At 40.9% G+C, this 51,490-nt stretch overlaps 1 protein-coding gene across 1 annotated transcript; it reads right to left on the bottom strand.

Moving 5' to 3' along the window:
• Positions 1–25,833: 25,833 nt before the first annotated feature.
• Positions 25,834–45,611, bottom strand: LOC134965356 (nicotinamide N-methyltransferase-like). The gene is made up of 3 exons (XM_063941824.1): positions 45,461–45,611; positions 35,655–35,862; positions 25,834–26,257 (listed from the first exon to the last, which is right to left on the bottom strand). The coding sequence occupies exons 1-3, from the start codon at positions 45,609–45,611 to the stop codon at positions 25,834–25,836; spliced, it is 783 nt and encodes a 260-aa protein (XP_063797894.1).
• Between the last annotated feature and the right edge of the window lie 5,879 nt (positions 45,612–51,490).

Below are 51,490 nucleotides of genomic sequence, written 5' to 3'. Positions count from 1 at the left end.
GAATATATATAATATTTGAATTTCTATATCAATTTAATACAGTTTTTAGATCATAGCAAAATACTTATAAACCAGAATGTCATCATTTAGCCTAAATAAGACCTGGACAATAGATATGAGAGACTGAAAAACAGTCTAGAAACAGCCTTTTGTAATGAAACATATAGTCCAGGATTTAAATAATAGAGTCTGGTCAGATGATCTTTTTTTCCTTAAAACAACTTTTAATGAAACTTGGAAAAACTTGGTGGAACAGACTAACATTTGATAATTATATCAAGCATAACATCATTCCTAGATGTCTGAGACCTAAAGTTTTCCCGACGTTTGAACTGGCAATTCATGAACTAAAGAAGGAATGGGAAACAACATTGACACAATGTTCAAAAGATCTTATCAAGATCTTAAATAAACACAACAAAATATTATTAGCACAATATGCTCAGGAAATCTCTGTACTGGGGAAAATTGAAGAAATTTGAGATGGTAGAGAAATTTCAACAAATATAAAACAAATACAAGAAAGAGGTCAAGGAGTTTGAACAGGAGATCATAGAAAGGATGAAATGGAAATTGTATAGAGATAAAAATGACTGCTCAAGATAAGGTATACAGATGGAAATCCTATCCAAAATGAGCAAGAATTACTAACATGAGGAATTACAGAACCTCAGTTATCAAATCATCAGAAGGCGAAGAATCATTAGACAAAGGTAGACCCCAGAGTACGGATTTTTTAGGACAAACACTGAAGGGGACCAAATATTATACAAGAATGGAAGAGCTAAGATCAGGAGGGGGAAATGGGTGGAGAAGAAAAAGAAATACAAGGGACTGGCAGTAGGAACCAAGAGAGCAAAGGAGAAGGTGGTGAATGATGATACTTTACGAATAATTAACCTTACAGACATAACACTTACTGAAGATTAAACATGTTTATTAAGCAAGGGGTTATCATTTTCCCCAGCTCATCAACCTGATAGATTTGAGTGCAAAAAAGACTTACAGCTCTTTATGTGAAAGATACTCTTCAACAACAAATACGTGCAGAAAGCCCTATTATAGAAGTGGGCTCCTCCTCCATTACACTGACTCCCTATCTAGCGATGGAAGATCATACTATTTTAGGTAAGTAAGAGGATCTGGAATCAGGAAATGAGAACTATCCTGTTCCTTTCCCCCATGAACCCAATAAAATTAAAAATAAATCTACTTTCTTCCCGGATTTTAAAATCTCTCCTTCAGCTAAAGTAAACTATGGTTTGGTATCGAGGCATTTAGAACTCATGTTCAAAAAAGATAAACAAATACTATTTCACACCGATAACCTAACAGAGGGCGAAAGAGTGTTGCTGCAAGAGATTATGAAACCCTCAGATTAGGGGGTAATGTAGTGTTGTGGCCTAAATCTATGTACTTGACAGAGCTGAGAAAGCAATTGGGTGACCAGAATGGCTATAAACCTCTAATATTCAATACGACAAATAATTTCTTCTGTCGGTACAAATCCATCATTTTAAGAGCCTATAGGAATGGTACTTTAAAGAAAAAAGACTATGAGTACCTCAATAGGGAGAACCCAAAAAATTCAACAGTGTACTTACTCCCAAAAGTGCACAAAGATGACAAGACTTCTTTTGGAAGACCAAATGTCTCTGGTGTAGGGACCCTTACTGAAAGGGCTAGTACATATGTTGATAAAACAAATTCAGGTTATGGTTGTAAACCAAGGTACATGGTTAGTCACCTACGATATTGAGCATTTATATACCAGTATCGATCACAAAAAAAGGTGTTGCAGCCATTAAATATTTATTAAACATGGGAATACATTAAGACTTTGATGATTTCTTAATCGCTCTTTTGGAATTTATACTGACCAAAAATCACTTTATTAGCGAGGAGAAATTCTACCTCCAGGTTAGAGGGCTGGTGATGGGGATGGCCTGTGCCCCATCGTACACCAACCTCTGCCTGGGGTGGTGGAAGAAAGAACATGTGTTTAACGAGACCTTGGAAAAATATACAAAACACACCCTTTTGTACCTCTGTTACATACTATATATGATGTATTGATTATCTGGGGGGGGGCAGGAAAATAACTTCTTGAGGAATTTATTACCATCCTAAATCAAAATAATCTTAATTTAAAAATTACAGGAGAAAGAAGCCAACAGGAAATACATTTCCTGGTTCTAACATCAGTATAGAGATGGATGGGTGAATCAGTACAAATGACTTTAGGAAAAAAACAGCCACAAATAGTATACTACACTCCACCAGTTCTCATTTACCAGTGACTGACAGAGAAATTCCTAAAGTAGAATTACTTTGGGCAAAGAGGAATTGCTCAGATTATCACACATATCAAGTACGAAAAGAACAAGTGTGTGAACGCTTAAGAAAAACAGGGTACAGCAATAGAATTTAAATTTGCTGTACATTATGTCAAATCCTAATCAAGAGATTCTGTTTTAACCTCCATGAGTAGACCATCAAGAGAAGAACCCATAAGATCCTTTAGTACCTTTAACCTACAATGGAAAAGCATCAATGGTATCCTACAGAAACATTGGTCGTATTTTTTAGACAGATGAAATCCTTAGAGAAGTATTACCTACAGGGATACAGATTAGTTGGAGGAGATCCCAAAATTTACAAAATTTACTTGTAAGAAGCCACCTTGCAGTCCCTACAAGAAAACTGTACAATAAAAAAGGTTCTTACCAATGCGGCCGATGTAAATCCTGTAAATATATGGTATCGAAAAAATCATATATGGACAAATTTGTAAAAAGCTGGTCAATTCAGAATTTCAGCATGTCTCCAACTCCTTAAACAATTTGGTAGCTCACCTCTGATCCTGTCCAAGTTCTAATATGTCTCTTTTATAGTGTGGTGTCAAGAACTGTACACAATACACAAGATGTGGTTGTACCAACGATTTGTACAGTGGCAGAATTATGCTCTCATACCTTGTCTCAATTCCCCTATTAATGCATGCTAACACTGTATTTGCCTTTGTTGCTGCACTTTGACATTGTGTGACCAGAATTGTGTATTGCTACTAAATCTACTATCAATGAACATCCCAAAATCCTTTTCTAATACAGTTTCCCCTAAATTTTCCCCCATTTAATTGGTAGGTTGCATATATTTCTAGTCCCAAAGTGCATAACTTTCCATTTTTCCACATTAAACCTCATACACCATTTTGTTGCCCAAACTTCCAGTTTAAATAAATCCCTCTGCAGAGACTCCCCATCCACATCTGACTTGATTACCTTACATATTTTAGTATCATCTGCAAAACAGACCCTGCGGTATTCCACTGATTACTTTAGCCCAGGTGGAAAACATCCATTAAATCAACATTCACTGTTCCCTGTTATCAAGCCAATTACTCACCCATGTACAAATAGTATCTCCTATACCGTGCTTTCCTTATTTGAAAATCAGCCTCCTGTGAGGCACTGTGTCAAAAACTTTTTTCAAAATCCAGAAAAACCATATCTACTGCGTTTACCTGGTCGAGATTGTTGCTTACTATCTCATAGAAGCTAATCATATTAGTTTGACATGACCTATTTCTCACAAAACCATGCTGGTTCTTATTAATGGCATGGGAGAACTCCAAGTAATCCTGTATGCTGTCCCTTAGTATACTTTCCAATAGTTTCCCGACTTGATGTCAGACTAACTAGTCTATTTTTTACCAGGATGAAGTTTAATACCCTTTTTAAATATTGGAACTACATCCGCTAGACTCCAGTCCTTCCGTGCCATGCCTGATCTACTGTAAGTGAATTAGTGAAAATCAGATATAGTGGCCTTGTTATGTCAGCATTTAGCTCCATCAGAACCCTTGGATGTAGGCCATCTGGACCAGGAGATTTATTAGTCTTAATTATTTTTTAATCATTCACAGACTACTTCCTCTGACATATAAGTATTGAGCAATGAGCCTTTATCATTACTATTATTATTGTTACTCACTAATCCCATCATCTGGTCCTCTCTAGTTAACACGAATGAAAAAAATGTGTTCAGTATTTTAGCTTCCCCCCCCCCCATCATTTACCAGGTATTCCAGTTCACTTTTTAATGGTCCTATATTCTATTTTTTAGCCTCTTATCATTTATGTACTTAAAGAATTTTTAAAGGTTAGTTTTACTCTCCATAGAGATTTGATTTTCGTTTTCTATTTTTTTTTTTCTTATTTCCTTTTTGCATTTTTTTATATTTTTGGATAAAATGAGGCGAGCATTCAAAGCTTTCAAATCAGACGGAAAGTCTGATTTGAAAGCTTTGAATGCTTGCCTCATTTTATCCATTTTTTACTTTACCTTTTTGCTTATCCACATTTATTTGAATTTAATACTCTTATTTTTACTGCCCAAGGGGATGAACTTATGGGTATATTTGTCAAGCATCATTTTAAAGACATCCCACATTTCAGCAGTGTTTTTTCCCTGAAACAAAGTTCCCCAACCTATGTGCTTTAGTGAGTGTTTCAGCATGTTAACATTTGCTTTTTTTAAAGTTAAGAGTCTTAGGGGGTACACACGGAGAGATCAGTGCTTCAATTCTAAGTGGCTGGCTAGATTGCTCAGAACTTAAACACTGATCTCTCTGTGTGTACCGCCCACAGCGATAGCGTCAGTGCTAGATTGGCCAATCTAGCACATAATTAATTTTACCCACTGGGTGAAATGAGCGCCACCCATATCTCCCCCTCACACAGCTCATATTTTGCTGTGCTGGGTGGAGAGATAGATGTGTGCTGAGCGGTCTGTGTTAAGATCGCTCAGCACACATCTCTCTTATCAGTACTTGCTTTTATTTGTACCATTAGAGTTCTGCTTTTGACTGCTAATGTCGAATGTGATCATATTATGATCACTGTTACCCAAGGTCTCACCTACTGTGGTATTCACTATTATTTTCATGATGTTAGTTAGTACTAGCTCCAGTATAGTCCCTACTCTGGTTGGTTCTTCAACTACTGTATTTGCGACAAGTAGTTACCCTTTAGCACATTTAAGAAACTTTTACCCCTAGCTGTATAACATGATTCGCTGGCCCAATTTATGTCTGGATAATGAAAGTCCCCAATGATTAGGACCTCCCCAAGTCCACTAATACAGTATCATATATAGCGCTTCCTCAGTCACACTAATACAGTATCAGATGGTATATAACATGTCCTATTTAAAGATTTTTTGTAAATTTCTTTCCCATAGAAATATCAATCTATAATGTCTTGACAATATCTCCTTTTCCCTCATGTCAGTATGAGATGATCTGGACATGGTCTTGTGTTAGTGTGAGATAAATTGGGAGACACTCTTGTGTCACTCATAGATGCTCAATAGATGGTGTTAGATGATCAGGTGATGGTCTTTTGTCAGTGCAAGATGATTGAGAGGTGGTCTTGTGTCAGAGGGAGTTGATCAGGAGATGGTCTTTTGTGTATGCGTGAGATAATCAGAAGATGGAGCTGTGTCAGTGTGAGATGCACAGGAGATGGTCTTGTGTCAATGTGATATAATCAGTAGATGGAGCTATGTCAGTGTGAGATGATTGTGTTATGGCCTTGTGTCAGTGTGAAATGATCAGGAGATGGATTTGTGTCAGTGTGAGAGGATATAGAGATGGTCCTGTGCCTGTGTAAGATCATGAGGAACCCTGTCATAAACTTATATATGGAGTGCAATAACACAAATGTTATTATGTGTTTAATCTTGTTCTGAGCAACTTCGATGCTTACTTTTTTTAAAATTTGGGTTAAAAAAGAAAAAAACACATAACCCGCTCCCCTTTTCCTAATGGCGGACCTGTATGTAACATCTGTCACTTGGAGACCTGCCAGTCATTCAGTGAGTGCCATGTTGTAGTTCTCTCCTTATTGGCTTTGTGCTCCTCACCTGTCACTTGAGCAGAGCCCATAGAGTCCAATGGGGAAAAACCCTTATTGAAATCTATGAGTATGAACTGGCGGTCTACCACAGACCACAAAGTTAATTGAGGTCACACACAAAGGTGAACTCAGTTAACCTTGTAGTATGCGGTAGACCTATACTGCATGGCACTCCCTGATTGGCTGGAGGATCTCCAAGTTACAGATGTCACGTGGAGGCCTACCATTGAGGAAAAGATGAATACACATGGATCCCCTCACATCCAGTTGGATTGGTTAACATGGGGTGTTTGTTTTTAACCTGTGGAGGCCTACATTGAAAGAAGAGGACTGAACTACACTGGATTTAGGTGAATATTATTTTTTTAACAGGTACCCTATGGATGTGTCCTTGGACTATGGGACCAAAGGGCGCTGTGTGATGTTAGGTAAGTATATGTAAGTGTGTGTGTGTGTGTGTGTGCAAGTATGCTTTAATGAAGTGATACTTTCACAGTGTGTGAGTGATGTCTTTATTGTTAGATTTCTATTACAATAGAACTACAAATACTGGTACCTGTGGTTCTCCAAGTGCCAGCATATGGGGGAATCTTGCTGGGACATATAGTTCATCTGTAAAAGACAATATTAATTCTTCATTTTATATAATTGACTATGAAGTTACCATCTACACCCATTGGGTTGTAGCCATAGCCCTGGGCTTCAGCTTTGGCCCTTGGTTGTGTGCCTGGAGGGAGAATCCCTTTATTGGTGCATCCCCAATCCCCCAGGGAACCTCAGCCTTGGCTGACTAGTTGAAGATTTAATGCTATGGCTGCAGGGACCTATATAAATGTGTTCCCCGGCTGTGGGATTATCTCCTTAACTAGTAAAGCCAGGTGTTGGTTTAAAAAATACGTCATCCCCCCTATATTTTTAGAACAATGACTGGTCCAAGAGCTGGTTGCTAAAATACAGGCGGACCCCTACTATATTTTTTTCCCTGTTTTTAACAACCAGAACTAGCTCAAAATGCCCTGGGCTGGTTATGGTTTGGGTTTTTTTTTTTATAAACTTTTTTTAACTGTTTCAGCACTTTTCCTGACAGATGCATTCACAGATCTGCGCATGCTTCTGTCAAACATGCACAGTGTAATGAAACAGACATTACACATTGTAAGTTTTCATTTGAGAAAACTCGTACACACTCGCACAATGTAATAGCCTCACACTTAAAATCTGAAGTTTAATAATTTAGGCTAGTTTTGTGACAAACTTGAACCTTCTAATGTGCGAGAAGGTGTGCTTTTGTGTGCAAATATGCAGGTTTGTAAAAATAATTATACTGAATAAGGGTAAAAAAGCTGTCATTTACATAATTTGATCACTTAAAAAATTAACACGATCGATAGATAGATAGATAGATAGATAGATAGATAGATAGATAGATAGATAGATAGATTGATAGATTGATAGACCAAATGTATTTTATAAGGGATTAGTATGGAATCCTGGCTGGCGGGTTACCGGCAGTCACATGATCAACATCGGCATCCCAATATTTAGAGTACTGACAGGAGATGAGGTAATTAATTTACCCCTCCCCTGTCCTCTACCCTAACCGTGACCAACCTGTGATGGTGGCTAAGGCTAAGACTCTGAGGGTGCTGGCAAGGGCTAATATTTTTTTTGGGGGGGGCTATGGTTAAACCTCCCCTCTAGTCTACTGCTTCATTCACAGAAAAGTGTTTAAATTAAAAGCTATTGTGTCATGTATACCTGCTTGCCTTTTCATAGAATAAAGCAAAACTATGAAAACAGAACAATTATTGCTTATTAGCCAAGGATATTCTGAAATGGCCTTGACAGATCAGTTGGTTTCCCATTGAAAAGATAATAAAGAATTAGATAAAAGTCATATTTAAAACTTTTTGCTATCTTGAATTAGCATCACTCATGTTTCAATCTTCGAATCAGTCATTCAGCCATTTTAACTGTAAAAAGTAAACACTCTGCAGTTTGGTATCATCTTGTGCACCACAATGAACATGGTCCAGGGAAAGCTAAGGAGAGTTATCTGTGATCAGAAAGAAAATTATAGACATGCACATTAAGCGTAAAGGCTGTAAGACCTTGTCCAACATTCCTGTGACTACAGTTGCAAATATTATCATGAACTTTAAGTCCATGTGATTGTAAGCAACCTCTCTGAATGTGGTCACAAGTTGAAAATCAACCCCACATTAAACTGAAGGATAGTGATATTGGTAAAAAAGAACCAAGGAAATCTAAAGAGATGCAAGCTGAACTCCAAGGTCAAGGTATATTAGTCTCTGATCACACAGTCCAACACATTTTGAGTGACAGTGGAATCCATTGAAGATGACCCAAGAGGAATCCACTTTAAAAAACAAAACCCATATAGAGTCCTGGCTGGAATTTTCTTAATTGCATACTGACACAATGCTTCTGGGAGAATGTACTATTCACTGATGAGTCAAAACAGGAGCTGTTTGGCATGTCAAATTAGCTCTGTGTAGACACATGGAAAAAGTAATCTTTTTTTTTTTAAATACAATTTTTTATTGTTTGTAAATAAAGAAGTCAACAATCGAAAAAAGAAAAAATGCATCATCAAATACATACTTAACAGTACGGGTATTTCTAACAAGAAAAACAGAACCTAGTACTGTGTAATAAATTGAAGGGAGACAGCAACAGAAGTAGTGCAGACTGGATTATAAATTGAGGATCTGATAATGCCTGTTCAAGTTAAACTAGGACGATGACAAATAACGAGAAGTAGTTAGAGAAGGAAATAATTAAGAAACGAGAGAAAAACAATGCATAGGTGGGGGAGGGAAGGAGGCGGGAGGGGGGGAGGGATATGGGTCCGGTCTCTAATGTCAGGAAAGGTTTGGAATGGTTTGCAATCATCTAAACAGTATTAGTTAGAAGACCAATGTTGTGTGGAATTAGGATTTTGCAATAATACGTAAATGATGCCAGTCTGTATTTTCGAATACTTTCATAATTCTGTCTCGGGTGGGCGTGTCTAAAGATTGTATGAATGGGGACCATTTAGCATAAAATTTTCCTACATGTCTATCCACTTCAGGAAAGGTACTGTTTCTATCAAAATAAAGTAGCTGTAGGAGTTTCAATTTCAGTTCTTGCAAGGAGGGAGAGGAGGAAGTGGTCCAATGAGAAAGAATAATTTTCTTTGCAAGTGTTACAATGGTAACTAGCAACGGAATATATGGGGAGAGATTTCTGTTAGGAAGCCAGTTCTTAAAATTTGCACAAAGACAAGCTAAAGGGTCTGGAATTAAATGAGAGGAGAATAAAGAGTTTAGGTATGCAATTATTTTATTCCAGAAGCGTTTTATTTTCCCACACTCCCAGAAACAATGGAAAAAATTAGCATGATAGTAATGACATTTAAGACAGGAGCCTGATGTATCTGGGACCATGTGACTTCTTTGAGCGGGGGATATGTATGCTCTATTTATTGTTTTCCAATGGACTTCCTGTAAGTAGGAGGATTTCAGATGTTTCATGATTTTAGAGCTGTGTTTGGTGAGAATCGAAGGAGTGTCAATGTCTTGGATATCGTTTTGCCAAGTTAATGCTAGGGATTGCCATGCTTTTGTGTTGGAGGGTGGTAACAATAGAGTATAAATAAATTTAATACGATAGGGGGAAGAATTTAATAGTCGTAACAGTGAGTTAATGGGGTCAATTGAGTTTAGGTATCTAGTATTTGGATCTAGAGAAAGGACGTAGTGCCGCGACTGTAAATACATGAAGAAGTTAGAGGTATGTAGAGAGAACTGAGATTGAAGAGTAGAGAAAGCCAGTATTTGGCCTCCTGGATCAAAAACCTGTGATGTAAGTGAAAGGCCTTTATCTCTCCAAGTGTGAAAAATAAGGTTGGATAGCGAAGGTTGGAATGATGGATTGCCCCAAAGTGTGTTGTAAGGGGAAGAAGACGGGTTTCTTGTTAATTTTGTATTGATGGTGATCCAAGACGAGTAAGTTTCCTGAAACATAATATGGTGCAAAATATTAGAGGGTATTTCGGATTTTTTGGAGTGAAGAAGGGCGCTTGGCGAGTACGGACTAAAAAGAGCAATGTCTAACGAAGATGAGGTGTAAGTAGAGTTAGAAAGAAGCCAGTCTGAAATATATCTGAAATGGGTCGCTAAAGTATATAACTTTAGATTTGGAAGGGACATACCTCCGTGAGATTTGTGAGTTTGCAATTTGTGTATAGCAATTCGGGGGCGCTTGTTTTGCCATATAAATCAAGAGGTGATCTGATCAAATCGTTTCGAATCAGAATTAGAAAGGCCGATTGGTAGCATTTGTAACATGTAGAAAATTTTAGGAAAAATTATGCTTTTAACTACTGCTATTCTCCCTAAGACAGATAGTGGGAGATTTAGCCATGAGTCATATAGTGAGGAAATTTTGCCGAGGGTCGAAGTAAAGTTTAGTTTATATAGAGAGGCGAGATCTGAAGGAATACGTATGCCTAAATATTTGATTTCTGTTTTGAGTAAAGAAGAGAGGGGAGGATCTGAGGGAATTTGGGTGATGGAGCTAGGGCCTTCTAATTGTAGGATTTCCGACTTATTCATATTTATTTTAAACCCTGCCTGAGCGCCAAAGCTAGCAATAAGTGAGAATAAATTAGGTATGGAAGTAGAAGGATTAGACAGAAAAAGTAAAAGATCATCCGCATATAAAGCGAGTTTTAATGGGATATTTCCGATTTGGATACCATGAATGTCTGGGGAGTTTCTGATGGAAATTGCCATTGGTTCAATGGCAATGGCGAAGAGTAGGGGAGAGAGGGGACATCCCTGACGGGTACCTCGAGAAATTGTGAAGGGATCAGATAAGTATCCATTGCAGTAAAGCTGTGAGGATGGAGAGGCATAAAGGGATTGAAGAATCGTAATAAAAGATGAGGGATAACCAAAAAGTTGCATGGATCTAAAAAGGTGTGACCATTCCAACAGGTCAAAGGCCTTTTCTGCATCTAGGGCCAGTACAATGTTATCTATTGATGAAGGGTGTAATTTTAAGTGTTGTATTACGGAGAGTACTTTACGGACATTTGTCACAGAATGGCGGCCCCAGATAAACCCGGATTGGTCTGGATGAATTATGTGAGGGAGGGAAAATTTTAGACGGTCTGCTAATATTTTTGTAAAAATTTTATAGTCTGAATTTAACAAAGAGATTGGTCGGTAGGAGCTTGGGAGGGAGGGATCCCGTCCTGGTTTCAGAAGAACTTTGATTGTGGCATTGTTAAAATATAGGGGAATGGAGTTTGATAAGATTATTGAGTTGAACAATGCTAACAGGTGTTTATCAATTTTATCAATTAGTAACTTATAGAACTCGTTAGAGTAGCCATCTGGCCCCGGAGCTTTATTAAGTTTCAAATGTTTGATAGTTGAACGAACTTCTTCCAGGGTGATGGGATTAGTTAGAGAAACGAGGAATTCGGAAGGGATTTGAGGTAAGGGTGGAAAGGACCAAGGTTGAGAGAGTTCATCAGAGGTGGGAGATTGGCCGGAATATAATGTTTCATAGAAGGACTTCATGATAGATGCTATGGATTGAGGGTCATTAGTTAAAGACCCATCAGGGAGTTTCTGTGGATGTACTAGCATGGGAGGAGAGGAGCCTTTTAACAGATTTGTGAGGAGTTTACCTGTCTTATTACCAAACTTGTGAAACCGGTAATCAACTTTAAATTTATATTTGTCGCCCATCAGGGAAAGAAATTCGTTAAATTGGAGTTTTATAGTTAAGTATGAAGATTTATTAGACTGGGAGGGATGGGATTTGAAAGTTTGAAAGGCTGTGGAGAGAGCACGTTGTAAATCTATATAGGAATTCGCATATTTCTTCCTTAAGGCCGAGGAATATGAAATGATATTGCCCCTAAGGACAGTTTTGGCGGCTTGCCAGAACAAAGAGGGGTCTAATGTTGAGTGTTGTTCATTTGTGAAATAAAAGGAGTCCCAGGACGCTTGTAGGGAATCACAAAATTTTGTAGAGTTAGAAAGGTGAGAGGGGAATCTCCATCGAGGGGATAGGGATTGAGAGGGACGTAGAATGATAGAGAACCAAACTAAGGCGTGATCAGAGATAGCAATAGGTTCAATGGCAGTGTCTGTAACCGAGGGGAAAAGCTGGTGTGAAATAAAAACATAATCGATTCTAGAAAATGTATCGTGGGCGGAAGAGTGGCACGAATATTCTCTTTCTATGGGGTTAAGAGCGCGCCATATATCGATTAGTTGTAGGGTCTCAGAAAAGGCAGGAATACCAAGTTTGGGGAGGAGTTGGGGGTTTCTGGAAGTGTTGGAGCGGTCTAAATAACTAGAAGAAATGAGATTGAAGTCACCACATACAATAAGGTTATCGTTAGAAAACGGTGTTAGTTTAGCTATTAGCATCTGGAAGAAGGATTTTTTGTATGTAGTTGGAGCGTAGATATTACAAAGAGCCAAAATTTGTGAGTCAATAGTGAGATTGATAATTAAGTATCTGCCATTAGGGTCTATTTCTGAGGATATTATTGAAATGTTAAGATTACGTTTTGCTAAGAGAACAACGCCTCTAGATTTAGAGTTATATGGGGCTGCTGCTATGAGGGACCAGTGTGACATCTGTAACTTCATGGATTCCTGTAGGGACAGATGGGTTTCTTGAAGGAATGCTATATTTATATTCAATTTGGATAAATACATGAGGATTCTGCGACGTTTAGCCGGGGAATTAATTCCACCAACATTCAGGGTACAAATCTTTAGGTCAGACATTTAAATAACCATGAGAGGAGGGAAAATCTTAAAATCAACCATATTCCAAATGAGCGGAACCGATAGGGGAAATAGGAAACGGGGATAGGGGGGGGAGGGACATAGGGATAAAATGAACAAATACAGAAAGACTTGGTTAACGTTTGGCAAGCAAACAAACTTCCGGGCCAAGAATTTAAAATAATAACTAAAATTATTCTAAACATAACAACTGGTCCGGAACAGTGCTCCATATGATTTCCCGACATCGGCATCTGTGGAAAAAGCTACATTATGTGGTCTAGTAGAGCCAGTCTAAGCTATGTGACAGTAGGAATGGGGAATGATGAGAAATATTCTCATTTAAATTAGACATCTGTATGCATAAAAATTGTGATAATCAAATATGGATAACGAGGTATGCTCAAAACAAGGGACAATTTTGGTAACGGTTTTACGTTTAAATGATATGTAGGATTCTGCAGTGAGTCTAGGAATGTAGTGGAAGCTGATCGACATATTGAGGATTATCACAAGGTTTAGTGCATGCTTAAACTTTTCTAATTTAATTTAAATGTATTAAACAAGATCAAATGGAGGAGGGAAAGAAACTTAATGTTATAAAGTTATGAGTAGGACCTGAAGATCAAGTGTCAGGGATAGGGGCGGCATCTGCGATGTCGTCTTGTGTTTCTGTAAGCCCCTCTTGGAGGTAGGATGCTGCGTCTTCTGGTGTGGAGAAATCCAGGTGTTTCTCTCCATCGTAGATTCGGAGTTTCGCTGGGTAGAGTAAGGAGAACTTGCGTTTGGCGGAAACTAGCTTGGAACAAATTGGGTTGAAGGCTTTCCTAGCTCTTGATAATTCGGCAGAAAAGTCTTGAAAAATAAGTAGACGGTTGTTCTCCCACTGTAGGGATCTAATCTTCCTAGACGCCGTCCATATGGCAACTTTGTGAAGATAGTTGAGGCATCTGAATAGAGTAACCCTAGGTCTGCCTTCAGCAGAGCGGGGCAGAGGACCCACACGGTGTACACGCTCAATCACTAGGTCCTTGCAGGAGTCAGCAATACCAAGGAGGGTAGGGAGTGTCACCTGAACAAAATGAGAAAGATCTTCTCCTTTAACAGATTCCGGAAGGCCTACCAGCCTTATGTTATTTCTTCTGGACCTGTTTTCTGCGTCATCTAGCTTCATCCACAATTGATAGTTTTCTTTTTCAAGCCGTTTGACGCATCCCTGGACATCGGCCATATCATGACATAGACCACCGATTCTGTTTTCGTTAACAGAGACTTTATGCGAGAGATGTTGCAGTTGTAAAGAAATATCTGAGACTGCTTTAGACAGTAGTGGAGATACAGCCTGGGTGATGGCTTCTGTCAGATCCGCATAGGTGATAGGAGAGTCAGAGGATCTGTTGGATGTGGTGTTTCGTGAAGGGGATTGCGATGCGATTAATTTTTTGGGGGCTGGAGATGAAGGGGGAGTAGTGATGCCAGGAGCCATAGTGGAATTAGCTCTTCTTTTTTCTTGTCTGACTGGAAGGGAGGAGGGTGATGCGGAGGTTGCAGGATTGGGAGAAAGAAAGCGGTCCATTGACAGGAGAAGGAGGGGAGTGATTAACAAGTATTATTCCCCTGCAATATATAAGGAAACTGAATGGAGTACGTAAAAGGCTGCTTGTAAAAGCTGATGTGGAAGCAGCAGGGATTGCTCTTTATTCAAGGGTTAAACTAGAGGATGCCCTGAATGGGAGTAGATTGTTGTGTGGATCGTGCTGAGCTTCACTCGTTGTGGTGACTTGTGAGAGGCTGTGAAATAATACTAAATACAGCTTACCGTCAGGGGACTCCTAAGTGTGGAGCTCTGACTTTGCCGTTGGTAGTTCTGAGAGTGCAGCTGATGTGGCTAGCTGATTAGCTAGGTGAGGTCTGCAGCAACAAGATACAGTGCAGTGAGAGACTCTGTGACGTGGGTGTCGTGATCTCTGTAGCGGTATTCGCCCCCGGTGTGTCCTACCTGCGGTGCTTCACAGTGGTGAGCAGAGTGCTACGGTATGTGTCGTTCGGTCTGGGATTCGGTCTGGAGCGCTGAGGAGGTCACTGCAGCGGCGTGCTGGCTGGCGGGGGGGCTCCGTGGCGGGAGTACGGCTTGCCGGAGTAGTCAGAAGGCATTAAGCGGCTAGAAGCTGTGCCTGACTTTAATGTGTCCTGCCGGGGGAAGGTCACGTGGGAGAGCGGAGTGTTGCTGAACGTGACGCCCGGTCTGTGGGATCGAGGGTGTCACTGTAGCGGTTTGCTGTTTGCCGTAACTGATGCGAGGCTTGACGGGGCTGTCAGAAGGGTGAGGCGGGTGGGAGCGGTGCCCGTCCTTAATGTGTCCTGCCGGGGATGAGTCAGGCGGGGGAACGAGGCTCTGCAGATCTTAGTGTTTGGTCTGGAGTTCCGAGAGGGTCACTGTAGCGGCGTGCTGCCTGGCGGGAGAAGTCCCGTAGAAGGAGTGCGGCTTGACCGGGTTGATATAAGTCAGCTGGAACGTGCGGGAAGGATCCGCCGATGTGGTGAGGAGGGAATCGGCTCTTGGAGACTGATAAATCAGTCGTTATAGCGATGCCGGGCCGGGAATCTTTGGAGCTCAGCTGGATTGCGTCTCTACAGCATGAGGCCGGAACCGGAAGTCCGGAAAAAGTAATCTTTAAAAGAAAAGAACACTATACCTACTGTGACACATGGAGGAAGCTTGGTTATGTTTGGGGGCTGCTTTTCTATGTCTGGCTTGTATCTGTGCAGGGTACAAATAAATATCAAGACTATGAAGGCATTTTGGAGTGCAACATACTGCCTAGTGTCAGAAAGCTCAGTCGCAGGTCATGGGTCCTCTAAAAGGATAATGACCCAAATTAAGTAACTAGGAGTATTCAAGAATGGGTAAGAACAGATCATTAATCTGTTCTGAAGTGGCCTCTATGAGCCCTGAACTGAATCCTATCCAACAAGAAAGAGATGAAACATGCAGACTGGAGAAGGCACCCATCACACCTGACACAGTTGTAGCAGATTGCTCAGAAAGAGTTGCCCAAACTACCTGCTGACAGGTAAATAAGTCTCTCTGAGAGCTACCGATATCGCATGATTGCAGTGATTGCCTATACAAGATGAGCAACAAAATATAAGGATATGAGTCCTATCATCTCATATCATTTTTATTTGTTAATTTTTCATTGGTTTAATTCGTTTAATTATTTCAAATATTCTGTTCAATCAAAAATCTAATGCAAAGTCTGATATCTATTAAATATGCCAATCATTTTATCACTTTCAAGTTATTTCAGTGAAAAACATGGGTTCTTTTTTTAATGGAAAGTGTGACTGGATGCAGGGCCAAAGAGAGCTTGACTGGGCCCTGGTAATGAAGGGGGCATAGCCTAATAGCAGATGTGTGGTCAAACCCCCTGTTATGTCCTGATGTACATCTCTTTATTTCAATATATCATGCAGTATGAAGATTATGTATTTTATTTCTTATTGGTAAGTAGTACTTGCATCGTTACAGATAGACATCAAATCCACATGCTGCTCTCCTTCTCCTTACTCTCTTTCTACTTTCTTCTTCCTTCTACATCCTGATCACATGTTAATCTGTGCACAGGGCCGTCTTAATAGCAGTGTGGGCCCCATGGCACAGCAATGCACTGGGGCCCCTACCCATCCTCCAAGGGGGAGTGCTATCAGCGGCAGCTTTGATGTCCCACGGGCGGTAAGGGGGTGTTCTATCTTCCGCTCAGCATGTAGGACCTGGAGCAGTAATTTCTGCTAATTACTCCTTTACTGCACAGATGGGGTGGGAGGGAGAACACTAAACTGTGGAAGGTGACATTGGGATGAATAAAGGGGCCCCGGTACATGACTTCCAGAGTGGTAGGGGGTGTTTAATACGAAGGGGAGGGGTGGATAGTGGAGTGGGCTTAATATTCATCATTTTCTGTTGAGAGAGCAGCTTGCTTGACTGCAGATATCTCAAGTTCCTGGAAAAAGATTTCTTAGCTCTAAATGGAATAAAAAAATAGAGTGTCTCACCTGTCAGGAGGTGCTGGGGACTTGGGGATAAGAGTTCAGGAGCCAGAGCAATCCACCAACGAATATATAAAACTGCATATTAGGCATGTGGAGCTTGAGTATGGACCAGCTGCTTGAAGGCTGATATCTCTGGTTCTGGGCATAGTAGAGAAAAGCTGTCAATGTCCACCGAAAGTGAAGAGTCTCAGCTTTTGAACTGTATCCTCAGAAAAACTCTAAGTCATACAGAATCTGAGATATCTGGCTGGGAAGAGCAATTAACAGGCTTGGATGGGGACCACTGCTTTGAAGTCTGATATCTCTGGTTCCCTATGGCCGATTTTCAAAAATCTGGTACCTCTGGAAAGAGGGGACCCTAATCTATCAGCCTAGGGCCCTTACACTCCTGGGGCCCTTGGGCAAGAGCCCATTGAGCCCATACGAAAATACGGCCCTGTCTGTGCAGCCAGATTCTTAAAGGTACACTACCTCATCTAGCTAATGCACATAAACTATCTTCATAGATTCTACATCTCCCCCTTCCATTCATATATGTAAATTAATATATTTCTTTAAAACACATAAAATTGATTTTACGTTCAACCAATTAAACATACAACAATATGCTGACTACATTGGAGCATGAACATTAACCCACAATATACAATACACATTAAACAGGAAAAGATTTTTGAACAACAAATTATTAGCTTTAAGATAAAAGTCATATCTGCTCAACAAGTCTTGTAGGAGGTTTAATGACTCTGCCTGATTTTGTCTGAGTATATGATCCTTCACACAAAGGAACAGACACAATAGAATCACTTGGTGCTGAGGATGTTATAGGTGTTGTGTTGACATCATCTTGACTTGGTGCATCAAAAGATAAGGATGGGAATATTTTCTTGAAATGGGACACATTCCTTGTCACAGTGTGATAGTCATTTACTGCAACAACCATTGTTCCTTTCCTTTTCACTACAGTCATTGGACTTGGGTGAAAAGCAGTCATGTCCTTACGTACTACTTTTTGTTTCACCAGAACACGATCTCCTTCTTGTAAGTCCGAAACAATAGCTCTCCTTTTCCGGTCTGCATATTGTTTAGCCTTTTGTTTATTGGCAGAGTCCTTCTGTCTAACCTGATGATCTCTAGATGAAGAAGTCAAATGGATTTCTGGAATAGTGGATCTTATTACTTTTCTTTGAAACATTAATGTCTGAGGAGGGACATTTGTTTTGGAATGAGGCACTGAGCGATATTGTCTGAGAAATTGATTTAGAGATTGTTGAATTGAAATTCAGGATACTTTACAGATCTTTATTTGCTTTCCCAGATTACGCATGAAAAGTTCAGCAAGACCATTAGCCTGTGGCCACAGGGGAGTGATTTTTTGATGTCACATTCCAAATGTTTCATGAATTTGCTGAAATTATCACCTTGAAATGGCAGACCATTATCAGTCTTTTTTGTTCCTGGAATTCCATAAGTAGTAAATATTCTATCTAATGCTGGTAAGATAGATGTGGCAGACGTTGAAGATATTATTTCAAGAACAGGATATCTTGAATATTCATCCACAGCCACTAGTACATATTTACCATTGTATAATGGTAGATAGAAATCAACATCAACATTTTCCCAGACATTGTCAGGTAGATTAGTCATCCGCAATGGTTCACTGCTAGTTTGCGTAGAAAGAAGGGAGCATGTCATAAAGTTACTGATTTCCGATTCAACAAGTTGCTCCATGGAGGGAAACCATACCTTTTCACGTAAAATTTGTTTGGTCTTTACGATTCCTAAATGACTGACATGGGCAATATCAATTACCCTCTTTCTCAAAACAGCTGGAATAACAATTTTGTCACCTCTGAGTATGATTGAATCATCATGTACAGTAAGTTGTTGACAATGTTTATGAAGTGTATGGAATTCTTGTTCCTCATCAGTTGAAAATAAAAACTGTCCCAGTTGCCAAACATTGGAAATAATGCAGTGTTTTACTGCTGACAAAACTTTATCTGAGGAAGAAGCCTCTTTGATGTTGTCACTAGTAAATGAATCAGGAATTGAATTGTTAATAATTAAGTTCACATATTCCTCCACTGAAGTAGACTATGATATGTCAGAAGGCAGAGGATGTCTGGACATGTAATCTGAGGGATTGTCAGCACCAGCTCTATGAATGATGGAGAACTTGTATGCCTGCAAACGTAAGCCCCATCGCTGTATCCTAGCTGGTTGTTTGGATTTTGGATTTCCAAAAAGTGTCACTAGGGCTTGATGATCAGTCTGGATGGAAAAATCAATGCCGTATAGAGATGAAAGCGTTCACAACCCCAGACTACTGCAAGAGCTTCCCTTTCTGGTTGAGAGTAACATTTTTCGACCTCTGTCAAACTGTGACTTGCAAATGCTACAATATGATGATCCCCATGTGTATTCACCTGAGTCACGATAGCTCGGAGCCCCACAGGACTGACATCCATAATAAGTTCTGTTTTCCAGTCAGTGTTGTAATATGACATTGTGACACTATCCTGCAGACATCGTTTTATGTCATCAAATGCTTGTGATTGAGAGGAAGTCCATATGAATTTAGCATTTTTCTTTGTGAGTTCCCTAAGTGGGGAAGTCGGAGTAGCGTAATTTGGAATGAATTGGGAGCAATAGTTAGTCATCCCAAGAAATGACTTGACCTCACCAGCATTAGCAGGTTTGGACATATTTGTGATAGCCTGGACTTTTTTTGGATCAGGACCAACTCCATCTTGAGAAAAGATATGCCCAAAAAAATTTGAGTTTCTGTTGAAGAAAGACGCATTTATCTTTATTCAGTGTTAATTTTTTTGCTTGAAGACACTGCAACACTTGACGCAGGGCTACATCATGTTCCTGGCGTGTTGCTCCAAAATCCAGGATATCATCACTGTAATTGATGGCATTTGGAACTGACTGTATAACCTGACGGATAGCATTTTGAAACACCTCTGCTGCAGATACAATTCCAAATGACAGCCGTTTGTATCGTCGTAACCCAACATGAGTTGAGAATGTTGTTATTTGCCGTGACTCTTCATCAAGTTCCAGTTGATGATAGCCTTTATTTAAATCCAATTTCAAAAAGAAACTTGCACCTGTGAGTCGATGTATGATATCATCCATAGTAGGAGTAAAATTATATCTAAGTCTTCAAGGGCCTGAATTTCTTCTCCCACTTGTTTCCTTATGTTGATAGGAATACGCCGATGTTCTTGAGCAATTGGGATAACTGAGTGATCAATGTGAATATGAACTTGATAGTCTTTAAGTTTTCCAATGCCATGAAAAAGATGATCATACTCCCGTAGTCAAACATCCACATCACTTTGTAGTGGTTTTGGGTCATGTAGGACAGGCGTGAGATTGGGAGGGTCATGTAAGACATGAGCGGAATCATGAGTGTGTGCCACAATTTGTATAAGACCCAACTCTGTTGCAGTATCCAATCCCAAAAGATTACCTCTTGCATACTTAGTGACATAAAATACAGCTTTTGTCATTTTATCATTTTTGCGTGCTATTATGTCAAAAGAACCCTTTAGTGAAAGAGGTCGTTTAATACCATAGGTGAATATTTTCACAGATGTTGGATTCAAAATGACTCTGACATGCAGCTTCTTGAAACTGGTAGCATACATTATATTTACAGAAGCACCGGAATCTATGAGAAAGTCAACAGAAGTGTGTTCTAGAGTGATGGCAGTTTTTGGATTGACCTTGTTTTTTCCAACTTGATGAATCATGTAGATAAATCCTTCTGACTTGTCATCACTATCAGATGATTCTGCAGGCGGATCCAATGTAGAATGTTGATCCATACAACGCACTGTCTTTCGCCTGGATTTAAACTGCTATGAAGATTGTCTAGGTGTAGACAATTAAGGGATTTCCTTAATTTACAAACAGAGGAAAAGTGATTCATTTTGCCACATGCAGTGCAAATTTTACCTGTGGCAGGACAGTCTCCAGAATGTGGTATAGGAGCGTCCGCAACCTGTAACATGATCTAGATTACCCTGTGTCAAAGTCAGAAAAATGTCTCTATGCACGTTGCCATATTTGCACCGCACACTGGTCCGCGCTGCGCATGCGTACGCTCTCCCGTGAAGGCGCATACCCGCAATAGCGGGCACTCGCAGGCGCGGTATGCATATTTACGGTAGAGTTTATGTAGTCGTAGCGTGCGACTCATTCGTTACATATTTTCACAATTAATGTAGTTTATAGATCATGATCCCTTTGATAGTTTCTGAAAGTTTGGTTAATATAGAAGGTCCCTGTTTAAAGTAATCCCTCTTTGTATCGTACGAAGGGTCTAACAGGAATCATACAGCAGTGTTTGGTACCCATCGGAAGAGTATTTAATTAGCAATATTCCGGTGTTGGTTTGGAGCGTATTAATCGCTCGTGCGAATAGTTATGGACATAAGAAGTTTATGTCCATTTCTACTATTTACTCATACTCAGGTATGCGGCGGGAAACTTAGTTCCCCACCCACCTGAGCTGTTTGAAATCGTCACAGCCCACCTGTATGAATCAACCTATGACCTTTTGTTGTGATACAGGGTCGAATTCCTTCATCCAATGGACAATGGGATTGTAGGGACTATGAGATTGCATTGTGTGTGGGGCATAAATAGGCAGGCCGACCACATCCAGCTCTCACTCTTCAACGGTTCTCATTGCTGAAAATCGGGTGCTGGATGTCCAGGCACATGCGATCGTTTACCCTGTGCGTAAGTTTCTCTTCGTAATCATTGTCTTTCTGTGAGCCAATTTCTCTCATCTCTCTCCGTCTCTCTCTCTCTCTCTCTCTCTTTCCCTTCTCTTTCTCTCGTATCTCCCCTAGACTAGTATTGTATTGTATTAGATAGTATTGTATTTTGGCTAGGAAGTCTCTGTTATATTGTAGTGTATCATTTGTACTGTTATCCCCTTTTACAAGTATATTAGATATAATACAGTTAATAGGCTTTGGAACCTAAACCAGTATCTGTGTATTTCCTATAGTGTTAAGTGTTCACTTGAGCGTCGGTGACGCACAAGCAGCTTTGTAGTTAGTCAGGTTACACAAGGTTGCACTTACACCCTGTATTCACATTAAGGTATTCCGTGTATTTCATTGGTATAAGGTTTAGACATAAAGGTATAGCGTTGTGAGCGTCTGCGCCGCTGGTGATCTCCTCGTGGTCTCGAGCGTCCGCTACGCCATAGCGAATCATTACTCTAGTCATAGCCAATAACGTGTCCTGTGATCGCTGGGCCGTGAGCGAACGTGACGCTTGAGCGTCTCGCCTACGGCTGAGCGATCGTTACGCAACTAGCGTACCATTACGGTACTTCTTAAGTAAACAGCGTACAGTGTTCTTAGCTTCATAAAGGGTTGTTTATACGACAAGGAAATTTAGCATTGTCACCTGTCTCCAGAATGGTACTTGTGTCAGTGTGTAATTTATTGCACACTTGCAGCTGGGTCATGCCCCTCTCCATGTCTTTAGCATGTGTCTCTGAAAGTTCTAGACTCCTAGCATATTGCTGCAGCTCAGTCAGCGTCATTTCAGATTAAAGAGCACGTCTGCGCAACTTTCCACATGTGCCAAATGCGATTAGCTGCTGCTTAATTTCATCCTCTACATCATGGAACTGACAAGTTTTGGCAAGAATCCATAATCTAGTAATGTATGCATCAACAGATTCAGTTTGCAGTTGCATAGCTGTCCTGAGTAGGTATTTTGAATGAGACAGGCTGCATTTCGGGCCAAAATAGGCAGTCAGAGAGTCCCTGCATTTGTTATAATCCCTGGTGTCTGCCTCTGGCAAAGTATCATACAGTTCATAAATCTTGGAGCCAGTACTGAGAAGAAGCATGCTTTTCTTTTTGCTATCAGAAGTTACCCCCATAGCTTCAATATAGTGATCAAACTGGGCAAGCCATTCTCTCCATAACTCTGCTGCATGAGGGGCATCAGTATGCAGAAAATGAGGAATTAATGCTAGCATGTCAGCCATGGTGACTAAGAGGAATGTACAGTAGCTGAGTGTAAGTAGTTAAAAGTTTATCCTCGTTGCCAGTTGTTATGTCCTTATGTACATCTCTTTATTTCAATGAATCATGCAGTATGAAGATTATGTATTTTTTTTCTTATTGGTAAGTAGTACTTGCATGGTTACAGATAGACATCAAATCCACATGCTGCTCTCCTTCTCCTTACTCTCCTTCTACTTCCTTCTTCCTTCTACTTCCTGATCACATGTTCATATGTGCAGCCAGATTCTTAAAGGTACACTACCTCATCTAGCTAATGCACATAAACTATCTTCATAGATACTACACCCCCTTTAGTAGAATTATATTACAAACTACTGTTCATGCACCACAAATCAGCACCAACCTGCCCAGTACATCAGATCAGGGGGGAATCTCAGTTCAATTGCACACACCCCTCAGGCAGAGGAGACTGCTGCATTCAATGGCAGCAGCTTCCCTGCAACCACAGCAGCCCAACACACAACAGTGTGTGCTTGGCTTTAGAAAGAGGCTGCTGCTGGCTGACATATAAGAGAGGAGGGAGGTGTATTGGGCCAGTACTGAGTCTATCTACTGTGTAGTGGGTGGGTAACTTTGCGGCCACCACCAAGCTCCTAAACTGGCATCTGGAACCACTTCTCCCAGGCTCCTACTATCAGCACTTGGAACTCCCTGCTTCTTGGTATGTGTAGATATGTAATGAGTTAGACACACCAGCTCGCTCTGGTGAGTCTGACTAGGGTAGAGAGCTACTGTTGCTATTCCGAGTCTGACTAGGGTAATGAGCTCACTATGCCGAGTCTGACTAGGGTAGAGAGCTAGCTATGCTGTGTCTAACTAGGATAGTGAGCTAGGTATGCCGAGTCTGACTAGGGTAGTGAGCTAGCTATGCCGAGTCTCACCAGGGTGAAGCTCAGCTAGTGTAGTGAGCTAGCTATGTGAGTCTAACTAGGGTAGTGAGCTAGCTATGTGAGTCTAACTAGGGTAGTGAGCTAGCTATGTGAGTCTAACTAGGGTAGTGAGCTAGTCATGTTGAGTCTGAATAGAGTAGTGAACTAGCTATGCCAGAAGTCTCAATAGTAAACTTTGCCATGGGGCGTAGTGACTGTAAAATGTAACAATGTATATTTATATTTTAATTGCTTCTGACACTTAGGGGCTGATCTGAGTCACATGCTGCAATTGCTTTATTTGTCGTACTTGCATCTGGGAAAAATTCAAGATGCCAGTAAAAGTCCTTCCCATGGTGTAAACGTGTTTTAGGACTGAGACGCTGACTTGCAACATCTTTAGAAGCTGTAATACCATTTGGTTCATCTTTACACACTATCATTGGTTGCACCATAGAAATGTGCCCCAGCTAGCAGATACAGTTTCTCCATCTAAATAAGTCCTCCAATGTGAGCGACTAAACATCTGTGTATGCAACCACTTAGTAGTCTGCAACACTCCCATAAAACTCTCTTACAGTAAGATGGATAATCTATTCAGGTTCCTGCATTTCAAATCACACATTTATAAGGGCACTATTGGAAGGTAAGACCTTGATAAATGTACAGTATATAACGTGATATTATTAGGGATGTTATGTACCCATGTGAGGAAGTCACGTGGTCAAAGTAGATGGGCCCGCATATTAGTGCTAGGAGTGTGCATCTGTATTTCTCTTCCTCCAGCATAGTATTAGAAGCCTCAGTATGATAGCACCTCTTAATATCTTTAGTAATAGGGTGTACAGTCCGGGCCCCAAATTTTTTCTCTAGATTTGTGTTTGAAAAATGTCAGTTAGGAGCTTATTGGTAGGTACTTTATATCTCCCCAATGCATCCCTCTCCAAGTTGTAATACATCTGCCCCGTCAGTGTCCCCAGTTCAAATTACACCACAATACAGTGCCCTAGTTAATCTTATGTCATACTATAGTGCCTCCACTTCATATTGTGCCACATCAAAATGCCCCAGTGTGCGCACTGCTGGAGTTACCAACAGTCTTTGACCAACGTGCACATTTTGCCTGGGAGGCTTGTTCACGGTCAGTGTGTCTGACACATTGACCATGAACAAGTCTACAAGGTGAAACGTGCATGTTAGCAACAGAATTTTGGTAACTCTGGCAGTGCGCACACTGGAGTCCCTGCATGAGAGAAGTTAGCAGCACAGACAGTGGTTAAGGTATCTTCTTTCAAAATCTTTTTTCACACATCCGGTCTCTCAGAATGGGTAGTGTGGCTGTCTATACTGTGGGAATTATTCCTAAATTAATTATTTTAGCATGCTGACACAAGGTTTAAACTGTGGATATTAGTATTAACTCAGAGATGTTTTTATATACAGTATAATTGGCATAGATAGACCTAAAATAGGTTTGATACAAGAGAATGTGAGACCTGACAATCTCCATTCAAATCCCAGAGATTGACTCAAGTAACAATGTAATATGACACCTGCACATGACATACTGTACAATACTCTGGGATTTATTGAGTGAGATAATCTTTGGCTAGGAGTTTGAAGTCTGGAGATGTCATGTCATTTTTTGCTCTCAATGATCTCACTCTTCTGTGATGTTACTTGTGTTACCTTTACTACTAGGACACACAGAGTATCTAGTCAAGTGTTTAAAGAGATTCAGGGTTAACCACCTAATATTGATCCCTGTTGCAATGAAAAAAGAAGTGAATATACTTCCAATGATTTAATCTTTATTTATTGAGTATGCTTTATGACAAAACACAGGATTAACATACAGTAGTTTCATGAGATATACAATAAAAGTTAAGATTTATGTATATTATTTACTGTACATACACAAGAGTGCCCCCAAACGAGAGTCTTATCTCTCTCTTTCTTATCCAAATCAGTATGAACATGATTAGGATTCATGTGTAGTGTGATTTATATACATGTGCAGTAAAATTAAAATGCTGAACTGCGCCCAACATCAACAACATCAACAGAGCATGCGTCCCTGAATCAGACCTTAACACTCTCTGTGAGCTGTAATAAACAAAATTGCATCATAGTCAATAAGGTCACTCACTGATGTTCCTTTGTGCACTGCACAGTGGTCAATAATAAACCCTTCACTAGTGAAAACTTTTCTTACAAAGTTCTCATCATATTTGCACATATGTATCTTGTCCTGCCCAACCATCCCATAAGTTGCATTTAAACACCCCACCAATATCAGGTATCCTTCAGGTTTCAGTAGCTTTATGAAGTTCCTGAGATTCTTTATATAATCATCTTGGTCTTTGCTGATGGCATCCAGCATCCATGCACTGATGACACAGTCTGCTGGTGGGAGCACCTCTGGGTCTGTGAGATTTTCTTTGTCAATGTCACATTTCATGATCTTTGTTATTGCTGTCTTCAATGTAATGTCTTTGTCCTGACACAGGTCACTGAAATATACAAACACAAAAGGTTCATTTGGATCTAGGACTAGCCATGCAACCATATGAGAAATAAGAAATAGTTTTATATGGAGATTCATTGGATGGGAAGGTATAATTTAGAGAGGCATTGTTTGTTTCTGTAAGGTTACTTGAAGGTGGAAGAGATTGGGCATTATTCTATACTTTCAATGAGGAACCTCTTTCATCTTTCAGGTGCATTTAATATGGTAGTGGTGGGGAAAAGGTGTCCATTAGGTACCCCTATCTGAAACACTCAGCGCAATACAGCTTTTTTCCATTATTCAGACTTAGGGGGGTATTAAGAGATGACCACAGATCACTGCATACATAGCCAGAGCTGCGTTCATCTATGCACATGGTTGGGGCCACCCAGCACAGGGCAAGGTCACCCAGCATGTGTGAGGCTGCCTTCTGATATATCTGCAATATGCAGAGGCATTGGGTCTTAGGTTGAACCCTAGCAGCACAGCCTGGCTGCACAGTCAGGTGGTTAGTGGCCTTTTTTTAATCGGAGTAATTGCATGTGTCTTCACGCAGCTGCCTCGAAAAAGCAGCTGATCCAGCCCCATTTTCTTAGCTTAGCCCCTATAATGAAGTAAATCCACCCCAGCAATGCTCACCGCGGTCAATCACATTGCAGTCGCCTCTATGGGGGATGCAACCACAATGTGTATGGCTGCGCAGCTGCGGTTGCGGCTGGGTCTCAGTGACTGCCTTAGTGGGAATAGGGTGAGGCACACATGCTGCTTCCTGCCTGCTGTACCCAACTGATAACACTGATGACCAGAGGAGCAGAGTGCAGCAAGTATAAATAATAGCTGGTCACAAGCATTAAGCATAATAATGATGTCAGAGACATCCTTCATTTTTCTCACAGGCAGCCTCAGCAGGCTGTGTCCTCAGGTCCTGGCACCCTTAGGCAGCTGCCTAAGGGGGTAATTCTGAGTTGATTGCAGCAGGATCTTTGTGTGCACTACAGAGGAGGCAGATGTAACATGTGCAGAGAGAATTAGATTTGGGTGTGGTGTGTTTAATCTGCAATCTAAATTGCAGTGTAAAAATAAAGCAGCCAGTATTTACCCTGCGCAGAAATAAAATAACCCACCCAAATCTAACTCTCTCTGCATGTTATATCTGCCTCCCCTGCAGTGCACATGGTTTTGCCCAACTGCTAACAAAGTTCCTGCTGTGATCAACACAGAATTTCCCCTAAATCTGCTTAATGGATATGCCAGCCATGCACGTGGGGACATTTGTGACCAATGGTGATTTGAGGGCATGTGGGGTTTGTTTAGGATCAGTGAAGAGTCAAGTGCAGAGTTGCATATGGAAGATATGAGTAGCTGCATATGGGCCATCTTTCCGAGTTGTTCGCTCGCTAGCTGCTTTTAGCAGCCGTGCAAACGCTAAGCCGCCCCGATCTGGGAGTATATCTTAGTTTAGCAGAAGTGTGAACGAAAGGTTCGCAGCATTGCTACAAAAAAAGATTGTGCAGTTTCAGAGTAGCTCGAGACCTACTCCTAGCTTGCGATCACTTCAGACTATTTAGTTCCTGTTTTAACGTCACAAACACGCCCTGCATTCGGCCAGCCACACCTAAATTTTTTCAGCCACTCCTGCGTTTTTATCTGGCACGCCTGCGTTTTTTCACACACTCCCCGAAAACGGTCAGTTACCACCTAGAAACACCAACTTTCTGTCAATCACTCTGCGGCCAGCAGTGCGACTTAAAAGCATCGCTAGAGCTTGTGTAAAACTGCATCAGCTTTTTGAAAGTACGACGCGCGTGCTCATTGCGCCCTATACGCATACGCAGATTTGCCGATTTTTTTGCCTAATCGCTGCCCTGCTAATGAAAACAGCTAGGGATCAACTCGGAATGAGGGCCATGGTTGCTATGGTTGCATTTTGAAATGCAAGCGGCTGATGTGGGGGTGTGGAAATCATCTGGGAAGTTTGTTTTTAAAATTCTGTTTCTGTGATTAAGTGCAATACCTGCAACAAGAGCTGCACATGCACAGTGTAGAGGGCGCCCGTTCCATTTTTACAAAAATGCATAATTTTAGAGTAAATGATTCTAATGATGTCAAAGTTTTCAACTGAGAAATAGATTAAGTGAGTTATACTGCCAAATTATAATGACAGCATTGTGGGAATGTTGTGCATAACGTCTTCAAAGAAGAAGAGTCGTAGCACACAGTAAGTGGGGAGTCCTATATGTATACCTGGGAGCTGTAATAACCCACACCAATCTATTTTTACAAATGTCACTATTAGACAGGAAGGGACAGTTAATTGTTCCAAATTAAAATCCAATTATTGGTGAATTTACGAACATTATGGGCCACATGTAATAGCCTAAGGGTTGGGGAGTTTGTGATATCTCAGCGGTTTAACCAGTGGTGGGCTAAGCTGGGGGGAGGGCAGAGTGTCATTTGACCACTGGGCTAGAACAATTATGCAGCACAAGGGCCGTTGCTGCATTGTGCCTGCTCATATTCCTGACAACAAGGAAGGATCAATCTCTGCCTTCCAGCTGTCAGTGTCAGGCTGCTGCTGCTGCATACTGCTGACTGCTGTGTCCGGACTTCTCACCCATGGCTATCCCTAGAATGAAGGGGCTCCATGAGGTGGAGGGGATTAGCAGGACTCAAATGGTGGTGGGCTGCCCAGTATGTGTTTTAGCACTGTCTGGCTGTGTTTAGTGCAGGCAGCAACATTCATGCAGCTCACTTCCCCCTCCCTCCCACAGGCATGACTCATACAAAGATTAGCTCCATGCCCACCAGACAATGATGAGCTGTTGATAGCAATGCTGCTGCTGCTGCTCTGGACAGAGGGGGTCTTTCAGTGACAAGGAGTGCATGCAGCTGTACCTCTTTTGTAATTTATTAGAAACGCCTTTTTGGATTGGAGTGTTCACACAGAGATAGTATCTGCACACTCAATATAATGCTAATATATTGTGGGTGTATGTTTTTCGTTGCCATAAACCCACTTGGTGGAGACCCCTTTTCCTAAATAACGAACAATATTCTATATACGAGGGGGTGCAGTCAACTACAGTAATTATGAACTAGAATTGGGGAGGGAAAAAAACAGGAAGAATTCTGTACTGTTGACGCACTTGAGACAGAGTCAGTTGTATCATAAAAAATAACCTTTATTAGATATATATTAAAATGAGATGTACATTTGTATGTTTATCCCAAACTCGCAGTGAAACATAAGGTTTAAAATCACACAACAAACATATATGTGAATAAAGAAGAATAAAGAAATGTGAATGAAAGATTAAAAGGCGTGTCCACGTGTGGTTATTTTTCTTTTTCAGTTCCACCTTCACAAAATTGTTCCTGTATATACCCAAATTGTTAGTATTAAACAATTTTGTGATATAGTATTACTGATGAGACTTGTTGTTCATACACCATTTGCTGGAAAGGGATTGATACTCAAAAAGGTCGTCCCCAAAAACAAAACTGTGGGGATGAATGAGTATGGTAAAATTGACCAACCTCCAATTATGAAGATAATCAATTGTCAGGGATCATTGTATCTCTATGTTCCTTAAGGCCATATTCCCAATCATACTTTCATAGACAGATAATCTCAGTATAAGCAGTATGAAGTGATAAATCCCCAAGCTCAGGATATTTTATACTTATTGTTATCCTGAGAGAAGAAGAAATGCTCCAATTCAGTCATAGAGTCTGTTTGTCTAATAAAATATTAACGGGTAAGGTTGCTTTAAGAGATATAGCAATTCTGATTGTCCTATATAGCACTTTTCCTTTTGTAATAGCGATCAGAACCTTTTTGGTCTGGTTTTAGTATAAGCAATATTGCTTTCCTTAGAGATATAGCAATATATCCATATTTTGCAACAATTTATGAATACCAGACAATGAACCAAGAAGCAGCAGTATACCCTGCAGGCCCTTGACACAGTGTTGAAATGAATTAATCCTATTCAGGAAACAGCTATGGTATAATTATTTTGAAGTGAATTATTGCCATATTCCCAGATACATCAACACATCCAAGCATATATTTTATAACAAATGTGAACATTGGATGAATTAATGATAGAGTCTTTTCTAAAGAAGGTAAAATGTATGTTATAAATTGATTAAAGATAGTTTCTCTTGTTCCTATTCAACTAGGGTCTATTCAGTGTATATTAAGATATCTATACTGTACACAGATATAGTTGCACTGTAAAATAATAAGGAATACCCCTTTAACAGGGCAACGAGAAGTTCATATTACATTCAATATAGTAGTGGTTAATAACCACTGACATCGGAATAGACTAATCATACCGTCGGAATAGTTATTCCTGCTTTCTAGTATATTAGAGATTGCTATATCTCTTAAGAAAGCAATATTGCTTATATCAAAATCAAGCTATGTAAGTCCTGACTGTCATCATAATGGAAGAGTGCTATATAAGATAATTGGAATTGCTACATTTCTTTAAGCAACCTTTCCCGTTAACATTAGCTTATACGAAATTAGACAAATTAAGCCGTCCTATCAATTATTCTCGCTTTCCAGTAGATCTGAGATTGCTATATCTCTAAGGAAAGCAATATTGCTTATACTAAAACCAGACCAAAAAGGTTCTGATCGCTATTACAAAAGGAAAATTATATATAATATATATATATAGTATAGTATATATATAATATATATATATAATTATATATAATATATATATATATATATATATATATATATTATATAGGACAATCAGAATTGCTATATCTCTTAAAGCAACCTTACCCGTTAATATTTTATTAGACAAACAGACTCTATGACTGAATTGGAGCATTTCTTCTTCTCTCAGGATAACAATAAGTATAAAATATCCTGAGCTTGGGGATTTATCGCTTCATACTGCTTATACTGAGATTATCTGTCTATGAAAGTATGATTGGGAATATGCCCTTAAGGAACATAGAGATACAATGATCCCTGACAATTGATTATCTTCATAATTGGAGGTTGGTCAATTTTACCATACTCATTCATCCCCACAGTTTTGTTTTTGGGGACGACCTTTTTGGGTATCAATCCCTATCCAGCAAATGGTGTATGAACAACAAGTCTCATCAGTAATACTATATCACAAAATTGTTTAATACTAACAATTTGGGTATATACAGGAACAATTTTGTGAAGGTGGAACTGAAAAAGAAAAATAACCACACGTGGACACGCCTTTTAATCTTTCATTCACATTTCTTTATTCTTCTTTATTCACATATATGTTTGTTGTGTGATTTTAAACCTTATGTTTCACTGCGAGTTTGGGATAAACATACAAATGTACATCTCATTTTAATATATATCTAATAAAGGTTATTTTTTATGATACAACTGACTCTGTCTCAAGTGCGTCAACAGTACAGACTTCTTCCTGTTTCCCCCCCCCCCCAATTCTGGATTGGAGTGTTGCATGGAGGGGTTGGGGTGTAACGAGGTCTGAGCCATGGGGGTGCCTAGCAAACAGCAGGGAATACTGCCTGTTTCATTTGTAATAGTCCTTACAAAATATATAGAAGTCCCGGGGGCCATTCTCTCAGCCTTAAGATAAGTACACACTAGACAATATGTATGTCATCCGATCTGGGATTATGTGAACCTGCTATGTCACTGACGATGTGCACTACCATGTGGCATTCTCAACATCCTCCATCTCCCCTACATGCAGGACCAATGGGAGACATTGCTATTGAGAACCATGCTGCCAAATGCAGCACAGCTGCCCCATCATTGCTGCCAGCATCAGCAAGTCTTTATGCACTTGCCGGTGCCTGCACCCCTGCCAGCTCACATTGCTGCCGATGTCACTGGTTACACACATCGTGTAGTGTGTACCCAGCTTATCTTCAAAGCTGGACCTGGCAGCTGCTGACACTACATCTGATTGCATAATAGTGGCATGCAGAGGAGTCTGATGGCATAATAGTGGTATGCAGAGGAAGAAAATGGCATAATAGTGGCATGCAGTGGAGTCTGATGGCATAATAGTGGAATGAGGAGGAGTCTGGTGGCATAACAGTGGCATGCGGTGGAGCCTGATGGCATAATAGTGGCATGCAGAGGAGTCTGATGGCATAATTGTGGAATGCGAAGGAGTTTTACGGCCTAATAGTAGCACTTGGAGGAGTCTCCATACTGTCCTTGGAGGAGATCAGTCTGCTGTCTTTTATGCCATCTATTTTATCATGGTGTCAGTGTCAACATCATTTCTTTTTGCCCTTGTAATTTTCATTTGTTGACCTGTGGCTCTGTTTATTCCTGAATTGTAGTATGTCAATCTTTTATGCTTCATCACTTAATTAAAGTTCTCTTGTACTTAATCACTGCTTCCCTTGCTCCTGCAGTCTCTCCCACTGCCCCCTGCAATGTCTCTCACTGTCTCCTTTTTCCCTGCACAAACGATGATCAAATGTGCTATAACCTGCACTATTTAACAGTGAATAGATGTTATAGAAATGACTCAGTGCGCAATATCAGCAGCCAGTCAGAGTAAGAAACTCTTAAGAGGTTTTCTTCATCCCTCACCACAAGTGCAAAATATAGAAAATTGGAGCAAACACTTAGCCGGCGCTTGGTCAGGTTCTCTTGGTCTGATCTACTCTTTATGCCTCCGCCATATATCAGATTACCATAGAAAACAATAAAAATAAATATATATAGTGTGATACCGTTTAATACCTAGACATAACATACATAAAACTCCAAACAAAATGGATCAACTTCGACACAAATCCTAAGGCAGCATGCTAAGCGGGTAATTACTGAATATTATCAGAACTGTGGCAAAACAGTTCCTAAAAGTGCATAGGTTCAATTTAGGGATTCCGAATGGTCCCAAAAAAACCTGGATTGAATCCGCTGATAATCAGTCATCCACTCCGCCCAACTCCACTGCCACAAGTACACCGACGTGTTTCTACCCCGGGCTGGGGTCTTTTACAAGGTGCTGCTCAGAATTTTGATCAGTCTAAAATGCTAGTTATTTAAATTTTCAAGGCATCAATCACAGTCTATTGTGCGCAGTTGGACCCTATACACAATGATGACTACATGTCCCATGGTCCTCTACTGCATACGTATACTCCCCCGATACACCCCTTTGTATATCTGGAATGTCATGGTAATCTGATGCCCAATAGTGACTCAGCACGGAGCTGCAATGTCACTTCTGGTCTCCGGGCATCATCCTGATGTTCTTTTAAAATATTCCCCGTGGAAACAGTAACGGCCTCTTGTATTTTCTCTTAGCTTTTGTCTCACATTTGTTAATGGAGCTCCTGGAGTCTTTTCATCAAAACAGGACTGGAAGTGACGTTACACAAATTCTGATACTAAAGGGAGCTGTGATTCAAAAAAGTTTGTGAATCACTGCCCTCGATGTTTCTGCATTACTACAGTATCTATGGTGGAATTAAAGCAAAGATAACAAAACCTTTTAACAAAAAGTATAGATTTCAGATTTTTCTTTTAAAGATTTCAGATTTTGCTGTAAATGAAAGCATAAATCAGAGCCAATATAAAGACTGAGCGTTTTACTCGCTATTGGCCCCAAAGTTCTTTGTATAACTTTTAAAGTAATTGACATACAGACCATGGTCTATCATAACCATGAGGAAGCCATAGCAAGTGTTGAAAGTGTTTACTTCAATTGCTTCAAAAGTTCTAAGAAAAACTATAGGGGCCATCAGCTAATGAAACACCCCTGTATATTAGAAATGTGCTGTTTGGGTCTTAAGAAATCCGAAGCCACATAAATTTTGCTGATCCAAACCAATTCCATATTTGATGCTTCAGATGTTTGGAATTTGGATTTTAAATCCAAATTTCAGGTGTTGGAGTGCAAAAATGAATTAATTTAGCTATTTTCATCCATTTTCAAGAAATTCAAAACCTAAGATTCTGATATTTGGCGGGATGTAATGCAGTCCAATATCACAGTTGAGCATAACCATGCCCCCGTCCCCACTCTTTTAACAAAATGGAAGACGAAAGAAGAGGTCAAACTGGTCATCGGACAGAAATACTGTAGGGGAAGGTGTTAATTGGAAAGAATTATCCAGAAGAATGTTATAAAAGTAGGGCGATGCAACAAATTGAAAAGAAAGGTTGGCTGAGTTTGACAATGCACTACCATGAGAGATAACATTCAAGTAACACTGACTCAGGTATAGCCCAATAGTCACTGTCCTCCAGTTTGTCTTCTACTTATGCCAAATCAATGTGCAGAGGAGACAGAACAGGACCATTCCATGGTTTCTGATTTGAGTTCTGTGATTGCTCTGCTGATTTTATACTGGAAAGTCATTTATTTATTCTATAGAAAATAGTTTTTCTTTGTTATGGGACATGATGGATTCGTTCTGTGTCTGGGCTTCGAGGAGAGCTAAGAATCTTACTTGCTTAAGATCAGTCTATCTTTCTGAAGCATTGGGAGGAATCAAATAAGGGAATGTGGAGGAAAGTGCATAGGAAAGAAGTAAGCCGGGTCAGACAATGGCAGTAATGTACTCAGGTCATGGGAGGACTCAATATACATGCACAGTGGAATCTCTGGTGGCTCCAAAGGCTTAGGGACTGAACATAGATTTACTGCACATGAAGAATACTGTTTTTATTCCTATATGCTTTAGACATACTCTTTAGGGGACCTGCCAGAAAGTATATTATTAAATACAAAAATAAAAAGGGAAACAGACATTTCATTTATGTTCTGTGCAGATTATATCCTTTCCTCATATACTGGTCCCACTAATGCAGAATATTGCATCCCACCTGTAACAGTAGATTTCAGCCCTTTAATTGATCTGACTTAATAATATGCTTATTCATCGACCAAAAGAGGTCAATAATGATCAGCCAACAGAATGGTTTCCCATGTTGCAGCCAGACTCACGGCCGGTTGGATATGTGCTACACGGCTCCTCTTGAAAAATTCATGGCTGTACTCCACGGGGAACAAGTTCATGTCCCTCATTAAAGGGTTTTTATTATTTCTACCTATGGCTCTACTTCTGGAGAGAAGAGAACAAAAATCCATATGGATTTAGTTGATGAATGAAATTGAATCCCAGGGATTTGGGCAAGATGTTTATTTCAATGAGAGAACTCAAGCAGTAAGGGGATTAGTAATATTTTGCAAAAACTGCTTAACTACATGTACCAAACCATGGTGTGTACTGTACAACAGAGAAAAAACAAAAATCCATCCAAGACTAAATGACACCCAGTAAGAACTATATGTTTTATTTTTGGTGAGAGGAACATATGGAATAGTTTTATTGTGTACTGACACTAGCATAACTCATGATAGATGTTTTGGAAGACATGTTACCTGTTTCCTTCTAGGTATTTCATATATGTCATCATGTGAGACCAATCAAAAGCTCCGGTACGTGTGTTAATCCATCTGTTCAGCTCCATAATACATTGCTCAGAGCACTTCAACACAAGGATCTGTTTGAAAAATCCACTGGCTATATAGAGATGATGAATGAATGATCCAATACTGATGTCAATCAAAAGATCTCCCTTAATGTGACCTGCAGGGAATGATTACAGTGATTACAGAATATAATATGTTATGTAGCATCTATTCTATTTATCATTCTGTAATGTCCTGTTACAGGTAAGCAACTGCCTCACCACACACCCTTTTCTCCTTGAGTTTACTATATGAGAAATGTACTGTATGTACTTATTTGAGCAGAATTTCCAGTATCTGGGGCCACGTATCCTGCATACCGTAAATACACAGACATTTGTAGACATCAGAATTGTCAATGATGTTTCATAATGTAAACCCTTAGAAAACATGCACCCCTAGAGACTGATCCGCTAAGGATTGCAATTGCAAAGCTATTTGCAGCAAATTTGTGATTGCTATCCTTAATAATGCAAAATAAGGAGGAGGTGCATACTATCTCCTTCCTACATTTGTGATGCAATTGCATATTGGACGAACATCACAACCATTGATAGCGATGTTTATCTGCGATGACTGCCTGAGTAATCCTGGGCTTGCTCAGGCTTTCCGTCATAGAGCGGTTAGTGAGAGCAAGGAAATTGCATCTCGTGATGTAGTGCTTGCCCTCGCCACTCCCAGAAAATGAGGGCAATACACCCCCATTACTGGCAACGTCAGCCGCCCCAACCCCCTCCCTCTCTGTAAATGCCTCTGCCTGTCAATGAGGCAGAGGCATTCGCATCACTGCTTTGTGATTGCAGGACCCGTTCTGCACATGTCCCAAATGGGGTGTGGTTCATAGGGTCGACAGTGTCTAGGTCGACCATGTTTGGGTCAACTACTATTGGTCGTCATTAACTAGGTCATCAGGGATGCTTGGTCGACAAAGTATCTAAGTCGACATGGTCTAAGTCAACAGGTCAAAAGGTCGACATGAGTTGGTAATGTTTTTTGGGTGTCCTTTTCTCCGTACAGTTACTGGGAACCTCAATTAGTGCACCGTGTTCACTCGGCATGCTTTGGGCAAGGTATCTCGCTCCACTACCACTGTGCTTGGCACAGGTCACTATTCCCAATCGTAGTCCGCGTGGATCGTTAAGTATGAAAAAGTTCAAAAAAAGAAAACAAATTGAAAAACTCAAAAAAACCTTTTGACCTGTTAACTTAGAACATGTCGAACTAGAGACCCTGTCGACCTTGACACCTGGTCAACTTAGTTACTGTTGACCAATAGTGGTCAGCCTAAACATTTTTGACCTAGTTACTGTTGACCTAGAGACCAGATCCCTGCCGAATGAGCAGTACCCCACCATAATAAGGCCCTTTGTGAGCTTTTATTCAGTACATACTTTACTGTTACTGAGAAAACAAATGAAATGTGGGGAGTAAAGGTGTCGGTTAGAATTAGGGGTTTTATTATGATGGTGAAGGACAGTGGCATATCTCTAATGGGTGCATTGTGTGTGGTGCACCTGGGGCCCTGCATCCAACAGAGCCAAAGCACACACCTTGTACGCGTTTCTTTAACATTTACTTCTCCAGAATCTTACTCTGGCAGTGGCAGCTCTGCATAAATCAGTCATGCCAAATTTTCCATTAGGCAGGTGAGGCACATGCCTAGGGGCAGCACTTGTTTGTTGGAGGCAATTGGATGCTTGTGTTAGTAATGTCAGCCCAAAAAGTACTAGTACCTGCAAAATGTTTTCACTGTACTTTACCATATTCCATCTTGAATGGAATGTAAACAGGCAGGACATGTACAGATTGCCCCTGTAAGCCATCTCATAGCTCACAATACAGGTGAAACTCAGAAAATTAGAATATCATGCAAAAACTCAATTATTTCAGTAATTCAACTTAAAAGGTGAAACTAATATATTATAAAGACTCATTACATGCAAAGTGAGATAGTTAAAGTCTTTATTTGTTTTAATTTTGATGATATAGAAGAATTTGTGAAATACTGTATGTATATTTTAGCTTGTATGGTTGGTCTTTATTGGTATATTGATAGATACATATCTATATACACATTGGAAGGACAGAAATATTTTAAATGTATTTTTATTTTTTTTAACTGAATTCCAGAGCTTTTAAATTTCTTTTTTCTTTTTGGCTAATTTAAGGGAGATGAGTAACTCCCTCAACTGTGTGCTGCATGAACTCAGTTTTAACAAATATTTGATCACGCCAGGTATATAAGAGTCTGGTCTCTTTTACATTTAAACTTACAGTCCGGTTCGAACTGCATGAATCACAGGGCTTATAGATGCACATGAACAAAGTGCACTAGTGTTAAGCGCACCAAACAGTACAAACAAAAAAATATTGTTTGTTTTTTCTATTTTTCAACTTGCAGCTCTGTTCAAACTGTATATCCAATGGCTACTACATGCATGTGAACTAATGCACTAGGGTACTGCACACCAAACAGTTCAAACAATAAATATATATCTTTTTCTATTTTAAACTTGCAGCTCTTTTCAAACTGCATGGATCACAGGGCTTATAGATGCATGTGACCAAAGTGCACTCGAGTAAAGCGAACCAACCAATCAGTACAAAAACAATAAAAATCTATATTATTTTTTTATATCTTTAAACTTGCAGCTCAGTTCAAACTGCACAGATCACAGGGCTAAAGTAAAGCACAGACAATACAGTAGAGTACAGTGCAACACATACCAGCATGCAGCGTGCCCCTAAATACACAGTCACTATACTGCACAGCCACAATGAGACAGGAGTTTCTGGATGGACACAGCCAGCTAAAACAGCAGCGCATGGTGCAGCGTGCCCCTACACAGTAACTATACTGCACCCCTGCTGAGGGGTGACACCAAAGTGCCGGCTCCTGCTCAGTGACATAAGCCTGGTGCTGCACTGTATTATTACGTGCAGCAACCTTGCACCTGTCACCATGCAGAAACAGTCACTGAAGAAATGCCAGTCTCCAGGGCCAGGCTGCATCTCCCAGACACCTGTGGTGACAAAAACAGGGGTTGGGATGCTTAGCCACACCCTTATCCTGTGAAGCCACACCCAATCTCTCAAAGCCACACCCATCCCCTGAAGCTGTGCCCCTTTTTGCGACCGGCTGCACCGGGTGTTTTAGAGGTGAGTGACGCCTTTGCCAGTATTCATGAAGAGGTTCTCAAATGCTTCTAAAAATACAAATATATAATCTTAGTTCCATCATAAAGTATCATTATTATTATTTATTTATATAGTCTGAGTAATTTATGCATCACCGTACGGTGCTCTTTGTTACCTGTATTTTTTGTTATTTATTTACTGTAATGCTAAGTTTTGTCTCCCTGCACTGTCCTTTGTATGGTGGTGCAAAACACTTGTGGCACCTTATAAATAAAATGTAATATTAATAATAATAATAATAATAATAATAAGTATCTGTTTGCTTTAGGGTTTTGGCCCAGGGGGTTAGGTTTAGTCACTAGGGGGGTGGTTAGCCATAGTCAACCCCCCAAGAGTAGTCCCTAGCCACCAACCCCAGAGGGTTAGTGTAGGACATGTGGATGATAAAAAATTCTAACCCCCTCCAATGTCAGAATCTTCAATGTGATAATCTTGACCAGGGAAACGCAGTGGATGAGGTCTATTTAGATTTTGCTAAAGCCTCCGACACAGTGCCTCACAGGAGACTGATTTTCAAACTAAGTGAGCTTGGTTAGGAAACACTATTTGAACTTGGGTAAGTAACTGTCTGGATAACAAGGAACAGCAAGTGGTGGTTAATGGGATGTTTTCCAAATGGGCCAATGTATTCAGTGGAATACCACAAGGGTCAGTACTCTGGCCACTACTGTTCAATATATTTATTAATGACCTAAGAGAAGGTCTGCAATGCACAGTGTCAATTTTTGCAGATGAACTGTGTAGGGTAATTAATTCCGATGTGGATGTTGAGTCTCTTCAGAACGACTTATTTAAACTGGAAGTTTGGGCTGCTAAATGGAGAATGAGGTTCAATATAGAAAAATGTAATGTTATGCACTTCGGGAATAAAAATAAACATCCTACCTACAAATTAAATGGGAAAAATGTAGACAAAACTATAATAGAAAAAGATTTGGGGGTGCTCATTGATAATAGACTTAACAACTGCATCCAAAATCAAACTGCAGCATCAAAGGTAAAGATGGTGTTAGCATGCATAAAACGGGGAATTGAGACCAGGGATGAGAATCCTGCCACTGTATAAATCATTGGTACGGCCACACCTTAAATACTGTGTACAGTTCTGGGCACCTCACTATAAAAAATATATCTTAGAGCTTGAAAGGGTTCAGAGGCGAGCTACACAATTAATAAAGGGGTTAGAGGCACTGGATTATGAGGAAATGCTTACTAGGTGATATATGTTTACACTTGAAAAGAGACGTCTAAGAGGAGCCATTATTAATATTTACAAATATATAAGGGGACAATACATGGAGCTATCAGGTGATTTGTTTAATGAGAGATCTCTTCACAGGACACGTGGACACCCTCTGAGGTTAGAGGAGAGAAAATTTTATACCCAACAAAGAAGTGGGTTCTTCACAGGGTTCCGGTATGAATGGTCGACCATGTTATGGTCGACAGTCATTAGGTCGACCACTATTGGTCAACATTGACATGGTCGACATGGACACATGGTCGACACATGAAAATGGTCGACACATGAAAGGTCGACATATGAAAAGGTTGACATGAGTTTTTTTTTTGTGTTGTTTTTTGCGTAAAGTGGCTGGGAACCCCAATTAGTGCACCGCGACCCCTCGCATGGCTCGCTTCATTGGTACGGCCACACCTTCGCTCGCCATGCTTTGGGCATGGTGCCTTCGCTCCGCTACCGCTTCGCTCGGCACACTTTACCGTTCCAATCGTAGTCCATGTGGATCGTATAGTATGGAAAAGTTCCCCAAAAGAAAAAAAAGTTAAAAAACTCATGTCGACCTTTTCATGTGTCGACCTTTCATGTGTCGACCATGTGTCCATGTCGACCATGTCAATGTCGACCAATAGTGGTCGACCTAATGACTGTCGACCATAACATGGTCGACCATGTGAACGGATACCCTTCACAGTAAGGGCAGTAAGGATTTGGAAATCTCTGCCAGAGAAGGTAATAAAGGTGGACTCAATCAATATGTTTAAAAATGGATTAGATACATTTCTAACTGAAAAAGATATCAAAGATATAGCATTTAAAATGAATGTACTTAGTAAAAATATGCATTATAGTTGTCATTACTTGAGTCAGTATGGTTAAACCAATGGTTACATCCAGAAATAGTGTAGGGTAATTTGCACAGGTTTAACTTGATGGACAACTTGTCTTTTTTCAACCTCATTAACTATGTTACTATGTTACTATGTAAGGATGCCGCTGTCGGTCATGTGACAGCCGACATCCCGACAGCTGGGATGCCATGCACCAGTTATAAAGACCTTATTAAACCTGTTGATTAAACCATCTTGATGCAGTGTTATATGTTCTTTACTCAATTGCTTTATTGAGTTTAAAGTTGTTATTGGGCAAAGTGGTATTTAAAAGGGTAAAGTAACGTAAATGTTTATTGTGATTCAGTGACTAGTCACTCTACTTGAAACAAGGAAATAACCACCTTTAATAGAAAAATGTTTACATAACTAAGCAAGGTTGGTAATATTAATCTTTTTTACTGGCATTTCAAGTAGCAGAGAAAATGACAAGTTCCCAGTATAATAAAATTGCATCTTTTGTTTAGTGTGTATTACTGCTCTATGATTAGAGTGTCATTCTGTGTATACAGCAGAACATCAATTAGCTTTAGTCTTCTGAGAACATGTGGTGAGTTAGAAACATTGGTATCCCCCCAGTACACTGGAAGACATCAGAAACAGGATTAGATAATTACAGTACATGGTGGTAGAAATTTTAGAGATCTCAGTTGCATACATTTGCAATGGTATGTGAAGACTCCGGGCAGCTTCAAGGTGTCTTCGAGTACTGGGGGTACTTAATATTAAGTCTAAATCTAGGGCGTGAAACCGTAAAAAACAGAAAGGGCCAGACACCCCAAGGCAGCACACCAGTGTGAGGTTAAAGTGTAAGTGAATAGTAGGAAGCAGAGGCTATATTAATCTCACACTGGTGTGCTGCCCTGGGGTGTCTGGCCCTTGCTGGGGTGTGGGGTGTCATGCCCCAGACTTAGACTTAATATTAAGTATCCCAGTACTCGGAGACACCTTGAAGCTGCCAGGGGGCTTCCCATACCTTTGCAAATGTATGCAACTGAGTTCTGTAAAATTTCTACCACCATGTGCTGGAGTTATCAAATACTGTTTCTGATGTCATCCAGTGTGCTGGGGGGATACCAATGTTTCTTTTTCTGAATAACCCCTCCATGCACCTGGATGACCTTACTAATTGAATAAGAGCAGTTACCAAACTTCTTGAACATGTGGTGCATTATCTCATCCAATAAATAAAATAAAAGTTCAAAATTCTTGCCGTTCATTTTCAAATATATATATGTGTATATATATATATATATATATTTGTATGTTATTATATATATTGATTATTAAGTTATAAATATATATTCAAACTTTAAAATGTTTTGCAATGAAAAATAACCATTAACTTTTATATAAACATAAAAATATATATAATACTTCCATCATAACATATGTTTATTATTTATTTATATAGCTGGAGCATTTTAGGCAGCATTGTGCCAAGAATATGTGTGTCATGTACAGTACATAAGTCCCTCTCCCATTGGAGATTAAAGCCTAAGGGGTATATGCAATTGCGGTCGAATTCCGTCTGGAAATCGACTGTTTTAAAATTTGACACAATTCGATAGTCACATACCCTCCCGCCGGGACCCGGATTCGACATATTCAATAAAAAACGGATTCAACAGTCCAGCTGTCAAAAAACGGACCAATTGATGGATAGTGTGCGTCCTGGATTCGACTTTTTGGATGGCACAAAAATGTTTAAAAAACCCAGAAAAAAATTGCATGGGGTCCCCCCTCCTAAGCATAACTAGCCTCAGGCTCTTCGAGCCAGTCCTGGTTGTAAAAATACAGAAAAAAAATTGACAGGGGATCCCCCGTATTTTTAGAACCAGCACCGGGCTCTGCATCCGGTCCTGGTGCAAAAAAAACGGGGGACAAAAGACGCAGGGGTCCCCCGTATTTCTAACACCAGCACCGGGCTCCACTAGCTGGAGAGATAATGCAACAGCCGGGTGGCACTTTATATCGGTCCCTGTGGCCATGGGATTAAATCCCCAACTAGTCACCCCTGGCTGGGGTACCCTGGAGTAGTGGAGACCCCTTAAATCAAGGGGTCCCCCCCCTCCAGCCACCCAAGGGCCAGGGGTGAAGCCCGAGGCTGTCTACCCCATTCAAGGGCTGCGGATGGGGGCTGATAGCCTTGTGTCAAATAAAAGAATATTGTTTTTTGCAGTAGAACTACAAGTCCCAGCAAGCCTCCCCCGCAAGCTTGTACTTGGAGAACCACAAGTACCAGCATGCGGGGGGGAACGGGCCAGCTGGTACCTGTAGTTCTACTACAAAAAAAATACCCAAATAAAAACAGTACACGCACACCATGAAAGTAAAACTTTATTACATACATGCCGACACACACATACTTACCTATGTTCACACGCCGACTCTGTACACTTCTCCAAGTAGAATCCATGGTGTACCAGAAAATAAAATTATACTCACCAAAATCCAGTGTAGATCTGTCCTCTTCTTTTTTGTAATCCACGTACTTGGCAAAAAAACAAACCGCATTACCCGGACCACGCACTGAAAGGGGTCCCATGTTTACACATGGGACCCCTTTCCCCGAATGCTGAGAATCCCCGTGACTCCTGTCACAGAGGGTCCCTTCAGCGAATCAGGGAGCGCCACGTCGTGGCACTCTCCTGATTGGCTGTGCGCGTCTGAGCTGTCAGGCGCGCATAGCACATAGCCGCTCCATTATCTTCAATGGTGGGAATTTTGCGGTCAGCGGTGAGGTTACTCACGGTCAGCCGCTGACCGCGAGTAACCTCACCGCTGACCGCAAAGTTCCCACCATTGAAGATAATGGAGCGGCTGTACAATGTGCCGCCTGACAGCTCAGACGCGCACAGCCAATCAGGAGAGTGCCACGACGTGGCGCTCCCTGATTCGCTGAAGGGACCCTCTGTGACAGGAGTCACGGGGATTCTCAGCATTCGGGGAAAGGGGTCCCATGTGTAAACATGGGACCCCTTTCAGTGCGTGGTCCGGGTAATGCGGTTTGTTTTTTTGCCAAGTACGTGGATTACAAAAAAGAAGAGGACAGATCTACACTGGATTTTGGTGATTATAATTTTATTTTCTGGTACACCATGGATTCTACGTGGAGAAGGGGACCGAGTCGGTGTGTGAACATAGGTAAGTATGTGTGTGTCGGCATGTATGTAATAAGGTTTTACTTTCACGGTGTGCGTGTACTGTTTTTATTTGGGTATTTTTTTTGTAGTAGAACTACAGGTACCAGCGGGCCCGTTTCCCCCCCGCATGCTGGTACTTGTGGTTCTCCAAGTACCAGCTTGCTGGGGAGGCTTGCTTGGACTTGTAGTTCTGCTACAAAAACAATATTCTTTCTTTGTGTCACTTGGCTATCAGCCTCCCATTCGCAGCCCAAGGATGGGGGGACAGCCTCAGGCTTCACCCCTGGCCCTTGGGTGGCTGGAGGGGGACACACCTTGATTTAAGGGGTCCCCACTTCTCCAGGGTACCTGGGCCAGGGGTGACTAGTTAGTGATTTAATGCCAGGGCCGCAGGGAACGATATAAAAGTGTCCCCCGGCTGTGGCATTATCTCTCTGACTAGTGGAGCCCGGTGCTGTTGTTAAAAATATGGGGGACCCCTATGTTTTTTGTCCCCCGTATTTTTGGCACCAGGACCGGATGAAGAGCCCGGTGCTGGTTGTGAAAATACGGGGGATCCCCTGTCATTTTTCCCCCCCGTATTTTTACAACCAGGACAGGCTCAAAGAGCCCGAGGCTGGTTATGCTTAGGAGGGGGGACCCCATGCATTTTTTTTCTTGATTTTAACCCATTCCCACCCCTTCCCACTGAAAACCATGCTCTCTCTATTTTAGTCAGTTAAAAAAAAAATATTCTTTTAAAAAATATATAAATAATACTTGTGTCTCCTAATAGACAAAACAAGTAGATAATCCCTTCTAATATAAATAGATATGCTATTAGCAATAAAAAAAATAAAAAAAACATGTTTTTAAATTTTGTTATTAGATTCCGCCAGCAAAGTGAGGCGGAATGAAATTGACGAAATTACTGTTGAAAAGCACTGTTGTCGAATCAACATTCTTCAATTGAATATACTTTTGTCGAAAAGACGCATTTCTACCATTGCAGACATGTTGAATTTGACAACTGTCGAATTTCAAAAAGTTGAATCTGAAACGTCCTTTTTTTGTCGAAAAGTACTGTATTGCATTGTCAAAAAAAAATTTGTGTCGAAAATGCCCCGCTTTTCGACATTTGCGGCAATTCGACTGCAATTGTATATACCCCTATATCCTCTAAAACAACTACACACATGTATACACTTACACTAGGCTAAGCTGGTCAGTATAGTATACATACTGTCATTATAATATACATACCCTCCTTGAAAGCACGGTGTAAACATTCCATTGGAAATTTCATTGTATCATCTAAAAAGCCCATTTCTTGTTTGTTAGAAAAATATGTTTCCAGTAATTCTCTAGAATCAAAGCCATCAACAGGATAGAATTTATGTGAGCTGGAATCCATCTTGTATTACTGTATCACTGACTGGCTGACTCTCACGTCTTCCCTCTTACATAGTATGTAACTGGCTCAGGATATCTGTGTACAGTATTCTCACAAGGATCCAGTTATTTATATTCATCAGTAACCAGGATATCAGTGTTATCATATGATGGTTTATCAGCCTCAGGAGCTGTCATGGGAATGCAGGTGACAGTGTGATCATCTCTTGAAACAGAATAAATTATCATAATATTCATTTTTCAATTGCATATTTAAACTAGCTGTGCCTACTCGCCATTGCTGAGTGATCATTAACTTTTTTTAATGATACATTTTTTTTTCTTTCACTTTTCATTTTTTTTTAAGTTCACTTGTCTGTCTCACTATCTTCTAGTTACTTATTTGCAGGGCTGCCATCAGAAATTCTGGGGCCCGGGACTCACAAAATAGGCAGGGCCCCCTTCCCCCCAAAAAAGAAATAAATAGATAAAAAAAAAAATATATATATATATATAAAAACATACAAATTAAATACACACACACACACACACACACACACACACACACACACACACACACACACACACACACACACACACACACACACACACACTTTCTCTCTCTCACTTAAAACACACACATGCCTCTAACTTACACATGCCTCTTGTACTCACACAAACACACGCCTCCTTCTCTTAAAAACACACATGCCTCCTTCACTTAAAAACACATACATGCCTCTTTCACTCACAAAATAGGCAGGGCCCACCTCCCCCCAAAAAAGAAATAAATAGATACAATATATATATATATATATATATTAAAAAACATACAAAATAAATACACACACACACACACACACACACACACACACACACACTTTCTCTCTCTCACTTAAAACACACACATGCCTCTAACTTACACATGCCTCTTGTACTCACACAAACACACGCCTCCTTCTCTTAAAAACACATATGCCTCCTTCACTTAAAAACACATACATGCCTCTTTCACTTAAACACACACGCACCTCCTTCACTTAAAAACACACACATGCCTCTTCCACTTAAACAAACGCAAATGCCTCTTTCACTTAAACACACACAAACGCCTATTTTGCTTACAAACACACACACACCTCTCACTTAGACACACACACATATGCCTCTCACTCACTTACACACACACACCTCTATCTCTCTCACACACACACACACACACACACACACACGCACACACACATGCACACACACACACACCTCTCACTTACACACATGCCTCTCACTTACACACACTCACACACACACACACATGCCTCTCACTTGAACACACAATTTTCCTTAAAAAAACACAGAGACCCACACACACCTCACTTAAAAATATGCACACACAAATCACAGTGCTGCCAACATTTATTAAAGACCCCCCCGCACCACCTCTCCAACTGCACCGCCCCACACACACACACGCACGCACGCACACACACACACACACACACACACTCAGTGGAGCTTGAGGCAAGTGCTGATACTGACTACCTGTTGCTATCAGCCCAATGGAGGAGCAGAGAGCTTCACTCGGCCAGCTCAACTGGACGGGCCTGGGAGGAGCTGTGCTCTGGAGCTCCCCCTAGCGGCAGCCAGTTCCTGCTCTGTATCTAAGAGGAGGCAGCTTCCAAGTCACAAACACAGCTCTTCCGTCTGAGAAAATGATTAAAAATTTTTTTGCAACAGGCGATCATCAAGCTTCTGATGAAGCTAGGCGACCGTGCCTAGGGAAACGCGTTAAGTGTTAAGCTGCCATAACCAAATGTGCTCCATTACATGAGGATCCGGATATGGGCTTTTAATATTTATTCCTTGCCTTTGGAACTTTCTCTGAGGGACTGCATTATTACAGCTTTGATTGGAGAGAACCAGGCTTTGCACAATCATCACAGCTTGCCTGCTGTTAATTTTCAAGCACCTGGAAGCCTCCATCGCCATGGGTAACACCTGCTGTATTTAACAACATTATTCCCCAGGGAACTTTATCCTTTGAGTCCGGGATCCCATTTGGATACACACCAGCAGCTGCTTTTCATTTTTGTTCTCAGTCTAATATGCCCAGATTTTATGTTTTTTTAATGAGAGTATTTCTCTATTTATTGTCTAGTAAATAAATTGTTCATTTATTTCTATCAATCCAAGATTGTTTATTATTATTGGAGAAACACTAACCAGCGCCAGTACAATTCTTTTACTGATCATCAGGCAGTGGAGGAGATGTGCCCCCTTGAGGTCAGGAGTGTGGCAGCAGTCGACTCCACTGCCTCCCACAGTTCTGCAACTGGTTAGCCACCTGCAGTGCTTCTTTCTTCTCTAATTTCTTTCTCGCTCTCTTTCTTTCCTATATGTATTTAAGTAAAAAAAAACTGTAAGCGACATTATGCTCGCACTCCAATTTCTTGGGTCTATCACCTGTCTAACCAAATATGTTAATACTTGATCTGTTCTGGTGTTCTTGACATGTATATCTTGTTTTCCAAGTACATGTTTGTTGTGTTACATTTTCTAATTATGATTAAAGTCTTTTTAAAACAAAAACAAAATAGCTGCAAGCAACAAAGCTACATTTGTGATCACTGGGACTTGTGGTACTTATACATCTTTGAGCAACTTAGGGGTCTGTTCATGAAGCAGTGAAAAGAGTGGAGAAGTGAGCCAGTGGAGAAGTTGCCCATGTGCAAACACAGTAATAAACAGTTGGCAAAATGACAACCAGAACCGTCAGGGTGCATCCAGCACACGTTCCCTAGGAAAATGCAGAGGAACACAAGAAAACTAACATGCACCTCAAATACAGTTTTGTGGGGTACGCTGACTGCCCAACTGCTGTAGGACTACAAAGCCCAGTATGCCAGTCAGGACCTATTACCAATTAAAGAGGAGGAGTACCAACTTTCTGGGGAGGAGTGACACACAATGTGGGTTATCCTGGCTGCAGAGAGGAGTCCCTAGGACTGGCTGGTGTTATATACCTAAAATAAGCCATGCAATCACTGTATCACACACACTTGGGGGGGGGGGGGACTCCAGCTGGCCAACTGCTGTAGGACTACAAAGCCCTGCATGCAAGTTGGGACCTAGGACCACCTTTTGAGAGGCAGCAGCTATCCTGGCATTTAGAGACCTCACCTTAGTTCCCAGACTAATTATCAGCTGCTGCTGCTGCTGCTTCCTTCCACCCTGTCCTCCTCTGGTGGAGCTGCCATACAGGAAGAGGGAGGCCCTGAAGTACAGGTCTGGGGCAGACATAATTTACACAGGCACAGGAGTGCGTGAACGGCCATGGACCAGTGCTTGGGAAATGAAAGGGGGCAGCTGGAGAGTCCATGAGGCCCCACCCCATTCATAACTGTTCTAGTTGCCGGGAGGGTTGGATTCCCAGGAGTCCACATTGGTGGTAATGGAGAGTGGGGAACTGCAGTGAGTGTTCTGGGACCAGGTAGTAGGTAGCCCCTTAGGGCCCTGTACTTCTCTGGTGGAGCTGTGTGTGGGAAGGGGGAGGTGCTGGGGACAGACATTGCTTACACAAGCATAGGAGTGAGTGACTGCCATGGACCGGTGCCTGTTAAAAGAAAGGTGGCAGTTGGAGAGTCCATGGTCACTGCCCCTGCTAATTTATTAGCATTCTAGTTGCCGGGGAGGGGGGAGTTTCATTGGTGGTGCTGGGGAGCGGGTACCAACAGCGAGGGTTCTTGGACCTGGAAGAAGATAGCCCCTTAGGGTTGATAGGAAGGAGGGGAGGCAGAGTACCCATCTCTGTACACTCTCAGATTTTGCACCTGGGACACATGCCCCCTTATCACCCCCACCTAGTTGCGGCCATGCCTTAAATTGAAGCGCTGTGTAATCTGTCAGCATTTTATATATAACAGATAAAATGTATGGAATATGTATTAGATAGATTATATCTTTGGCCTCTTAGTTCAGAAACTTTCTTTGACACATGAGAACAACTGACAGCCTCCAGGTGGCTTCTTATCCATTTCTTCAGTTCTCTGAGCGAGGATTCATTGGTCTCTAATACTGTGATATTACAGAGTCTCCTCTAATGAGATCTGCATAAGGATATAAGGGATGTTACATCATAAACTGATCCCAGTCTCAAAAAGAGCAAAAGATAAAATAAATAAGATGATGTTTATTTGTCATTATGAGATGATTTGGAGGTTGTTCTGTGTTGGTATCGAATAGATCATCACCAGGTTTTTTTGTGTCAGTATGAGATTATCAGGTGATAGTTTTCTGTTCATAAGAGAGATAATGAGATAGTCTTGTGTAATCTTGTGTTCATATGAGATGAGCAGTAATTGGTTTCTTATTAGTACTGTATGTGATAATAATGATCTCTTATAAATAGGAGATGCTCAATAGATGTGTTATGTCAGTGTGAGATGATCAGGAGATGGTCTTGTGTTATTGTGAGATTATTGGGAGACAATCTTGTGTCACTGAAAGATGCTCAATAGATGTCTTGTGTAAGTGTTAGATGATTGAAAGATAAATCATCTTGTGTCAGAGGGAGTTGATCAGGAGATGGCATTGCGTCAATGTGAGATGATCAGGAGATGGATTTGTGTCAGTGTGCAAGGATACGGAGATGGTCTTGTGTCTGTGTAAGATCATGAGGAACCATGGAGGTCATTCAGACCCATTCACTGCTGTGCATTTTCGCACAGCAGTAATCGAGTCTGAACTGCAGATGTGCCGCTGCCGCAGTGCACCTGCACATGCTAGACAGCCGATGGCTGTCGTAGGCTAGGGATCACCTCTGCCTGATTGACAGGCAGAGGTGGTCGCTGGGCAGAAGGGGGCGGGCCGGCGGTGTTTAGCCGCCATTTAATGGGTGCGGTCCGGGCAACGCAGGCATGCCCGGACCATTGGGGGGGTGGGCTGCTGCGGCTGCGTGACATCACACACAGCTGCTGTGACACGAGTTGTGATGAGTAGCTCCCTGCCAGTGCACAGGAGCTGCACTGGCTGGGAGCTACTCCTACAGTACAAAAGCATCGCCGCTGTGCGATGCTTTTGTACTTGTGCGACGGGGCAGGGACTGACATGCGGGGTGGACTAGCCCTGTGCTGGGCGTCCCCCCACATGTAAGTGTGTCTGATCGTAGCTGTACTAAATTTAGCACAGCTACGATCATCTCTGAATCACCCCCCATGTCATAAGCTTATATACGGAGTGCAATAACATAAAGTTTATGTGTTTAAACTAGTTTTGAGCAACTTCTAGGCTTCCTTCTATTTAAATTTGGGTTAAAGAAGGACAAATTACGGGTTGTGCTCTCCTGATTGGCTGTATGCTCCTCACCTGTCACTAAAGCAGAGCCCATAGAGTCTAATGGGAAAAAATCCCCATCGAAGTCTAAAGGTAGGAACTGGCGGTCTACTGCAGACCACAAAGTTAATTAAGGTCACCCACAAGAGTGACCTTAGTTAACCTTTTGGTCTGTGGTAGACCTCTACTACATGGCACTCCCTTATTGGCTGGAGTTTCTCCAAGTTGCAGATGTCATGTGGAGGTCCGCCATTCAGGAAAGGGGATCCATGTGTATACACATGGATCCCCTTACATCTGGTTGGATTGGGTTATGTGGGGTGTTTATTTTGAACCCATGCATGCCTACATGGAAAGAACAGGTCTGATCTATACCGGATTTAGGTGAAAAATATATATTTTTTAACAGGTACCCTATGGATTTCTAATTGGACAAGGGGACTGAGGGGCTGTGTGGGACGGTAGGTAAGTAAGTGTGGGTGTGAATGTGTGTGTATGTCCGCCGGTCACCTGAACCCAACCCTGTGTAAGTATGCTTTACTAAAATTATACTTTCACGGTGTGTGAGTGATG

Source organism: Pseudophryne corroboree, chromosome 10 (assembly GCF_028390025.1).
Source record: "Pseudophryne corroboree isolate aPseCor3 chromosome 10, aPseCor3.hap2, whole genome shotgun sequence".
NCBI classification, from domain to species: domain Eukaryota; kingdom Metazoa; phylum Chordata; class Amphibia; order Anura; family Myobatrachidae; genus Pseudophryne; species Pseudophryne corroboree.
Note: the sequence above shows the minus strand (reverse complement) of the source record. Positions and strands in the feature narration are given on the sequence as shown.

Excerpts from the sequence above, each read along its gene's own strand:
- LOC134965356 (XM_063941824.1), bottom strand. The coding sequence starts at position 45,611 with ATGGATTCCAGCTCACATAAATTCTATCCTGTTGATGGCTTTGATTCT. Across the intron at positions 35,863-45,460 it reads ACACCGTGCTTTCAAGGAGG|GTCACATTAAGGGAGATCTT; the intron begins GTATGTATATTA and ends CATTCCCTGCAG. Across the intron at positions 26,258-35,654 it reads AAATACCTAGAAGGAAACAG|TGACCTGTGTCAGGACAAAG; the intron begins GTAACATGTCTT and ends TGTATATTTCAG.